The 72,089-nt window shown below is 47.4% G+C and overlaps 1 protein-coding gene across 1 annotated transcript; it reads left to right on the top strand.

The window, feature by feature from the left end:
- The first annotated feature begins 40,566 nt into the window (after window positions 1–40,566).
- On the top strand, window positions 40,567–46,861 carry LOC148534386 (uncharacterized). The gene is made up of 2 exons (XM_088466794.1): window positions 40,567–40,669; window positions 46,002–46,861. The coding sequence occupies exons 1-2, from the start codon at window positions 40,567–40,569 to the stop codon at window positions 46,859–46,861; spliced, it is 963 nt and encodes a 320-aa protein (XP_088322920.1).
- The last annotated feature ends 25,228 nt before the right edge of the window (window positions 46,862–72,089 follow it).

The raw sequence follows: 72,089 nt of genomic DNA, 5'->3' as shown, positions 1-72,089 counted from the left end.
AGAGTCAATTTACTGAGAGGGGAGTCAGTATAAATCATATGGAGCCAAAATGGAAAAGAAAAAAAAAAAAATCTGAAAAGTAAAAAATCAGATAAAAATGAAGATTTTTCTTTATGGGTCATTGGAAGACAAAAAATAGACTAGCTAATACTTTCTACACTCAGTAGCCAGTCAGCCATTCCTGTCTGTAGTGATATCATCCCTCGTTGTTGTGTAATGAAAAGAAGTCAAACGCTGCAGGTTATAATTATCTGTTATTAAATTGGCAGCATATTCTCCTGAACATCTTAGCTGTGTCTAAAATACCATTTATCCAAATCCTAACACAACACATTATTACATACTGTGTTACAATATAGTATCTGATGTTATCTTAGTTAAGCGTTTTCATATTTCAGAATTCATTTTAAATACATTATTATTATTATTATTATAATTATTATTGTTATTATTATTATGTCTTGCAATGGTACTTTTTCTTACAGTTCATTTTTGTCACAAATATAAAATTTTTACATTACATTATGTTTTTTTTAAATATAGCTTCTATTATTGCTTTTGTAAGTTTACAATGAGTTATATATATATTAAATATAATATGAAGACTGTCTGTGCTTAGTATCATTATTAAAGTTTACTTTTAAGTAGTGATGAGCGTTTCGGATTCTGAGGAATCCGAACCACTCCGAACAGGTGGAATCCGAGTCAACCCGACGCAAGTTCGGGTGTTCCCGCCTGACTCGGATTCCACCTCTAGGCCGAACGTCACCCGTCCGGCGTCGGATTCTCGCGAGACCTCGCGAGAGCCGGGTGACGTTTGGCCTCTATAAAAGGCGCGGCGCCCGGCAGCGGCGCCATTTCGGAACACGCTTAGTAAAGTTAGGTAGTGAGTGACTAGTGAGAGGGGAAAAGCGAGTTAGATTAGTTAGAGTAGTTCAAGTTCTTGCCACTGTGTGCTCCGTGACTGGGCTTAGCCCACTGAGTGCATTAATATTTATATTATACAATCTCCATGACTGGACTTAGCCCACTGTATATTCTATTATTTATATATTATACAAGCTCCGTGACTGGTCTTAGCATAACTGAGTGTATTATACAAACTCTGTGACTGGGCTTAGCAGACTGAGTGCATTATTTATATTATACAAGCTCCGTGACTGGGCTTAGCCCACTGAGTATTCTATTATTTATATTATACAAGCTCCGTGAAAGGGCATAAGCCCAGTGAGTGTATTATACAAGCTCCGTGACAGGGCACAAGCCCAGTGAGTGTATTATACAAGCTCCGTGAAAGGGCATAAGCCCAGTGAGTGTATTATACAAGCTCCGTGACAGGGCATAGTCCACTGTGTCTATTATACAAGCTCCGTGAAAGGGCATAAGCCCAGTGAGTGTATTATACAAGCTCCGTGACAGGGCATAGCCCACTGTGTGTATACAAGCTCCGTGACTCCAGTTCATAGTGATAAATTAATATGGATCACGAGAATGAACCAAGAGGAGAGCAGAAACAACAAGCAAATGCTAGCATTGCAGCGGCTGGAAGTCCATCACTTTCATCTAAAGCTGATGCTCAAGGGCGTAGAGGCTTTAAAAACTTAGGGAACCTGAAATCCAAAAATTTAGATTTCACAGGGGTAAAGACAAAAAAAAAACCTCTAAAGACTACTACTATTGCAGAGAAACAGAAAATTGGCAACATACCATTCACCACACGTAGCGTAGACTCAGGCTTTGCCCTTTATTCCTGAGTGGTGGTTCTGCAACTGTCAGTGAGGCATCTTGTGCCTCTCATGATGATAAAAGACCTTTTCAATCAGACTATAGAAGTGTGAAAAAATTTAAAACCAATAAGGCAGTAGAACAAACTGTGTTTTTTGAAACACAAGTGTCAGAAATCCCTGAGGAGAGTCTAAGTGGGTACACGAGTGTCATTGCTATGTGCAAGCCTGACCTTTCAGGGAAGCCACCCTCCACAGTTTCTTTTCCATCTGTAGTTGTGGGGATGAGCAGTATTGCCGAGGACATAGAAATTGAGGATGCCACCGTGGAATTGCAAGAGAATGAGAGGAATATATGTGCAGCTGACGCTGGCACTAATGAGGATGTTGAGGATGAGGATATTATTTGTATAAGTCAGGCACCAGTGGAAACAGCTCTTGGCCATGATAAGAAGGCCATTGCCATGCCTGGGCATAGAACCAACAAATCCACATCTTTTGTGTAGAATTACTTTTACCCAAACCCTGACAATGTTTGTCAAGCCATTTGTAGCCTCTGTGAGACCACAGTTAGTAGATGTAGGGACGTTAAGCATCTAGGAACCTCTACGCTATTATGTCATCTGCAGCGAGCTCATGACAGGTGTTTGATAACAGAAACTACTGCAAAAAAAATAACAACAAGCAGTCCAGCATTAGCTAGATGCCTTCTCTCTACTAAATCCCAGCACCTGGAATCTCCGCCGACAACACCTTCCTCCTCAATATCCTCAGGAATGATCAGTGGTAGTATAACATCCAATTTGTTAATGCTAAGTCACGGTGACTCCTCCAATTTCCAGGACACCTCAGAAGAAACTGAATCTTTGAGCGCTAGGCCTGCTGCTGCTGCTGGTGGTGGATCTTCATCCCAGAAGTGGACCAAGAAGACTACTAGTAGTATACCAAAAAAACTATTGACTGTTATAGAATCTCTTGCAAGGGGAAGTAAGTATGACAGCTCTCACCCTGTCGCACAGCGGATCACTGATGCCATGACAGCTATGCTAATATTAGATCTGCGTCCAATATCCGCAATTAATGCAGTGGGATTTACACAGCTAATTGAGGTCATGTGTCCCCGGTACCAAATTCCATCTCGGTTTCATTTTACCCGAAAAGCCATTCCTCGGCTGTACCAGGACGTTAAACAGAACCTAATTATTGGCCTGCAAAATGCTATTGTACCCACTGTCCACTTAACCACAGATATGTGGACAAGCGGTAGTGGACAAACTAAAGATTACATGACTGTGACGGCCCACTGGGTGGGTGAATCGCCTTCAGCAGCAGCAGTATCTAACAAACAACACCAGCTCATTCAGAGGCAGGCAACTCTGTGCATCACCGGATTCAATAAGAGGCATACCGCTGACAACCTCTTAGAAAAACTAAGAGATGTCATAGAAACATGGCTTACCCCACTTGGACTCTCCTCAGGATTTGTGATTTCTGACAATGCTACAAATATAGTGAAAGCATTACAGCTGGGTGAATTCCAACACATCCCCTGTTTTGCTCACACAATAAACTTAGTGGTGCAGGGTTTTTTAAAAAACGACAGGGGCGTGCAGGAGATGCTGTCTGTGGCCTGAAAAATTTCGGGACATTTTCGGCATTCAGCAACAGCGTGCAGGAGGTTGCAGCACCTGCAAGAGCAGTTTGATTTGCCCTGCCATCAACTGAAGCAAGAAGTGGTAACGAGGTGGAACTCAACCCTGTATATGCTTCAGCGGATGGAGGAGCAGCAAAAAGCCATCCATAACTATACGACAAGCCATGACATTGGGAGAGGAGGGGGAATGTACCTTACCAAAGCACAGTGGAGAGTACTTTCTGTCTTGTGCAAGGTGCTCAAACCATTTGAAGTTGCCACTTGTGAAGTGAGTGCTGACACTGCTAGCTTGAGTAAGGTGATTCCCCTGATTTCGCTTTTGGAAAAGCAGCTGGAGAAATTGAAGGATGAGATTAAACAAAGTGATTCCGCAAAGTATGCTGGACTGATAGATCAAGTCCTTTGTTTGCTTCGCCAGGATCCACAGGTGGCCAAGATCTTGAAATCTGATCATTATATTTTAGCAACCATTCTTGATCCTAGGTTCAAGTCATATGCTGTGTCTTTCTTTACAACTGACCCAGATCTTAAAAGAACCAAAGCGCTCCTGATGAGCAAGTTGGCAGCTGAAGTGACACATGGCAATACGATGACGTCTCCTCCTTCAGTTTCTCCAGAAGCAGCCAGAAAAAAATGCACCTTTTCCAAAAGACCCAGTGATGATGCAGATAAGTCAAGTCAACATTTTGACATCTGATCGGGTCTAAAAGATTTGCCCAACACCAGTGACACCTCTACCATAACTCCATCTAATACGATTACCATCCAAAGAATGGTGGAGGATTATTTCCAGGACACCGTACACGTAGACATGTCACAGAGTCCCTTCAATATTGGAAGAAAAAAAGGCAATTTGGAGACCCTTGTATAAACTGGCTTTGCATTACTTAAGCTGCCCACCCTCCAGTGTGTACTCGGAGAGAGTTTTCAGTACAGCCGGGAACCTTGTGAGCGAACGACGAAGGAGGCTACTTCCACAAAATGTAGAAAAAATGATGTTCATTAAAATGAACTGGAAATTTCACGAGGAAAACCTTTCCCGCCAATCACGTCACAGTACAGATACTTCTGTAATGGTGGATTCCAGCGGGGATGAACTGATATTGTGTGAGGAATCGGATGATGTACACACTGATGAGGGTGAAGATGGCAATGATGGTGACATCATGCCACTGTAGACCTGTTGCCTTTAGTAGATTGGAAGATTTTTTTGTGGGGGCCCAAACAAACCAAGCACTTCAGCCACAAAGTGGCAGTACCTGTCGCTGAAATGCTTCGTTTGTTAAAGTGTGCATGTCCTTTTTAAGATCCAACATAAAGGGTGGGTGGGAGGGCCCAAGGACAATACCAACTAGCACTACCTTTCATTTCTGCCACTGCTGTGTGGCATAGTTTCATAGATGTGCTTTAAACTGTGGTGTCTGTGCCACTGCGCCGCTGCTCTGACGCTTGGTAACCAGTCAGCTCACTGCAACCCTTAGCCAATAATGGTGAAAACAATAATTTAAGCTGTGAGGTGGTCTAAATTGACTGTAAATGACTGGAAATTAATGTTATTGAGGTAAATAACACCCTAGGAAAAAAAAAGCCCAATTTATGTCATTTTAGATTTTTTTGCCAATTTTGGCAAAAAATTCAAATCCAAATCCAAATCCAAAGCCAATCACCGCAGTTTGGCAAATCCAAATCCAAATCCAAATCCGGACGACGAATTAGAACCAAATCCAAATCCGGCAAAAATGGTCCGGCGCATATCCCTACTTTTAAGGTGCCATAAGGGTTCTGTATCACCAAGCAAGGGGAATGCAACTGTCAATAAGTTTCTTGACTAAAGGCTAATACAAATAAGTTAAAGTGGTAATGGGGGCCTGTGAAGTTCCTTTTTCCCTAGTCCATTACTATAACAGCTGTAATGGATATTATCGCCCCTGTGCGTGTACGACCCCACATACCACAACCGTCAAGCCCCTTCATTTGACAACCGTGTTAGTGAACTCAAGAAAAGGGGTCGTAGACTTGAAAGACGATGGAGGAAGGCAAACCTGGTAGAGATTAAGTAAAACTAAACAAACATATTGGAGAATATCAATCAACAATGAGATCAAGGCAGCAAACAATAGGCCAACTCAGCTTTTCCGTACAGTGGAGATGCTTTGCAAACCAGCATGCCTGCATCTTGATGAAACCCTCTCCCAGTCAAAATGCAAGGAGCTTGCAAAATTCTTTGCAGATAAAGTATTCTCCATCTGGCTGGAATCCCCACAGTGCCATCAAAGGAGTGCCAAACTACTAAGCCTGCCAAGCAGGGGCATCATTAGGGAGGAGGGGGCCCAAGTGCCTTCCCGAAGGTACTCGATTCTACCAATGGTTTCGCAGTCTTGCTAAACATTACGGATGTGTGGTAAGTAAAATGGGCGTCCTTGTGTAGTGCTACGAGAGAATTGTGATCACAATTAATTAGCATACTATCGCAGTTGAACTTGAGCGTACGGTAGTGAATCAGGCCCTTAATTCCCTGAGAAGATCTGTCTAAAGTCATAGATGCATTTATATCATCACACCTAGACTACTGCAACGCCCTCTACCTTGGTCTCCCAGCAAAAGAATTGCACCGCATACAGATGGTACAAAATGCAGCTGCAAGGCTATTAACTAACCAGCCACATAACACCCATTCTCTACTCCCTTCACTGGCTGCCTGTAAGATGGCGAATCATTTTCAAGGTTGGCTTACTGCATTTCAAAGCCCTACATGACCATGACCCAGAGTACTTGAAGCAACTTCTGATTCCTTACCGTCCCACTCGATTACAGTGAACCATTGACAAAAGACTATTAACAGTACTTAGAATCTTCCGGAATTCTTCTGGGGGTCGAGCTTTCAGCTTTGTGTCTCCGAGTCTATGAAGCTCGCTTCCACATAAAGTTCGAGAGACCTCCACTATAGAATCCTTCAAAAATAGACTCAAGACTCACCTATTCACCCAACATTCACTAATATCCCTTGAGTCCTTTAGGAGGAAATTGCTATATAAATAACATTATTATTATTATAAGTTTCATACTACAACATAATTACAGTGTGACATTAGCATAATTATTAGGGGAGAGGGCCCTGCTTGCACAAGCTTACAATCTAAAGGGGATATGGGTGGACACAGTAGGGAGAATTGGTTTTCAAAATGGTGTTGGAAATATATGTGTACAGGTTTGATGATTTAGCAGAGTTTCTATACACACCAGTGGATGCCCTTACACTACGAACAGCCCAGTTGTTTAACCAGTGTACTGTAGTGGTTTTATTGAAGGAATAATGGGTACAGCTGTACTCACTGTTACACACACTGGCACATGGAGCAGCGCTTGAGTGGAGCGCGGTGACATACAGATCACCAGTCGGTGAGCGGATGCGAGTAGCGGTGCAGGGATGCTGGAACAGCGTTATGTCAGTGGTAATACTGGGTCTCACTGGAGCTGTGGAAGACAAGTTAGCACTCATTACATATACACCCATGTTTGTGAGATAATAAAAAAGTGGACGGTTAGAGGAATGATATGGAAGACAAAATAATAATAAAAGAGAGTGTGAAAACAAACAATAATAATAATAAAGGTATATTACATGGCACAATTTTGTTTATTAGTCTGTCTTTTACCTCTATTTGTGTACTGACTACTGCATCACTGTATAACTCACCTTTATTTCCCCTAACGGACCTGATTATCCTCTCACTAAAAACAAGAAACAGAAGAAAACAGTATTCCCTACAAGGATACCCGATACATACATCACATTAAAAATAAACCATATTCAATATCCCAGAGGCTGAATAGGTGAATTAAACCTCAGGGATCAAGTCGAGGTCAACACTCTAGGCAGAGATAGAACAAATTCAAAGCCATGGACAGTCAGGCAGGTCAAAGCACATAACTCACCCATCGTTTGGTGCATCCCCATACGGCAGGACACATTTTCACAGGTGTGTGCCTACTAATGATCACTACCCGCTGTTTAGGCCATGAGCTGCTTGCTAAGTAGTAATCAACTGAGTCAGCTGTGGATTATGGACTGGTAGAAGTTACATTTACTCTTTTTTTTGGCTTTAGGGGTTGTTGGTAATTTGATTGAGTTATGAAGTCTGTCAATCTGTCAGCTGGGCAACACGGCCATTTATATTTTAATGGTGAATAAAAATAAAGTAGCACTCACTTATGCTTACATCAACATTCCCTGTATTCTCATACTATTACAGTAAGTTACCTCCAATGCAGAGCTGTATATAGAATCAATAATCTTATGTATCTAAACAAAAGTATCAAAGCCAGAGAATCAATCAGCAAATGATGTAAAAGCTCTCCACCAAACATATTCTAATTACATTTAACCAGTCAACGAGGATCTCATAATCAGCATTTTACACAGGCAATGTGCATAATAAGAGATGACAGACATAATATCATATGGCAGGTAACCTGGCTTATAATATTTACACCTGACTGTGGTTTTATTGGTAGACACAATCCTAATATTCCTACATGAATTAGAGGATTTTTTTTATCATTCCACACGCTACCTAGTGCCTTGGTTCCTCTTGGGTTTAATGATCTGGTGACTATTTACTGTGTTAACTGTATTTGTACTATGCTGCCATGTTACTAAACCTGCATGTGGACAGGACACAGGTAGAGTCCAGTGAACTAACACTAGAGGCTAAATTAAAGTCTCAGCTAAATGTGGATGGCAAGAATAAGAATCCACAAGGGTAAGGGCTAGCTCCTGCTATGTCTTTCTAAATAATAGAGGTCCAAAAACTGTACCTAATGTTTGAAATGCGATCTTACAAGTCCCAAAGGGTATGTAACTAATTTGAAAAAGGATTAAAAGTCTTATTGCTGACAAAAACTGATACTTTTGCCAGCAACAGGACTTTGCCCAATACATAAAGAGGTTGCCGGCGGCAATAGGATTGCATTCACCAATGGCTGCTCTTGCCGGTGATAAGATTCTGTGTGTTTCACCAGTGACAGCTTTCCCATCCAAAGCATGGGGATACCTATTTAACAAACATTGTGGTGGTACAGTAATTGTTACAGGAATATACCTCTATCAGTAAAGTACCAGCCTGCAGCATAAAAGCAGGATTCCAGGGCTAGTTGCTAAATAAAGTCTTGAGCACCTCTGTATCTGTTGAATTAGCTTCCACCTTTTAGAGTGTCTCTGGGGTCTACTTACTAAGCCTTGGATAGAGATAAAGTGAACGGAGTTAATGTACAAATCAACCAGCTCCTAACCGTCATTTTTCAAACACAGCCTGTGACATGGCTGATTGGCTATTACTTTATCTCCTTTCACTTTATCTCAATCCAAGGCTTAGTAGATAGACCCCTTAATCACTGACTGAGTTACTCAAGTGGCAGCCATTTTTCTGAAGGCCAAAAATGTGCAAAGATCTATGCAAATAACACTACGGCTTCAGGATTGGTGGTATGATGGTATAATTAATCATCATGAGGTGAAAGAGTGATAAAACTCCTGGTGAAGTGTCAGACAGGGTCAACAGCGCCAGGCCTCAGGGCCGCCTTCAGGGGGGAATGCCGTGCCCCTAGCCCCGGAGAGAGAGGGGGCCCGGGTGGCAGCGGCAAGCCAGCAAGGAAGATCATCAGCGCTGTGGCATGTGAATGGAGCTGGCCGTGAGCCAATCTAAGCCAATCTAAGCTTGCAGAACAGCAACCAATCAGAGCTGCTGTTCCGCGAGCTGTGGTTGGCTCGCAGCCAGCTCCAATTACAGCTTGTGGAACCACAGCCAATCAGAAGTGGCTGCTCTGATTGGCTGCCATTCTGTGAGCTATGATTGGCTCACGGCCAGCTCCATAGTTCACATGCCACAGCGCTGATGCTCTCTCTCCCTGCCTGCCGCCCAGTGAAAAGAGAAGGTATGTTGATGCTGCCTTGTGCCCCCCCTCAAGTCCAGCCAGCCTTACCTGCACTGCCCCTCCAGTCCACCCAGCCATCCTGCCTTCCCTGCACTGTTCCCCAGTCTAGCCAGCCTTCCCTGCACTGGCACCCAGTCCAGTCAGCCTGCCCAGTCCAGCCAGCCATCCTGCCTTCCCTACACTGTCCCCCCAGTCTAGCCAGCCTTCCCAGCACTGTCCCCCCAGTCCAGCCAGCCTGCCCTGCACCCCAGTCCAGCCAGCCATCCTGCCTTCCCTGCACTGTCCCCCCCCAGTCTAGCCAACCTTCCCTGCACTGTGCCCCCCAGTCCAGCCAGCCTTCCCTGCGCCCCCCCATTCCAGCCAGCCAGCCTTCCCTGTCTGCCCCCCCATCCCCAGTCCAGCCAGCCATCCCTGCCCAACCACCCCAACCCCCATTCCAGCCAGCCTGTCTGCTTTCCCTGCCCACCACACCCCAGTCCAGCCAGCCCTCTAGTTTAGCCAGCCTGCCTCTGCCTCAATCCAGCCAGCCTTCCCTGTGCTTCCCCCCTCCTAGTCCAGCCAGCCAGCCTGTCTTCCCTGCCTCAGTCTAGCCAGTCTTCCCTGTGTCCCCTCCAAGTCCAGCCAGCCAGCCTGTCTTCCCTGCCCCAGTCTAGCCAGTCTTTCCTGTGTCCCCCCCATGTCCAGCCTGCCTGCTTTCTCTGATCTGCCTCTCCCCTAGTCCAGCCAGCCTTCCCTGCCCTTTGCCATCCCAGTCCACTCTTGCCAGTCCAGTGCCCCCACTTGTCCAGCCTTCCCTGCCCTGTACCCCCCTCCACCATGTCTAGCATCCCTGGTTTATGCACCAATTGATGCACCATCCCCTGAAGTAGCTCCACCCACATTATCCACAGCTTCACCCAAGTCTGCCCTATACCCCGGAGGGAGCGCTGCCTATTTTGTCAGTACCGGGCCCCACAATTTCTGATGGCAGCCCTGGCTATACTTGCCTACTCTCTGAATTTCTGGAGTCCCACGGACTCCCAGAAAAGTAGCTTACCCCAGGGGAGCCGAGAGGGTGGGGGAGGTTGGTACTGCTTACCAGGGCCCGGCCTTGTTGTAGGGCCCCAGCGAGGGCCCAGGTCTGATACAGTTCCCCCCTCTTATCTGTCAGTGGGAGCAGAGAGACTGTTCACAGCAGCAGCAGTCTCCTCTCTCTCCTGTGGGAGTTGACTGATCAGATTGATCCCCCCCCCCTGGATTTGCGCCGAGGTGAGGGGCTCGCACTGCAAATAGTTTTTTTTCCTAAGGGGGCATGGCCATGCCTTCCATGATTAGGCCACACCCCCATCAGTACCTGGGCTCATGGTGACTCTTGGCATCCCTGGCTCACCATCCCATATCTCACCCACTTCCAAGTGAAATGGGTGGGATAGGGGTACGGTGACATGATTCTCAGAGAATTGCATCATCTTGGCGCTGTCTTCTTATCAAGGACTCCCAGTTTGCACCCAGGCCTCTTACAAGTGTACCACCATCCATACCCCCATGATGGCGGCCCCGTCCGCTTTGGTATCAGTGGCAACTCTTAGCCCAACAATGTTTTTGCATGTTTTAAGCAGTAAACAGTTCAGCAAATAAAATTACTGTACACTCTAGCACTAACACATTTTCGGAGCATACTTATGTAGAAATTTACATGTTGGTTTAATACAGGGAGCCTTTTTGGGAAGGATTGATGTAGATTAATTTTATCTATCGTATCCCGTGGAGTATATCCCTTTGTTGCTCATAATATACACTGGCACTTCATACATTATCTGCTGTTAGATTACAGTTGGCTTCAGAATCTATTAGAGAAATTTCCAGCAGGTTTAAACCTCAAAGCTTTTCACTGTGTATGTGTTTTATCTGGGATTCTTCAGCAGAATATCTTTCTTCTTTAAGTGAAAAAGATAAGAAAGATGCCATTGATTCATGTGGCGTATAAAGTGAAATATTACTGAACCCAGTTTACTTTCATATAGAAAAGAAATAAAATAAAAACAGTTTTACATATCTTTGTTAATCTTTCTTTTCTGGCACAGCAGAGGCCACATGTTACTGACAGGGCCAACAACATGTACACTTCACTATAAGCATGATTCACGGATGGATGCAAATCGCATCACCACTGCAATTCCATACGCAGCGGACTTAGCTGATCTCTTGTGCACTGAGATGTCCACCTCCGACGTCTCCTAGTTGCCGCTCACATGGAGCTTCTGAGTAGGCCTTTGCTGTCTCAGACAACGGCTCTACTAAGACGCCAGGGCCTGCAGATGAATTCGTAGAGGCTCACTAGGGCATTCCCAGAAAATGATGCTGACACGCCTGCTTTTTTCTAACCATCCCACATTACCTCTCCCAAACACTGACTACCTTTCACTCACTTTGCGAATACTCCCTCTCTGTGACCACCATCGCCGCACATGCACAGTGCATCTTTGACGCAAGCCCAGTGTCAAAAAATCGCTCCACTGCATCCGACATGGACATTGCGTCCATCTTTGAATCAGACCCTGAGTGCAGATTGTGATTTCTGGTAATATGCTGTAAATAAATAGGCACCAGCCAGCATAGGTCAATGTTTAAATGCTTTACTTGAACCTGGTGGAGTAGGGTTTGGGAATGACGAAGGGGATAGTTCTTAGAGCAGTGGCATATTAAGTGTGGAGGGGGCCCTTGTGCAGTCTCCATTTGAGCCCCCACCTGTCTAGCTGGCGGCGCAAGTGTGTAGATTTTGACGCTGTGCCAGAGTCTACTACACATGCGCAGGTCTCCGAGAAAATGTCGATGCAGCCATTTTCCCAGAGATTTTTCTATTGCGCATTCACAGATTGCCGGGAAAATTGCCACCACGCTATACTCCCAGTGATTTGCGCAGTGCTACTGATGCGGTACTCCAGAGAGGTAAGTACTGAAGAATATGGGAGCAGGGTTTGCGGTGTGGGCCCCCCTGAACCCAGGGTCCTACTTGCATGACACACCCTACACCCATAATAGATATGCCACTGATTCAGAAATTATCTCAGAACTTAGGGCCTGATTCAGAGCCGCTCGCAAAAAGCAAGCGCTCGCTCTGAATCAGGGCGGCCGCTTGTTTTATTAGTTGTGGCCTCCTGGCCGCACGCATAGCTGTGGGTTACCACCCACAGCTTATGCGAGCGGCCAGGCAATGGTTGCGATGGTCAAGACCATTTCGACCATCGGGCTTGCGATGAGACCTTTATGGTAGGGTCTGGTTGCCGCAAGCCCCAGTGGACTTCCTGCTCAAATAGAGCAGAAAGTCCACCTACTGACATCACGAGTGATGTCAGTAGGACCGCTCACAAACGGCAAGCGTTCCTGCAGGAACGCCTCCGTTTGCCCAGCCACCCTCCCTCCCCGCCTACAAAACGGGACGAGCTGTTGATCAACATCAACAGCCACCCCGTTTGTTGCGAGCCCCGAAGCGAGTGCTTTCTGCGCTCGCTCCGGGGCTCTCTGGCCCACAATCGACCTGCTTGCAAGCGCAATGCGCTTACGAGCAGGTCTGAATCAGGCCCTTACTGTGCTACTCTCTCTCTGTACACTCCCAAATTTTGGGTGATCACCACCAACTCCCAGGAAAGCAGATCCCCTCCCGCACCTTGGCAACTTCTTAGAGAAATGGGCAGGACAGGACGTGTGTCCCTGCTCCCTCTGTGTGACACTGCAATTTTAGCATTGCACTATGGGGGCGGCGCCATAATAATATAATTCTTCCCACCCCAGCCCCCTATAGGGGCCGGACACAAATACAAATTCTGCAAGTACCTGTATTACTCAAAATGGATTGTTTTGTATTGGAATCCGTACACAATAATTAGTTTAGTTTTAAGCCATCCCCTAATGAAATCAGACCCTGGCGAAACGCTTTGAGTCTAAATTACTTGGCCCTCCTCTCTATTTTACTTATTGCTTTCATCAAATTATTGGTACCTTTTGATCCAGGTTTTATCTTATTATAGGACTTTTTAAGATGGGATACATGACTCACTCCATAAAGATACACATATAAGCCGTTATTTCCTTTCTTTCATGGTATGTTCATATTTTGTTGTTTGTTTAATAAAGTAAATATTTTATCAAAAATAAAATATATTACACTATATGGATCTCTTTTATCTTTGTGATGAGCACTTATGACGTTATTACCATCTACACTGTACAGTGGAAGAAATCCATCATTATTGGATAGATAAGCTCTTATATATTTTTCTGGTACTGTATGCAGATACCTTTATGACACTTGAATACTTTATATTGTATATCTGGTATGCAGTTATGCACTTATTAAGCACTTGTCACTTTGTGTTACTATCCCGCACTTCACTTCCTTCCCTTCTCACCATATTTGAAAGTCACTATTGTGGATCTTTTTCTCTATTTGGGATACTCCAAATTCCAGATGACTGGGGAGGCCACCTGATACTACTGTGAGATATTGGAGAGCACCTGTTCCAGCAGCAATCCCAGGAAAGGTGGCCCCCAAACATACACAGATAAGTTCATTTATGCTTTTATTTGGTATGCATCACCTTTGGCTGCACCGTATAATACTGTATGTATACACTAGCAGGCAACTAGTCCCCATTCCTCCATCTTCAAAATATATCTCTGATCCACCAATCACATTACTTGAGGACAACAAGCAGCCACCCGTAAAATTGGAGAATGTTTTGTACATTTTGTACCTTTTATTTATGTATGTTATATTATAATGAAGAGAACAGATTAGACCAGCACCATATATCTATTCAGCAGAACATATATTATGTATAATACTAGTATGCCCATGGCGAACTTTTCGCCAATTTGATCCCAGAACATACAGTATGTACAGAAAATGCTTCGTTAGATAATGGCTAGATCATATGTTAATACGACGGAATCTGGTAATAAAAGATGTGAGTGAAACATAACCGGCTAAGCCACGCCCTTTTATGGGTTTTGGGGATCTTTTTATTGTAACATTTTGCCAATTTTTACGTGCGATGATATATTTGGCAATCGACTCTGAAGCAAAATGGACCGTTTCCAGGAGGTATTGCAAGTTGAGCCCCTATAGATACATATGATAATGAACCGCTACACCGCCTCACCGCCTCCCACCGATCAGTGGCTGCCGGCAGCTCTTGTGGAAAGCAGAGAAAAGAGGCGTTGATTTCAAGGTGCAAACATGGTGCTGATTGGCTGGGAGTTGCAAGACTGGAATCGACGTGTTGATATTAGGGGTGTGCACCGGACACTTTTTGTTTTGTGTTTTGGTTTTGGATCTGGATCTTTCTTCGTGTTTTGGATCTGGATTGGTTTTGCCAAAACCACCCTTCCGTGTTTTGGGTTCTGGGTTTTGTGTTTTGGATCTGTATTTTTTTGAAAAAAAAGCATAAAAACAACTAAAATCACAGAATGTGTGGGTTTTTCTGCTCCTATGCTATTATTAACCTCAATAACCTTCATTTCCACTCATTTCCAGTCTATTCTGAACACCTCACACCTCACAATATTGTTTTTATGGCCAAAAGATTGCACCGAGGTAGCTGGATGACTATGCTAAGCGTCACGAGTGGGTGGCACAAACACGTGGCCCATCTAGGATTGATACTGCAGTGGCAGACAGGATGGCAGTTTGAAAAACTACGCCCCAAACAGTACATACTGCAAAGAAAAAAAAGAGGTGCAAGATGGAATTGTCCTTGGGCCCTCCCACCCATCCTTATGTTGTATAAACAGGACATGCACACTTTAACAAACCAATCATTTCAGCGCCAGGGTCTGCCACATGACTGTGGCTGAAATGATTGGTTCGTTTGGGCCCCCACAAAATAAGCTGGCAATTAATGTGTCCCTGCACAAACTGGCTCTACGGAGGCAAGATGTCGTCCTCATCCTCCTCATAAACCGATTCCTTGGATAAAACAGGAAAAAGGGATTTAGGTGTCCCTGGACTGCTTATGGTCTTAGCCAAAGTTTCTGAACTTGACAGTAACTTTTTATGAACGCGCTGCAGGTGCCATATAAGGGAGGATGTTCCTAGGTGGTTCACATCCCTACCCCTACTTATTTCACCTTTACATATGGTACATATGGCAAGACAGTTGTTGTCCGGATTTGGATAGAAATATTGCCAGACCAAAGAGGTGGAATATTTGGTCTTCTGCCCAGGCATGACCGTGATGGGCTTTTTCATCCCACGGACAACAACTGTCTCCCCCGGAGAGCCTGATTTAAACAAACCACATCACCATCAGAATCCTCGTGGCCAACTTCCTCCTCAACGCCAGCTACACCAGTATCCTCATCCTGTTGTACTTCAACAGTGACATCTTCAATTTGCATATCAGCAAGTGAACTGTGGGTGCTCCTTTCAGCACTTGCAGGGGACGTGCAAATGGTGGAAAGAGCCACCTCTTCCCGTCCAGTGCTTGGAAGGTCAGGCATCGCAACTGCCATGACACTTGGACTCTCCTTGGGGATTTGTGATATCTTCTTAGAACGCACAGTTCTTCGATGTGCTTTTGCCAGCTTAACTCGTTTGATTTTTTTAGTGGGAGGAGGGCTTCCATCATCATGTGAAGCTGAACCACTAGTCATGAACACAGGGAAAGACCTTAGCCATTCCTTGCCACTCCGTGTCGTAAATGGCATATTGGCAAGTTTACGTTTCTCTTCAGATGATTTAAATGTTTTTTTCAAGGTCATTTTCCTGAACTTTGTCATTTGGGATTGTATGTGCCCTCTACTATGACATTGGGCATCGGCCTTGGCAGACGACGTTGATGGCATGTTATCGTCTATGTCATGACTAGTGGCAGCAGCTTGAGCACTAGGAGGAAGTGGTTCTTGATCTTTCCCTATTTTATTTTTATCGGAGAAAGTTTGGTCCTCCATTTATGTTATATTGATATATACGTGCGGCTAAGGCGCACACAAACACAGAAAATAATTTTTTATTTTTGTTGGAGACTAGTGCACTTTGTGGGTTACACCACCCTTTAAGAAATGAGCCAGCCGGCCCTTTACTTATCGGACACAGGCGCACACTTGGTACTACTTTGTTGATGCACGTGCGGCTACCGCGCACACAATTCACAAACACGAAATTTTTTTTTTTTTATTTTGTTTGGAGTGCCCTTGGGGGTTACAGCACCCTTTAACGGACAAGCCAGCCGGCCTTTTACTTATGGGACACAGGCGCACGCTTGGCGCTGCTCCTTTGTTGATGCACGTGCAGCCACAGTGCACACAATTCACAAACACAGAAACATTTTTGTATTTTGTTTGGAGTGCCCTTTGGGGGTTACAGCACCATTTAGTAGTCAATCCAGCCGGCCCTTTATTTATGGGACACAGGCGCACGCTTGGCACTACTTTGTTGATGCACGTGCGGCTACTGCGCACACAATTCACAAACACAAAAAATGTATTTTTTTATTTTGTTTGGAGTGCCCTTTGGGGGTTACAGCACCCTTTAACGGACAAGCCAGCCGGCCTTTTACTTATGGGACACAGGCGCACGCTTGGCGCTGCTCCTTTGTTGATGCAGTTGCAGCCACAGTGCACACAATTCACAAACACAGAAAAAATATTTTTTTTTGCACTTGAGGGGAGCACCCCTGATGGACAGAGCACCCCCTGGCCAACACTACAGCACCCCTTTAGGACTGGGACACTGCACAGGACTTTGGAGTGGACACAGCCCCTATGGACAACTGACTGCACAACACAGTCCAGCCAGCCCCTATGGACTTTGAAGGAGTGGACACAGCCCCTATTAACAACAGCAGCACAGCGCAGCACAGCACAGCACAACATTACACTGCACTACACTACACAGCCCAGCCAGCCCTAACTCCCACCCTCCCTCTTCACTGTCCACAGCCGAGTGAGAAAATGGCGCCGACGCGGGTACCTTATATAGAATCCAAACCCGCGAGACCCGGAAGGCGGGATGATGACGTTTTGCCTCGATTTCAGATCCGAGTCAGGCGGGAAAAGTCGAGCCTGACTCGGATCGGCCTTGGATCGGGGGGGCTCGGGGGGTTCGGATTTCAGAAATCCGAACCAGCTCACCCCTAGCTGATATATTTGGCCATGGACTCTGAATCAAAATGGACTGTTTCCAGGGGGTATTGCAAGCTGAGCCCCTATAGATGCAAATAATAATGCACTGTTACTCCGCCTCGCAGCCTCCCGCCAATCAGTGGCTGCCAGTAGCTCTCGTAGAAAACAGAGAAAAGAGACGCAAACCTGGTCCTGGAATCGACATGTTGGAGAAAGTAGGTGAGGGAAGAGTGCCCCCTACGGCAGCAGCCGCATGTGTTGTGCCGCCCGCACGCCCTCCTCATTATGTAATAGCTACGTCACGCAGCCAGGCGGCCAATCAGGATCCGAACTGGGCAGAACGTAAACAGTATCCGCACATTGCTAGGGCGCTGGGTCCATTTGAGAGCACAGACCACCAGTAGGGCATGAGAACAGCAGCCGGCAGCGGTCACCCCTATCCAGCTTCCCCTGGGTCACTGTGCCGGCTCTGTGTTCTGGTAGTTTTCTTGACATTTTAAGGTTAGCTATACCAAAGCATTTATTATGGTTTTAATCAATTTTTATTTTTCCATCAAATTTTATAGTTTTATTCCAAATTCTGTAATTTATTACTGATTGAAATCCGTCACAAAAGAATCACATTAATAACTTAATTAGTTTTTGAGATATTCAAAATGAAAAAGCGTTCTGGACAAAGAGCCTAAGCAAATTATATATATAAGATATATGTCTATTCTCTTATTATATAATAATATTCATTATTTTACAACATACTGTACATGAATAAAGGTACAAAATGTCCAATAGAGCACAGGAACAAGATTTTCGTTTTTCTCTCATATGATCTGTTAATTTCATCTGAAAATCCATTAATAGGGGTTTCAGTGTGTATTAGAGCTGCAGCTACAACCTATCATTTCTGGTATCCTACATAACACAAAGAAAATACATTTACTCCTTCAGTTTTTCCCCTATGCTTAGAGACCGTGGGACTGAATCAGAGCTAGGAGCAAATAAGAAAAGGAACAATTTGTTCCTGGAACAAACCATGTTGCCATGGAATGGGTGCGAATGCTTTTTTTTGCTTGCAGGTAAATACTGGTTGCTATTGCATTTACTGTACCAAATACTATGCAGCATTGTTTTTACCCTGACATTTAAAAGGTATCTAGCGAACACCACTCTCCCACTTTTAATCTCTCTGTTAATCTCTCTGCATAAAGTGGAAATTGGTGTTGATTCTGCAAAGTTATATAGGCACACACCAGCAGATGATTTAAACTTTGAACAGCCCAGTTACTTAACCAGTGGTGTTGGTGTATTGAGAGATAGCAAGTACAACCGTACTCACTGTTACATGTACACTGGTACTGGAATGGAGATTGAGCGAAATGGGGGTCTTTACAGCTCACCAGCTGGTGAATGTATGCTGCAAATGGGTAGCGGTGCAGTGATCTGGAACACCGTTTTATGCAGGAATTAACCGGGTCTCTCATTAGAGCTAAGTAGGAGACTCTTGTTTCCCACCATGGTACTCAACACAGTAAAGACAAGATGACTACTGCACATGCTCAGTAGTGAGGTTGTTGGCCATCTTGCAACAGGGTATGAAGCCTCCGTATAGGAACAGGAAGACTGGAGTGTACTCAGTAGCGCACTCATCCTTGAACACCCCCCCTCGCTACAAGATTCTCCATGTAACACAAACATTTAATTTCAGCTCTTCTGTAGCAATCTGTAAAATAAATTGGGTTAAAACATGAAAAGGCATAAACGCATCACATGACTTCAACTTGTCTTTAGCAAATGTTCTTTTACTGATAGCATGATCTTTAACATCAGTCTCTCGACAAACGAACTTGGGACTGCTGCAACTATCATGATTCTTGATTCTGTACATACTTGTGGTTTTTAAATCTTGAAAAGTCTTTTTACTTATCTTGGATTTCCATTCACACCAATCAGACTTTAGATTTGGCTTCTTAATATCTTGAGGCTCACTGACTGCAATGTTTGCAAATTCTTCATCATACTTCTTAGGTGCGTTGCCGATATTCAATCTTGCAGAAGATCTTTTCTGTGGTTGAACTTCCATGCTAATAGTCTCTGACGATGGGCCTGATTCAGACCCGCTCGCGAGCGCTGAGCACCGGACCCAAAACGACTGGGGTGTAATGCCACAACCAGGAGACCCTATTACCAGGTCTCCAGGGCCAAAGCATTCTCACCCCAAGCTGCTCAGGCCGAGCCGGGGATCTCAGGGGAGGTGGGGACCCCATAAAAAAGGGGTCTTCCCTCTCCCAAACCCCAAGCTTGGTCTGAAGCCCAGGGCTCTTCCCCGCACCCTGGAGCGGTGGGTACGGGGGTAATAAAGTGAAGAATAGTAGAAAACTATTGTATCATAATACTGCGATTGCAGATGCCCTTTCCAGTTTTAATTGGGTCAAATTTCGGGAGCTGGGGTCGCAGGAAGTGCTTCTGGGAGATAATTGTCCTGATCATGTCTGGCAGGTCATCAGGCCGGATTGGAAGAACCAGCAAGGCATTCTGTTGCTCCTGGAACTTTGCATTCATATGAAGCTGCTTGGCGTGAGTGGGACAAATATGTCTTTCTCCTGAGTATACAGGTAGGAGTCAGCATCAGTTGATGCATTCTTTTATCTGGTCCTATTTTGTGGCGCGTCGTTCCTTGTCATCAGTGCATAAATGGTCATCGGGGGTGACCTTTTTCTCGAGCCTGCTTGGACGGCCTGATCCCACCCGTAGTTTTTTAGTTGCTAAAGTGGTTAAGGGTTGGGCGCGGACTAGGTCGGTGGGAGAGGATCGTCATCAGCCGATCTATGTTCATTTGTTGTCACATCTACTAACGGTAGTCAAAGGTGTGTGCTTCTTGCAGTTTGAGGTTCATTTGTTCAAGTTAACATTTGCAATGGCGTTTCATGGTGCATTTCGGGTTAGTGAGCTGGTGGTGCCTGCACCCGCTTCAGCATCTGGTCTGCTTTGTCGGGACGTATTGTGCAGTGAGGATACTCTATTGTGCAAGATGCGCTGCTCTAAAACTGACCAGATTGGGCGGAGTCGTTGGCTAGCTTTGCAGAAGTGTCAGGACAACCGGATCTGCCCGGTGTTTTTGGCGCATGCATATTTTGGCGTGGCTAGTGCATCAGGATGGGGTTCCAGTTACTAAATACCAATTTGGACAGGTTTTTCAGTGGTGTATTGCAGCTCTCGGTCTCCCTTCGCACGAATATGGCACTCACTCGTTCCGAATTGTGGCTGCCACGTCTGCAGCCGGATTTTCACCGTCAGAGATTTAGGCTCTGGGTAGTTGGAAATCTGTAGCATTCCGTCGTTATGTGCGTCCGGGCAAGGTGTTTGCTAGCGTTTTTTCGGCATGCTAACCAGAAGTTTAGACTACTCACTTTCAGGAGTCTGGAGGGATTTTTATTTTTCCTACGGAGGCAACAAATAGATTCCCCATAAAAGTAGAAAAGATCCTAGTAGGTTTTTGTTTTTACCTCCAGCCTGGTTAGCATGCTTGTGTTTGTCACTAACAGGGCCGACTCCAGGGGTCGGAGCACACTGTGCCGGCCCTCTCCAGTGCACCCTAAAATGGGGGTGTGGCCTAATTACCATAGGCCACGCCCCTATATGACGTTATTAGGAGGCGCGCCCGCCTCCAAATAATGTCAGGCTGGGGGGAGCCTCACTAGCTAGGCTTCCCCCAGCCCCTCTCCCGTCACTGAATGGATGTCGCGCGCATGCGTGCAGCATCCATTCAGAGTCTCTGGAGTCTGGCACCGCCACACAGCTGCAGTGGTGGGGGTCCCCAACCTCCCAATTTGACCACCCGTGGGCCACTTCGGGATGTTGGGGAGGGGTGCGCCATCTATGGGTGGCGCCCTTGTGCGATCGCACAGGTCAAACACCCCTAGAGCCAGGGGCGGATTGGGCCGCCAGGACGCCGGGCCGGTTTCCCACTGGGCCAGCCCCTTTTTATGCCCTTTAGGGGCCGACGGCCGCCCTTCCCTCACTGACCCCACTGCCGGCCCAGCTGCAGCTTCTGGATATTGCCGGCAACTGCCCCTCAGCTTACCCAGCACTCTGCCGTGATCGGAGCTCAGCTCCGATCGGGCAGTGTTTTGACAGACTCTCATCGGCTGCTGCGTCCACTGCCGGAGCCAGGCTCCATTTTCCGGCTCCCGCAGTGGGTGATGGGAGAGACGTCATGACGTCTCTCTCAACATGCAGAGCACGCCCGCCCGGGGGACAGAGGAGCGGACGCCGGAGCGGGGATTAAGGTAAGTGGATTTTTTTTACATTTTTTACATGATCGGCTGGGACTTCTGCAGGGGGGGCAATCACTGCTGGGGGGAGGCTACCACTGGGGGAACCACACGACTACTACTGGGGGCACTGCTAAGTGGGGAGATCACTACTGGGGGCTCTGCTAAGGGGGGAGATCACTACTGGGGGCATTGCTGGGGGGGAGATCACTACTGGGGGCACTGCTGAGGGGGAGATTACTACTGGGAGCACTGCTGAGGGGGGAGATCACTACTGGGGGCATTGGTGAGGGGGGAGATCACTACTCGGGGGGGAGATCACTACTGGGGGCACTGCTGAGGGGAGATGACTACTGGGGGCACTGCTGGGGGGAGATCACTACTGGGGGCACTTCTGGGGGGTGGGGGGAGATCACTACTGGGGGCACTGCTGAGGGGGAAGCTCACTGCACTGCTGAGGGGGAAGATCACTGCTGGGGGGGAGATCACTGCTGGGTGGGGAGGGGAGATCACTACTGGGGACACTGCTGAGGGTGGAGATCACTACTGGGGGCACTGCTGGGGGGGAGATCACTACTGGGGGCACTTCTGGGGGGGAGATCACTACTGGGAGCACTGCTGAGGGGGAAGATCACTACTGGGACACTGCTGGGGGGGGAGATCACTACTGGGGGCACTGCTGAGGAGAAGATCACTACTGGGGCACTGCTGGGGGGGAGATCACTACTGGGGGCACTGCTGAGGGGGGAGATCACTACTGGGGGCACTGCTGAGGGGGGAGATCACTGCTGGGGGGGCACTGCTGGGGGGGAGATCACTGCTGGGGGGGAGGGCACCGCTGGGGGGAGATCACTACTGGGGGCAGGCTATTACTGGGGGCACTGCTGGGGGGGAGATCACTACTGGGGGCACTGCTGGGGTGAGGCTACTACTGGGGGCAATGCTGGGGAAGACTACTACTGGGGGCACGAATACTGTGGGGAAATTGCTGAAGGAAGGCTACTACTGGGGGCACGAATACTATGGGGACATTGCTGGGGGGAGGCTACTACCGAGAGCACGACTACTGCTGGGGGGAGGTTACTACTGGGGGCACTGCTGGGGGGAGGCTATTATTTGGGGCTCTATTACTACTGGGGGCATTGCTGGGGGGTAGGCTACTACTGGGGGCACTGCACAGGGGAGGACTAGTACTGGGGGCACTGCACAGAGGTGTGCACCTTGGCAGGGGTTAGTAGTAGCCGCGACTGCGTACAACTTAGAATCAGGCTCTATACGGAGGGAGTATCTCATTCCCTCAGTAGGACCCCACCCTCTCAATATAGCCCGGCCCCATCAGGGCTGCTTTCAAAAATCTCCCGGGCTGGTTTTCAATCCCAATCCAGCCCGGGTCACTAACATCGTTATTGTTATTTTATGTTGTCATGTCTGGTGAACGCTGCGGTGGCTCGTTTTCTGTTGTCAGTGAGTGGCAGAGTTGTGGTTCATAGTGCAATCAAGTTTAAAGACGTGCATTTGTTTAGGTCTGACAGAGTTCATTTGTCAGAAGCCGGTTTGCTTCTGTTTATAGAGGCTTTGTTTAGGGTGATGGTTGAGTTGGTTAAGTTTGTTTGGTGGTGTGCTGCGGCTTGAGTTGCCTCGCTTTGGCGAAAAGAACGGTAGTGTGCTTTTTATTCGTTATACAAGTTAGATGGGTGCGCTCTCCTGGTTCAAATATAGGCCTAATCGTCCCTACAGGGAAATGGCACAGCCCGTCCGGGCGTGCTTTTTTCTGGAGAGTTGAACACCACTGAGTGATTTGTTTGGTCTGCGTGTGTTTTGTTCGAGTGTCCATTCTTTGTTGTCCGCCACCATACTAACTTTAAGCTCACAATCAATTTCAATTGGCAAGATCTAATTATCTAATTCGATTGCCCTAAGTCAATATTTCATTAATAATTAATAATCTGATGTCAAATAAATTTTACCTTTAATTTTAAATCCAACTCCTGTTGTCCGTGTGTTTATTTTTAGATAAGTTTTAGTCGTGCTAAGTCTGTAAGGTATAGTGCACATATCAACCATAGGGAGTTTAATAGTAGCAATCTCCCTGTCTCCCTGAAGAGTCTAGCAATCTCCCTTATTGCACCTTACCAACATTATGAAGCTGTTATATTAAAAAAACAACAAACAGATATATACATTCATATGGGATCATTAGTATAATTTCCCTGCATTGGTTATAAGGTACAATGGCCCTCATTCAGACCCGGAGGCAAGTGGGCGTTCGTACGTTCGGCGTACGTACAGAAATATGTTAATTCAAGCACTCGCTCGTAATTTCGAACGCATCTAAACATCCTCCCCAAACTCTACCGACCCCTCCTCTAACTAACGAGCGTGCCAAATAGCGAGCGTCCATCCCCAATGTGGCTTGCAGGGAACGCACGCACAAGTTCAACCCGGAAGTGGGACTGTCAGATTCAGATTACCTGCTCCTTTATTCTGCCTACCTCCCTCAATCGTATCATGCCAATCAATATATCAATTATCTTAATTGCTCGTCATTTGTTTTTTTTGTTTTTTTTTGGCAATGCAATAAACTTTACTCTTGTCCGTGTTTGTGTTTACCCGCAGAATACGTACGGCTTAAACATTCGCTTTTATTTGTCAAAATACATGTTTGAGCCAATTAAACATTTGTTTTCTTTGTTTTTAACCATGCATATTTTACTGGGTTCATTTCTTTATTTAAATTAGCTTACGCATGTCACTGCATCAAGCCTATCATAACTCGCAAAAGATTTGTGGCCCTGTCGAACACATGACTCATACACTAACCAATAGAATTTGTCCTGTTAATTACCCAAATACATTAGCCAATCAAATTTATTTTCGGGTCTTTATTAAAATTGTTTTTTATAAAATACACCATTGCCATCATGAGAGCCTCGGCATTCACCAGGCGCGAGCTGATGGTGTTAACCGAGGTGATGGACAGGCGGATCACCAGCCAGCCTCCCCCATCACCAATAGGGAAAAGCGTTCCACATATGCGGAGGTACGTGGCCGCCTGCGTTCCTTCGGCTCACGCCGCCAGATCGGCCAGCTGGAGTTCAGGTGGTCCGACCTGCAACGGCGGACGCCCCGCTTGCTGGCATGCTTTCGCATGCAGATCGCAGAAAGTAAGTTTTTGTGACTGTGGTTTTCATGTTTATCTTTGTGGCCCTAACTGCATGTGCATGTTTTCATGTATGGCCTATTTATTCTTTGTACTCATATCTGCATGTGCATGTTTTCATGTGTGGCCTATTTATTCTTTGTACTCATATCTGCATGTGCATGTTTTCATGTATGGCCTATTTATTCTTTGTACTCATATCTGCATGTGCATGTTTACATATTTGTGCTGTCAAAAATTAGCGCTTAACAAGGTCAGGGTCGAAAATAACCACAATTTGTTTCCCATCTTTTAGGGGCAGAGTGAAGACTACGGCGTCATCGCCGTCAAAGACGGCGCTCTCGGCCCCTCTCCCCAACCCCCAGCCAAACATCCACACCCCAAAATTCCATAATTTCCCCCTCCTCCCCAGCCTGCACAGACCCTGTGGCACATGTGTCGGGGCTCCTTCACCTCCATCCCAATTCCCCCTCCCCTCCAACCACCCCTCTCGTAACTACCCCCTCCCCTGAATCCCAAATCACCCCTCCCACCTCGTTGGGGAATGTTGGCACCTCCGAGGAGGACGAGGGAGTTGCTTCTGGACCGGCCGTCATTTTGAACGGTATGTTTGCCTTTTTTTTTTTTTTTTTAAATGTTTGTATCTAATCCTGTGTCTGTGCCTTTTACTTTTTTTGGTTTGTCAGAATTTGGTGTAGATTTCTGTTTGTCTTTACCATTTACTGCTGATTTCCCCATACACATATCCCACCTGTCAAAATCTGATGTTTTTTGGTGCAATTTTTTGGGTGTCCATTTTTGGGTCTTTGGATTTTTTGGGTTAAATGTGCTTTTGGTCACAATATTGTCATTTTTGGTTAGCTTTGTTTGGCTTGTTTTTTCATTGGGTTTCATTAATTATGTATTAAGCACCACACTTTTCTAACCCACAGAGGACCAGAGGCGTTTGGCCGGATGCGTCGAAAGGATGTGGGGCTATGTCATCGGGCTGCTGGTGGTCCTTGACCATATGTCTGTGATCCTGCGTCCCTAATTTTTTTTTTATTTTAAAAATAGTTGTATTCATTAAAAATTTAAACTTAACGTTCTGTCTCATTCCTTGTCTCCAAATCTTAGATTGTTTACACTGACATAAGTAGACTCTTCCAGCAAGTATTTGCAATTAATGTCACTAAGATTGTGTGTTGTATTTTTTAGGGAAACAGGCACATGAAACACCTAACAGTAACAATCTGCTTGGCCTTTTTTTGTGTGTGACAATTTATATATTACTACATTTTACATGTTCCAATTTGGGGGGCAACCTGCTTAGGCCGAGACTACAAAACCTACTGATTGTACAGAATTCATTTTGGTGCTGGTTTTGACCCAGAAAGCATATTTAAATTTAGATCAAATTGCGTCATTACAGGATTAACCCTTAATAAATTTTAACGTGGGTGAACCTGGTTACACTTGCTTGTAATGGTCAATAAAATTTGCAAAATTACACTCTCAAAACATTTATTCACAACATAACTAACAAACCAAAGTGTTGACTCACAAACAATACACACAGTGAAAACAAAAAATACAACCCATCAAACACCATATGAAAAAAGTAATGAAAATTCAAGAACTGGTTGACGAAGGAGCATGCCAACATGATTCCACAAATGTTGCGTTGCAATATTGGTTCCAGAATATATATCCAATGTGTCCCCATGAAGGTTTTTTTTGGGTATCAGGAAGTAGTCATCGTTTGAGTCCCAAAGATTATGAAATCAAACAGAAGATGGGAAACAAAAAACAAATTAATTAGATGATCTCCAAAAATCCTTACCACATTGTGTCAAAAAACTTTTTTGTTGCCAATAATTACCTAAAATATCTGGCCACCACATCATCGCGTATGGCCCCCCCACATACTGACCTCTGACCAACCTCGGGGGGGCCATCCTCAGGCAAGGCATCCTCTGGCTGCATTGGGACACCACTCCTTATGGCGATGTTGTGAAATATCCCACACAGGACCACAATTTTCGAAACCATATCCAGCAAATACATGAGCTCGCCACCAGGGCGGTGGAGGCATCTGAATCGGCCTTTTAAAGGCCGATACAGCGCTCCACCACTTGCCTGGTGGCTGTAAGTGTGGCATTAAAATTACTTTGAGGCCCTGGTGTGGGAGCCAAATAAGGAGTGAGCAGCCAGGGCGTGCAAGGGTAGCCACTGTCTCCTGTGAAAAAGAAGTGACAACATCAGGATCACTTTGTATCAATCTTAACATTGTTATGTACTAAAGGTCTCCACTTACCCAGAAGCCACGCATCACCAGCTTGTAGGTTGTTTAATTTGTGCCATATCCCTGATTGCCGGATGACGAATGAGTCATGTGCGCTTCCGGGTAATTTTGCATTCAGGGACAGGATCTGGAGGGAGGCATCACATACCACCATTACATTCAGGGAGTGATAGTGTTTCCGGTTGCGAAATATGGCCTCCAGCCGTGCTGGAGGCTGAAGTGGTATGTGAGTACCATCCACAACCCCTATGATGTGTGGGAAGCCAGCTATTTGGTAAAAATTGGCCTTGGCCACACTAAGGGCACCCATATCCAAAGGCATTTGAATAAAATGATGGAGGTGCTTGAAAAGGGCCTCCATCACTGCCCCCAGTATCCGGGAAAAGGAGGATTGTGAGATTCCCGCCACTACTCCCACCGTTGTTTGAAATGATCCTGAGGCACAGAAATGTAACACCGCCATAAATTGCGTAAGAGGTGGTATTGCTGTAGGACTGTCAATTTGCCGCTCCAGATCACTCTCTATTAATGAGAGAGTGTCTATGATGATTTGGGGCGGAAGACGGTAGCGTCTTAACACCTCATCATCGGGCATTCCAAAAAGGGTGACACGTGTTCGATATATCTGGGGCCTTGCACGCCTACGATGCCTACGCCTGGGACGAGATTGAGGTTGGTCGGATTCCGGGAGCATGGCCAGAACAATCCGACCAAGATCAACCTGAAATTGCAAGAATTGAATGTAAGTTTTTTTTGCCCAAAAATAATTGAAAAATTACTTAGCTTGACGATACAATCCAATGATGCTTACATGCCAGGGTATTGTCATGATTTTCCCAACCTATAAATAATAACAAATAAACAATGCAACAATTTAGGGTGGGCATTTAGGAATCTAAATTGGGTGCAAGACAAAACAGAAAAGGGGAGAAACACACATTTGGGCAAAGAGCAAAACAACAGCGCGCAGACTACCTCAATTTGGGCACAAATGTTTTAATAAAATGCTAAAGGGAAATCACAACCAATTTCACAGTACAAAATAAGCAGATAAAAATGCGCAAATTAATTTGCAAATACAAGGCAAAAATTACGCAGATAAAAATGCGCTAATTAATTTGCAAATACAAGGCAAAAATTACGCAGATAAAAATGCACTAATTAATTCGCAAATACAAGGCGAAAAATACGCAGATACAAAAAAGCAAATTAGTTCATACATTTCGGAATCAGAAAACCAAAGTTGAAAAGTGTAAGGTCAAACAAAGTTGCGTAAAAAAAAACATGACCATTTAATAAACAAGTGAAAATATAAACTTACCAATAGAGGATATATAAGTCACCGGATAAAAAGGTCGTTGGGGCAGAGCCAAAAAAAACCTAACAAAGGAGAATTTTAAAGAAATTAACGAGCCAAACTTCACAAAAAGAAGGAGACACAAAGTGAACAAAAGTAAGACGGGCAAAAACTTACCAAAAAACACCACGACAAAGAAAACAACCACAGCAAAAAAAACGAACGGAGAAAAAAACTCCAAAAAGACAAACCAAAAACCAATCCAAACAACGCCAAATCCAAATCCCGCCAACAATCCACTCCGACCAACGTAACCTCCAACAACCAACAACCGCCACCTCGACTCGAGACGCCCCAAGCCATAAATAGTGTTTATTTTCCCGCACAAATTAAGGAGGGATCATAGGAATGCACAATGAATGATGCGGACGAAAAATAAGGACGCATGTATAAATACGTCACGCCCCAAAAAAAACGTTCTGGGGTATTTCTTGTTGGGAGATAAGAAATGGCTACAGACAAGGAAAACAATGGCCAAGAGTCTGCCGGTAAGTATTTCATGCATTTCCAAACAAGGATTATTTTGAAACATAATATAGTGCAAGTTGTCAAGCTTAAATTTCTCAACTTTTATACAAATAGGTGAGGAGGATGACATGGAAGAGGCTGCTGGGCCCAGTATTCCCGCCAAAGCTGGCAAAAAGAAAAGGCAGCCACAATTCACAAGAAAGGAGATGGAGGTTTTGGTTCAGAAGTGTGTGGACATCCTGCCACAGGCAGACAGGAATATGGGTGTAAGCCAGAAGTGGAGAATGTGGGAGGAGATAGCCAGTGCTGTCAATAGGGTGGGTGATTATGTCCATCTAGCCCGGGATGTCAAACGGTGGTAAGTAAAAACTTGACCCCCCTAAAACCAAAACCCCCCCAAAAAACGCAATAATGGTTCCTTTTTCACCCACAGATGGAGCGACTTCAAATATCGCCTGAAACAAAAAATGGCGGACAGGGCTAGGCATGCAAGGGGGACAGGTGGGGTCCCACCCCTCTGTCATTGGAGTTGAATGATTTAGAAGAGCTGGCACAGGGGTGTGTGCAGGCTGTGGAGGTGTTTGGCGTGTCCAACATGGATACGGACATGCCAGACTTTGCGGCTCCTCATGTTGTCCCAGGTATATATTGTGATGTCACCAACTCTGAAATGTTATTGTGCCAATATGTAGATTCTAATGTGACTCTTTTCTCATTTTTCAAACAGAGACACAGGCGGATGAGTCTGCTCCAGAGGGGAGCCTTGGCCGCAGAATTTCTGCTGGCTCTGCAGGGGAGGAACCAGTACATCCGGCTGAGGACCCTGCAGAAGCCAGTCCAGGGCAATCCCCCTCGCAGGCAGTGTCCCTCCTCACAGAACTCAATTTTAAATCGGATTTCCATACGGAGATTCTGCAGAGGATGGACGCCAGTCTGGTACGGGTGGCTGAGGCCCTGGAGCAAAATGCTACGGCCAACGTGACCATTGGTCAGGCCCTGGCGGAAAATACCAGGGCCAACATCCGCATCGCCAATGCCCTGGAGCAGCTCGTTCGCCAGCACATGGTGGAGCCGACCTCCCTTCCTGCCGGAACATCAGGATCCTCCACCTCTGGCACAACATCAGCCAATCCTCCAAATGTGCCTAGCCCTGTGCCTAGTCCAGAGGCCACAACATCTGCCTCTGGACAGGCCAGCCCGATGACATCCTGGACCCGGTCTGGCGCCCTCCCTCCCCCAGCCAAACGGGGGAAAAAACGTTGACAGCACTGGCTACTTTTCCCACACTCCTTCTGTGCTTGCCCCATATTCCTTTCTGGCCTAAACTTCCCTCTCCTTTCTTGTGAATTGTTTTTAAGTTGTTGATTTAAGTTTCCATACCTTTTATGTTTGCACAAATTATATTTTTTTTAGGAATAACACTGCCAAAAATGTTTGGGCCAAAAATGTTCCAGAAATTGATTTTAATTTCAAATAAATTGAGGAAAAATGTTCGACATTGTATTCTGACATTATTTTAGAAATGGTTTACATTTAATCCTGGCCCACAAGGCAAAAACGAGCACCCAAAAAATTAAAAGTTGAAAAAAAAAAAATGGGCACTTTAAGGAACACTTTAAAATTTACATAAGGATGCAAATTCGCCCGACAAATTCAAAATGGAAAAATACACACAAACATGATGACATTATTGTTACAATAGCACAAAAAACAAATATCAACCCAAAAAAACAGACCAACAAATGTACGCGAATTGATTGTGTAAACCTGAAATTAGCAGCTATGATTTCCACCTGCGTACGGTTTTGTGCTAACCAAAAAAACTGTTTTCCAAACACATTACAAGCTGGTTTTCAATACAAAACTGATTGTTTTTCTGACAAGCCGTGATTAATCGATGAAACATCGTGGAGGGCCGGGACGGAGGAGAAGGCCATCGCCAATGTGGTCGAGTAATCCAGAACCCAAGCTGTGCGAGCAGTTTGAACGGAAAGAGGATCATCCAGTGACGTATGACTTGGAACGAACACATTTGACGTTCGCATCAGATAATGTATGTACGCCCAAAAAACGCCTCGCCACGCCTGCGTTTTTCCATCTCCACCCTCGTCAACGCCCAAAAACGCTCTGTTCTGTCACTCACATTTGACATGTCACTTCCAGTACGCAATTTGACGAACGAGACAAAAAAAACTTGCAATATGCCGTACGCACATGCGCAGTGTTACACCGACGCATGCGCGCTTTCTCAACATCGGAACGCAACGTGCGTACTGCTGTTAACGAGCGGCTCTGAATGAGGGCCAATGATCCCTATGGCTACATGCATTTTCTGAAAAGTATCGATGTTTTTCATCAACAAATAGATTTTACTAACTGCTTTTGGGCTCATTTACATTTGGATGTAAGGTAATTTCATGACACGCCTCTCAGATGTAGCAGTACACAACCATTTTAACGCCGCTCTCATAGCTGCTGCTTTCACAATCTCCCTGAAATGCTTTTTCAGAAGTAGGCAATTATGGTTTAGGTATTTATTTTAAATTATGGTATTAAAACTGTCTAAGCTTCTGTTAAATACTGTGATCAATTAAAATATCAACAGAACAAAGAATTGCCACTACATCACGTACATCTGCCCAATAGTAAGTTGCTCTCATATTTGCGCTCAGTGCAACCATAATTAATTGTGGGATATGAACTTATAAAGGGGGTTAAAAAACACAGCACAGGAATCCTGAATCATGGTGTTTCCCACAGTTATCGCAGATAAAGTCCCCCATACATCTGTGATGGATCATCCCGATGTAGCGATGGGATCGGAAACACCGATCTGCCGGTCGGAAATGCCGACCGACGGCCATCGATGTTCCGCGATCCTCCGTAGGATCGGTGAAATTCTAATGTTAAATTTCACCGATCTGCCAATCACGATAATTTTTTGATCGGGATCGCCATATCTGTGAAATCCAACATGTTGGATTTCAGCGATCCTGCGATGCCGGGTTGCAGGATCGCTACAATGCGACAATCCATCGCAAATCTCTACTCTGCATAGCTAATTTCATCTCATCGGACAACTTGATTGCCATCTGGTAATAATGGTGCCACTGCCTCAAGTTAGATTTAGAGTTACAGTATGTTGCAAGACCTTACAACCCTTATGGCATTAAGCATTATCCTGCATAACAAGCCTATTTGTACATGGGTACACTCTTATCAAGAAAGGACACATCTGATTGGCATTGATGCTCACAATGTCTGTCACATTAAAAATGAGGGACAGCTGCCACTTTGCTCCTGTCTGCAGAGAGGGAGTATTGGCAATTGTTTTCTAAATCTGGTGGTTTATTAATTAAGGCCTAAATGTAACAGAGTGCGAGATGTACAAAGTGCCAAGATTACAGTGACTTAGCACTAATATTTAAAAAAATGGCAATTTTTTTTTTACCAAACCAATGGGTCTGTTTACAAACCTTGGATGGAGATAAAGTGGATTGAGATGAAGTACCAGCCGTCCACCTCCTAACTGTCATTTTTCAAATGCAGTCTGTGACATAGTAGTTAGGAGCTGATTGGCTGGTACTTTGGACCTCATTCAGAGTCGGTCGAAGCGGCTGCACGGTCGTACGCCACCGATGTTCGCTATGCTGCGCAAGCGTAAAGTTCGCAATGCACGTGCGCAAACTAGCCGCTACGATCAGAAATTTCTCTCTCCTTGAACACAGCCAGGTCGGTAGTTTGAGTGACAGATTGAGGCGTTTGTGTGTGGTAACAGGGGAAGGTGCTTGAAAACAGGGGAGTGGAGATCCGAACGCAGGCGTGGCTAATTAATGCGAACGGCGTTTTATGGGAGTGCATACGGTTTATGGGAGTGCATAATTAACAAAGTAGCATCATGACACACGTGACATGGGAGGTTCTTACACTGACATGATCGTAGAGCTTAAGAGAGGGTATGGTCAACCTTAAGCTCTACGACCAGTTTCGATGGTTCCCGATGGTCTCGATTAATCCTTATATGCCCGGAGATGACGTGCAATGCGTACGGGAAGGGGGCGTATTTTTTTTAATTCCGACCGCTTCCTCCCCTTGGTCGGCCAGCTACCGATCCGAACTTAGGGACGCAACTTGCAAGGGAATCATTTGCATATCCGGCCCCTTTTCCCGTACGACCGTGCGGCCGCTTCGACCGAGTCTGAATGAGGTCCTTTATCTCCATCCAAGGCTTAGTAAATAGACTCCATAATCACACATATCTTGGCACTTTGCAGATCTCGCACTGTATTACTATGGGGCTTACAATGTGTTTAGCTTTATTTTGATCCAGATGCAGTGATCTTTTTATCATTCTGCTGCAGTAATTAAGGTTCCTTATCACAGCTTATCATTATCACAGATACAGAATGCCTTACTGCAGTATATTTCCATGCCTAATGCAAAAGGGTTACAGCTGGTAACTCAGACCCATAAAGATTTGACTCGGGGAGGATCCAGCAAAGTGTCCCCATCTTCACTGGTTCTCTATTTGCGGTAACTATTCATCGCTGGTTAAATTATCAGAAGCCACCTTCTTAATAGAAGTTTTCGGCGAAAGCGGTAAGTGGCGCAAAATAGGTCAGCTCCAGAGGAACGTATTGCTAAATTAGGAAATGCTGAGACAAGCAGTTTCTCGTCAGAAATATCATAGAAAGGACTTATCTCAGCTTCATAATACAATTTCTAATCTTTGTCTTTTATCTCTGATTAGAACTAGTTCTCTCTGTTGCACAGATCTAGAATTGGTATTCCCCTTTAGTAAATGTAATCCCCTCTTGGGGTACTACTTTTGTTGTGCCTCTTCCCAAGCTACCATACTGTATAACTGTAGCCTCAGTTTGGGCCTGCTTGGGTAAACCCAAATGTAAATAAGTATTAATTATAAGTGTATAATTAAGTAATTATGTGTATAAGTAAGTAATTAGTATGATGTAATGTGATGTCTCTGAATATATAAATATCTATACCCTTCCGTTATATCTTCTCCATCTCCTTAAAGGGACTCCTCAAATTGGATGTATTTGCCTCTCACATATAGGTAAGTAAGAAAGAACACAATAGGAATATACAGGTATTTCAACATTTATGTATCTTTAACTATAACCTTATTTACATAGCATTAGTACCTTTGGCATACAGTATTAAGAATGGGTTGGGTACGGGATCCCGGCACTCGGGATCCCGGCGGTCAAAATCCTGACACCGACATGGTTAGGATACCGACACCTGTCAGTAGGTATCCTAACTCTCCCCCTCTCCTTACCCTAATAGTCCCTCCCCGGTGCCTGAACTTAACCTTAACCTCTAAACCTAACCCTCTCCCCAACCCCGCTAGGTACCTTTGGGATGCCGGCAGTCACAATGCCGGCAGTTGGGATTCTGACAGGTGCCGGTATTCTCTATGCCGGCATCCCCTGTGCCGGGATACTGAACATATCGCATTAAGAATACCCCACATTACAATATTAACCCACAGTTAGCGCATGAAGGTAAGTATTACAGTAAGTGTCAATTAGGACTGTACTATTACGTAGTCTTTATCCTCTGGAGGGTTGGTATATATAAGGATACAGTAACTGTTTATGAAATCCAGGTGCGTAAAGAGGACTCCTATAAGAACTTGTGATCGTAGTCCCTTTATAAGTCTGATTGCAACTGGAAAGAAGTATGGTTAACTTCTTTACCACTTTAGTTATAAGATGCACTTTAACTCATCTCATGACAACTGATTGAAACAGTGGGATCTATTCACTAAGCCTTGGAGAGAGATAAAATGGAGAAAGATATGTTCCAGCCAATCAGCTCCTAACTGTAATTTTTCAAACACAGCCTGTAAACTGACAGGAGCTGATTGATGGGGACCTATCTTTCTCCATTTTATCTCTCTCCAAAGGCTTAGTGAATAGACCCCAGTGTCTCTTGTCAGCTGACTTGACTTATAGCAGTCTGCACTGTAATATTTATATGCAGGAGTGCAGAGAGGGGGGGAGCAGGTACTGATTACCCAAGCCCGGGCTTGCTGCAGGGGCCAGCGCCACTCCCCCCGCCCTCCTACCTCTCAGCAGCCCAGCACATGCTGCTGTGTACTGGGGAGAAATTCTGCCTGGAATTTGCGCAGGGCTGAGGGACATTAATCACCCCTCCCTCCCCGGCGATGCAAAAAGTCTTTCTTTTTTTTACTAAGGGGATGTGGCCACGCCTCCCGTGATATTCAATTCCAGGCGAAAAAAGTCCTGTACTTTTCGCATGCCGGACTTTTCACCGACATCGCTGGTTTTCAATGCGAAAAAGTATTGCGCGCGTGCCCGCTTGTCCTCGTATTCAATAACAAATTGGTGAAAACGGGACCTGGCGAAACTCTAATATGTGAAAAGTACTGTCAGATTTGGGGAAATCATCCTGACACCCCCCAAAAGATGCACTGACATTGGGGATCACTCTAGATACCCCCGAATAGCCCTGCTGAAGGTATTTGGGGTATTTAAATGCTCTCAACAGCTGCTATTTAGCGTCTTTCCATAAGTGGTGAAGAATAGCATTTAGCAGGTTTTTTGCAGAAAATAAGTAGTTCCAGCAATTTTGGGGAACCTGAAAATGGGTGCTAGCATATTTTTAAGTTGCTAAAGTGAAGTTTAAAAAATCGTAAAAAATCCACCTGCCGTAAGCACCTACAAACTTAAAAACACCTGGGGCATACTTGGGGACCCCCCTGGAGTCTATTTCGCTAGATTTTAATGCTGTCCCCCAACTTTGGACTTTTTCACCCCCAAATTGAAAGTACTTTTTTGAGGTGATCTAAAGAATTTTTGGAACATTTTTTGACGCAGTTTACCTTTGGAGGACTGTCCCAAGGGTGCAGGGGGGTTCCCGCAGCTTTGCACCCCAAAACCCCAATTCTGCACTTTATTTCGACACCTATTCATAGGCGAAACTTTTTCGCAGGTCCCATTGCATAGAGTTTCCGCACCGGTGAAAAGTCTTTGGAATTAAATACGGGGGAAACTTTTCGCAAGGCGAAATGACGTCACTTGCGATACTTTTCCTCAGAAACTGAATTTTTGCACCTAATTGAATACGGTCCTAAATGTAATATTAAGTTGCCTCCAGTCTCTGTTTTAAGAGTATAGTACTATAGCATCTGTATAGAGCCTCTCGCAGCGGTAGTGGTCCTGTATTGTTCTGGGTTGGAGGGGGTTGGAGGGATATAACATAGCCGTAATATTTTTATGTTACTGTCCCTCCCCCAAGTCTTCCCCCTGTATTGCCATTATTTATAAGTTTAAGGCTGAGAGTGTGCTGACATACTGTACCTCTAGCAGTGGCGTAACTTCATCCCAGGTGCCCGGAGGCAAGATCAGTAGTGGGTCCCCTGTGCAGTGCCCTCTGTAGAGGTCCCCCTATGCAGTGCCCGCCTATGTAGCGCCCCCCAGTAATGGTCCCCCTATGCGGTACCTCCAGTAGTTGTCACCCTATGCAGTGCCCCCAGTTGTAATGCCCTTGTAGTGCCCCCAATAGAAAGGACCCCTGTAGTGCCCCCAGTTGTAGTGCTCCCAATAGTGCCCCCAGTAGTTAGCCCCCTGTAATGCCCCAGTAGTAAGCCCCCTGTAATGCCCCCTGAAGTAAGTCCCCTGTAGGGCCCCCAGTAGTAAGCCCCCTGTAGTGCCACCAGTAGTAAGCCCCCTTAGTGCCCCCAGTAGTAAGCCCCTGCAGAGCCCCCCTGTAATGCCCAAAGTAGTAAGCCTCCTGTAATGCCTCCAGTAGTAAGCCCCCTGTAGTGCCCCCAGTAGTAAGCCCCCTATAAAGCCCCCAGTAGTAAGCCCCCTGTAATGCCCCCAGTAGTAAGCCCCCATAGTGCCCCCAGTAGTAAGGCCCCTGTAGTGGGCACCCCCCCAGTAATGCCCCCTGTAGTAAGTCCCTGTAGTGAACACCTCCCCCAGTAATGCCCCCTATAGTAAGCCCCTGTAGTGAGCACCCCACCAGTAATGCCCCTATAGTAAGCCCCTGTAGTGAGCACCCCCACAGTAATGCCCCCTGTAGTAAGCCCCTGTAGTGAGCACCCCCCTAGTAATGCCCCCTGTAGTAAGCCCCTGTAGTGGGCACCCCCCCAGTAATGCCCCCTGTAGTAAGTCCCTGTAGTGAACACCTCCCCCAGTAATGCCCCCTATAGTAAGCCCCTGTAGTGAGCACCCCACCAGTAATGCCCCTATAGTAAGCCCCTGTAGTGAGCACCCCCACAGTACTGCCCCCTGTAGTAAGCCTCTGTAGTGAGCACCCCCCCAGTAATGCCCCCTGTAGTAAGCCCCTGTAGTGAGCACCCCCCAGTAATGCCCCCTGTAGTAAGCCCTTGTAGTGAGCACCCCCCTAGTAATGCCCCCTGTAGTAAGCCCCTGTAGTGAGCACACCCCAAGTAATGCCCGCTGTAGTAAGCCCCTGCAGTGAGCACCCCCCAGTAATGCCCCCTGTAGTAAGCCCCTGTAATGAGCACACCCCCAGTAATGCCCCCTGTAGTAACCCCCTGTAGTGAGCACACCCCCAGTAATGCCCCCTCTAGTGCCCCAGTAGTAAGCCCCCAGTAATGCCCCCTGAAGTAAGCCCCCTGTAGGGCCCCCAGTAGTAAGCCCCCTGTAGTGCCACCAGTAGTAAGCCCCCTTAGTGCCCCCAGTAGTAAGCCCCTGTAGAGCCCCCCTGTAATGCCCCCAGTAGTAAGCCTCCTGTAATGCCTTCAGTAGTAAGCCCCCTGTAGTGCCCCCAGTAGTAAGCCCCCTATAAAGCCCCCAGTAGTAAGCCCCCTGTAATGCCCCCAGTAGTAAGCCCCCATAGTGCCCCCGGTAGTAAGGCCCCTGTAGTGAGCACCCCCCAGAAATGCCCCCTGTAGTGAGCACCCCCCAGTAATGCCCCCTGTAGTAAGTCCCTGTAGTGAACACCTCCCCCAGTAATGCCCCCTATAGTAAGCCCCTGTAGTATGCACCCCACCAGTAATGCCCCCCTGTAGTAAGCCCCTGTAGTGAGCACCCCCACAGTACTGCTCCCTGTAGTAAGCCTCTGTAGTGAGCACCCCCCCCAGTAATGCCCCCTGTAGTAAGCCCCTGTAGTGAGCACCCCCCAGTAATGCCCCCTGTAGTGAGCACCCCCCTAGTAATGCCCCCTGTAGTAAGCCCCTGTAGTGAGCACACCCCCAGTAATGCCCCCTGTAGTAAGCCCCTGTAGTGAGCACCCCCCAGTAATGCCCCTGTAGTAAGCCCCTGTAATGAGCACACACCCAGTAATGCCCCCTGTAGTAACCCCCTGCAGTGAGCACACCCCCAGTAATGCCCCCTGTAGTGAGCACCCCCCCAGTAATGCCCCCTGTAGTAAGCCCCTGTAGTGAGCAACCCCCAGTAATGCCCACTAGAGTAAGCCCCTGTAGTGAGCACACCCCCAGTAATGCCCCCTGTAGTAGGCCCCTGTAGTGAGCACCCCCCCAGTAATGCCCCCTGTAGTAAGCCCTTGTAGTGAGCACCCCCCAGTAATGCCCCCTGTAGTAAGCCCCTGTAGTGATCACCCCCCAGTATTGCCCCCTGTAGTAAGGCCCTGTAGTGAGCACCCGCCAGTAATGCCCCTTGTAGTAAGCCCCTGTAGTGAGCACACCCCAAGTAATGCCCCCTGTAGTAAGCCCCTGTAGTGAGCACCCCTTCAGTAATGCCCCCGTAGTAAGCCCCTGTAGTGCGCACCCCCCAGTAATGCCCCCTGTAGTAAGCCCCTGTAGTGAGTACACCCCCAGTAATGCCCCCTGTAGTAAGCCCCTGTAGTGAGCACGCCCCCAGTAATGCCCCTGTAGTAAGCTCCTAGAGTGAGCACACCCCCAGTAATGCCCCCTGTAGTATGCCCCTGTAGTGAGCACGCCCCCAGTAATGCCCCCTGTAGTAAGCCCCTGTAGTGAGCACGCCCCCAGTAATGCCCCCTGTAGTAAGCCCCTGTAGTGAGCACACCCCCAGTAATGCCCCCTGTAGTAAGCCCCTGTAGTGAGCACACCCCCAGTAATGCCCTCAGTAGTAAGGCCCTGTAGTAAGCCCCTGTAGTGAGCACTCCCCCAGTAATGCCCCCTGTAGTAAGCCCCTGTAGTGAGCACACCCCCAGTAATGCCCCCTGTAGTAAGCCCCTGTAGTGAGCACGCCCCCAGTAATGCCCCCTGTAGTAAGCCCCTGTAGTGAGCACACCCCCAGTAATGCTCCCAGTAGTAAGCCCCTGTAGTGAGCACCCCCAATAATGCCCCCTGTAGTGAGCACGCCCCCAGTAATGCCCCCTGTAGTAACCCCCTGTAGTGAGCACCCCCCAGTAATGCCCCCTGTAGTAAGCCCTTGTAGTGAGCACCCCCCCAGTAATGCCCCCTGTAGTAAGCCCCTGTAGTGAGCACGCCCCCAGTAATGCACCCTCTAGTAAGCCCCTGTAGTGAGCACCCCCCAGTAATGTCCCCTGTAGTGAGCACCCCCCCAGTAATGCACCTGTATTAAGTCCCTGGCACACCCCAAACCCCTCTCCCCGCGCCGCGCACACACACACAAAAAAAATTTAGATAACACTTACTTTAATCCCCGCTCCAGTGCTGCTGCCTTCCGTCCCCAGCGCCCGTTCCTCGGAACTATGGGAGTGACGTCATTCCCATAGTGCACTGCGGGACCCAGAGCTCAGGAGTGAGCTCCAGCTGGCGCTGGCGCCGGGGGAGGGGGATCAATCACCGGCGCTCCTTCTACATGTAGCTCCTAAGCAGTGGCCCGGCCCGGATGACAATGGAGCCAGGTGCCCCCTTCAGGGCTGGCGCCCGGCGGCAAACGACTCCATTGTCTCCGGGAGTTCCGCCACTGACCTCTAGTAAACTTGTCTTCACAAGGAAACTTTGGGTCTGAAATGTTGACTTTAATGATGACTTGCTAATAACCTTAAACTCTACATTGGATGTGGTGGTGAGTGCCCTCATTTGAATGTGGATACAGCCATAAAACTGTGCACATATATAGAGTTGGGTATGGGATCCCAGTGTTCAGAATCCCAACCCAATTAGGTAAGTGTCCTAACCTTAATCCTCCCCCTAACCCCCCTTCCTGCAGCTTAACCCTAACCCCTTCCCCCACTGCAGCCTAACCCCAACCTTCCCCCTAGTGACTAAACCTAACCATCCCCTAACCCTAATACTTACCGTCAGGGTGCCGGTGGTCGGAATTCTGGCACCGTGATTCTGTCTGATGTCGGTATTCTGTGTGCCAGCATCCTGACCGCTGGGATCTTAGCTACACTGTATATACAATATATACATATGTATATATTAATTCTGCATGGTTTTTAGCTCAATGTATAAAATAAAACTTCTGAACTGAATATTATTTTACCTCAAAAGTTGTAAATACAGATGCACCCAAGTTCATTGTGGCTGATCACGCCACAAACGTGCCCGCGAATCACGCTATGCTACGCTATAGCGTATCTCCAATCGCGGGAGTGAGTTCCCATTCAATCCTATGGAGACGCAAATGCACCTCTCCGATCGTGGGAGCCCGTCTCTCATTCAATTCTATGGAGACGCAAATGCGCCTCTCCGATCATGGGAGCCCGTCTCCCATTCAATCCTATGGAGACGCAAATGCGTGTCTCCGAGCATGGGAGTCCGTCTTGTGCCACGCATGGCACGAGACATTGCGCTACAGGCGAGGATCTAGCTGAGCACGTGTGTATATAAATTATACATATATTGTACATCACTCTGGGCAGGATGCAGCAATGTGAGAAATGTGGTCAAAACCCCGAAAATGCAGTTTCCAGGGGTTTGACCGCATTTCTCATATGCACCAAGCCCCACAGTGCAATGCATTCTGGTGCTTGAATACGGTGGGTAACGCCATCTTCAGATGGTGTTACCCTATAGAAGCCTATGGGCTTCTATTCAGAAAGTGATGTGACATACTGTAGATCCAATTGGATCCCTCCCATCTCCCACGGAATGCGCAGAAGGACACCAGTGGGACTTCTGGGTCAAAGACCTGTAAGCCCTCTTTCGAAAAGGACAGCTCTTACAGAGAGAGCTTTCCTTTGTGGTCTCCTTCATGCATACCGGCGTAATTAATCCGTCATGCATCCCGCCCTCTATACTCATGTCTATGTTTATATATCTATTTAACCGCTTATCCGGGTTACATAAAAAAGACAAATTCTTGTGCGCTCTGATCTGTTTTTTTCTGTTTATCATGAAGTACTTAAATATTTATAGCTGTCGATGTTCTGAAGTGATTTGCCTGGTCAGGACAATTCATTTTGACTTTTGAGGCTGAATCTAGAGTTAGCAGGATGAAGGTGTTAGTTGTTAAGGTATACACCTTGGACTTGATATAACTGTTGTAGAGGCATGGGCATTTGACTGGTTGCAGCTGAAGTCCATTCTGCAGTCCTGCTGGCTTGTGTCCTTTATGTTATTTATCCTCTTCTCTAAAATACACTTTTACCTCAGACTTTCCCCTCTGCTATTTTCTCTCTCTATAATACTCTATCACTTTGCTCTCCCAATTTGAACTTCTGCACTGACTAAAGTCTGCTGTTCTGTTTTGACCTTTTTGCATTGATAAAATTATTATTTGCATTTTTTATTGCAATATAATTTTGACAACAGTAGTCTAAACTAATGTTATCAAAATGGCCATGGAGCTTGATGAATTTTATGTCAGTTTATTTCAGTTAAAAGCAACAAACGTCCAGTACAAAGATTTATCAGTCTCCCTTTCTGGTGATATGCAAGATTTTTTTATCACCACAAAAAAGAGAAATCACCACAATTTATGTAAAAAATATCACTGAGGCAGCTCAAAGATACTCAGCTGCCTCTACAGTATTTGCAGCTTCGAGGCCTCACCTTATGCTACACAACAGCGTAATTCGCATAATCTCGCAGCAGTGGGAGGAGTCATGCTGATGCAGCTCACATCATCAGGCCCCACCCACCTCTGCACCGTGATATAAACTGTTACTCGTTTTACTGTCGCTAAATTGTGTGTCCAGTCACTCTGTTTTGATTACAGGTAGAAATGATCATGGTCATAATTAGCAGCAGTAGTGACTATTAAAGGATTTACCAGAACAGCTTGCAATCTTGTTTATTGAATTACACTTTATGCTGCTTTTCTGTCCAGACACTTGACATAAGATAAACGAAATGACTGTATAGGAGTGGAGAGAGTTAAACCTCCTAGGCTGGGGGCGGACCGGAGTGGGGAATCATGTGTCATGTAGGGCCAATGGGTTTTTAGGGTTGTAGGTTTTAGCAGGGATATTAGAGATTGTTGGAGGCGGAGTCTGCCTCTTTTGTTCCTGTCTTTGGTGGGGTAAGTGCTCTTACCTGAGCTTTGTTGCATCCTTACAGATCTACTACTTCTTTATTTTCCCTTCTTATCTCTCTTGTTTCTTCTTTTCTACATCTATCTTTCTGTCTTTCTTTGTTCTCTGTCTATTTGTGTCCCCTCTACCCCCCCCAATTGAGGTGGAATACTTGACCCCCACCCCAACTCGTACCCCCCCACACACACACACATAGCTATCCCCCGCCCACGTTGCGCTCTGCGCACCCCTGCCCGTTACCGGGTCCAGGAAGAAGGCCCAGGGAGTTCTGGGGAGGCTCCTGCCTCCCAAGAGGGAGCTGAAGGGGCCAGTGCGAGCCGCGTGGCCCCTCGACGTCATGGGCGGCCGGGCGCGGCCACGCTTACCTGCGGCCGCCAAGAAGTGAGGGACATGGTGGCAGGACACAGCCGCCGGCGGGGAGAAGCGTATAGTGAGCCCGCGGGAGGGCAGAGCTGCCGCGATTAGGACAGTGGACGCTCGCCCCCCGCGGGTTCAAAGGTCACAGGCGCCCACGCGCACCGTGAGGAGGGCTGCTAATAGCCCTGTTTGTGCCTGGAGGGGCAGGGGGGACTTCCCCAGGCATAATGCAGTTGAGGTAGGGGAGATGGGCAGCCCTGACAGCACATTAGGGGCTTTGTTAGACAGGGAGGCAGGCAGCCATTTTAGGACAGGGAGAGCTGCTGAAAGGGGGGCGGGGCTTGCATTTAATATGGAGGATGATTGGCAGGCTAGTCAGCAATCAGCAGACAGGGTCCTGTCTGGCGCAGCAGTTTCTGGCTATGCGGGTACTCAGGTCTCTAATGGGGGTGCAAGTCAGTCCTTTGACCCTGCATCTTTTGTGGCCATGATGTCGTCACTGACATCTGCTTTTGCTCCCGTGGTTGCGGCATTGGCTCCTAGCCAAGCAGCTAGTGAAGGGGTGGATCAGAGGCAGCGTTCAATTTCTGCTACTCTGGGGCCAGCGGTAGATCAGTTCATGCAGGCTTGCAGGGCTATGGGCTCCGCTGCAGCTCAGTTGGCAAGACCAGAGGCGTCTGGGGCTAGTGCTGCTGTGTCTTCTCCTGCTGTGTCGGCCGTGCCCAGGGTTTCGGCCCAGGGGGTGGCTTCATCGTCTTTTTCAGATGCTGCTGAGGGCGAGGCTATGGAGCAGGATTTCAGCGTTGAGGAGGCTTCATCATCGGTTGTGTCCGGGAGGGAGCAGTCCGGATCGTCAGGTGAGATCTCAGAAGATGATGATGTTGCTGACTCTGTCTCCTTTTCTTCCTCTGTCTTGGACTTGTTGTCAACCTCTTCTTCTCTGGCTTCTTCTGTCAGCAGCGCAAAAAAGGCACGGAAGAGGGCTGCTAAATATGCGCGCAAGGAGGCTGATAGGTGCGATAAGCGGGCTAAGCGGTGGCGTCAGAGTAGTAGCGCGCGGAAGTCCAAGAAGCGTCAGCATCAACCAGGTGTGGTGCATTGCGACAATACAGCAGTATTGCGGGGTCTGCGCGATTGTTGGAAGAAAAAAATCAGGAAGGGCGATTATGTGGACATGTTTATTTTAACTTAGCAAGCCAAAAAAGATTTCAAAGCAGCTAAGCTTGAAGGCGGGGTGGGGTTGGAAGCTTTTTGTTCTTATGATAACTGGCTTGCTGGGTTTTGCGTATTCGCAGCATGCTACTTGAAAGATCGCCCAGGGGAGCACCTGAACATAATAAGGTATATCCACCTGATTCATGGGATGCAACGTAAATCCAGGGGCAGTGCCTGGAGAACCTATGATGAGGAGTTTAGGCGCAAGCAGGACGGATCCAAACGCTTAGATTTTGGGTGCAAGGACGTGGAAGTGTGGCTTGATGTCATGCAACCACCAAAAGGTGGAGCGGAGGATTCTCGGGTAGGCGGGGATACTCATAAAGGGGGGTCTGGTGTGTGGCGCCCAAGTTCTGATCCCTCCCCGGGGCGTCGCCAGATGGGCCCCGGGCGGCTTTCTGCACAGACGCCTTTTAAAGGTAAATGTTTTGCCTTTAATAATGCCTCCTGTCCCCAGGGCCAACGGTGTCATTTTCGACACCTTTGCTTGCGTTGTAACGGATCGCACCCCGCCTCTAATTGCTTCAGGTTGTCGGCCCAACAGGGATCCAAGTCGGGAGGAGGAGTTATTCCCAAAGCGGGAGGTAGCGCAGGCGCTAAATAGGGCACCAACCCCTATCCGTTTGGATGCTATGTCTAGGTGGCTAGGGTGGTACCCTAATAGACAGGACGCTGAGTTTTTGTTTTTCGGGTTCAAGTTGGGTTTTCGTTTACCCGTTATAGGGGAAGTTCGGGTCGGTTCCCCAAGAAATTTACAATCTGCTCAACTTTTTCCTGAAGTTCTTCAGTTAAGGGTCGAGAAAGAGGTTCAATTAGGACGTATGGCAGGTCCCTTTGCGCATCCTCCAGTGGGGAATCTAATTCTTTCCCCAGTGGGGGTGGTGCCTAAGAAAACTCCAGGAAAATTTCGGCTGATCCAGCATCTGTCTTATCCATCGGGGTCCTCGGTTAAAGACGCTATACCTCCTGAATACTGTTCAGTGAGGTATCAGTCTTTTGATGATGCTCTCAATATCGTTAGGGCACATGGATGCGGGGCCCTCATGGCTAAGATGGATGTGGAGTCAGCCCTGAATACTTTATAGACAAGTGCTTGCCTATGGGGTGTTCGATTTCCTGCGCATATTTTTAAAAATTTAGCACTTTCCTTTATTGGTGCATGGAGTTTTCTTGTGGGGGTCATGGGATAGCGCACTATCTCGATGACTTCCTCTGCGTGGGGCCCGCTGGGTCAGAGCGTTGTAACGAGTTACTTGGTTCCATGAGAGCGCTGTTTTTTCATTTTGGAGTACCAGTGGCAGACAAAAAGACAGAGGGACCCCTCTCGTGTTTGTCATTTTTAGGTATCGAGATTGATACCTTGGCTTGCTCCTGTCATCTGCCGCGCGATAAAATTGACAAATTCGAAAATCCATTTCAGAGTGTTTGGTTGCGCGCAAAATTTCTCTCAGGCAGGCCCAATCACTGTTGGGTTGTATGAACTTTGCCTGTAGAGTTATACCGATGGGTAGGGTATTTTGCAGAAAGCTAGAGAGGGCCACAGCGGGGGTTTCCAAACCTCACCATTTGATCCGTTTATCGTCAGCAATAAAGAGAGACCTGGAAGTTTGGGTTTCCTTTTTGGAGGATTTTAATGGGATCAGGATATGGTTATCCCCTCTTGTGGACAATGTGGATTTGCAGCTTTTTACCGACGCAGCAGGATCTTCGGGGTTCGGTTGCTACCTGAGGGGATCCTGGTGCGTCGCAACTTGGCCGGAGGAGTGGATACGTGCAGGTTTGATAAGAGATATGCTGCTCTTAGAACTGTTTCCAATAATGGTGGCCTTGGAGGTCTGGGGCGAGCGCATTTTGTTCAGATGTGACAATCTGGGCGTGGTGCATGCGATAAATGGGCAGAGAGGAAAGTCGTTGCTGGTTTTGCGTGTGCTAGCGCATAATGTGCTGTTTCGAGCTCAACACGTACCCGGAGTTGACAACGGGATTGCCGATGCGCTGTCCAGATGTCAATGGGGTAGGTTCCGTACATTGGCTCCTGATGCAGAGATTGATGGTGTGCTGTGCCCCTCTTATGTTTGGCAGGTTATCAAGCCGGACTGGAGGGGTTAGCGGAACTGTCCATTGCACCAAGCACCCTCAAGGTTTACCGTCGGTCTTGGGAAGAATGGGAAGTTTTTTCCCGTAGACAAGGCCTTGGAGGTAAGGGTCAGCATCAATTGATGCTTGCTTTAATTTGGCAGCTGTATGTATCTGGCAAACCAAGAGCGGTAGTTTCACAGTACCTGGCAGGTATTTCATTTTTCTCCAAATTGAAGGGAATCCCTGACCTTACAAGGAGTTTTGTCATCGCAAGGGCCTTGAAAGGTTGGGCGCGCGCTGAGCCAGTTAACCCCGATAAAAGACGGCCTATAGACATTTATTTGTTACCGTCCATCCTAGGAGCGGTTGCGGACGTGGCGGCCTCTGGTTTCGAAACGCTTTGGTTTAAGTTAGCTTTTTCCATGGCTTTTCATGGTGCTTTCCGGGTGTCAGAATTGGTTGCTCCCTCCAAGTGGAGGGATTCAACTATGCTTCGTTCGGATGTGAAGGTGGGTGAGAGGTCCTTGCTGTGCAGATTGCGTCGTTCTAAGACCGATCAGTTAGGCAGTGGTCGCTGGATAACATTGGTCCCCTCGGCGGATTGTCGAATTTGTCCGGTCGGCTTGGCCACTCGTTATGCATCTGTTAGACCCTCAGCAGAGGGCTCATGGCTGATGCATGGCGATAGGCTTCCACTGACAAAATTTCAGTTTAGCTGGATGCTGCGGCGATGTCTTTGCTGCGTGGGCCTCTCACCGGGGGAGTTCGGCACACATTCGTTTCGATTTCCAGAGTCACATATTCAGGCTCTGGGCTGGTGGAAATCAGCCAGCTATAAGCGTTACATTCGGCCGAATCGTTGAGGTTAATGTTGTGCATGCACGTTACATATGGTTTGTTAAGTGTTTACGAAGTGTCATTGGTCCTGGTCTTGTTTGTTTTCCCCTGTCTTTCCTACTCGGGGACTATCTACTCGCCATTGATTTCAGTGGGAGTCTGGAGAGTTTTGATGATTTTTTTTACCTGATCTGACGGATTTAATTTGGCTATTTGGTTAATAATTACAATTATATGTCCCTCAGCAGGTTTTACGTTTTCTCTCTGGTCGAGTTCATTTGTGTTATCCGATAACCCCCCCCTTTCTTTTTTTTTATTTTAACTTATCCTCTTGTGTCTTTATGTCGCTTCAAATTGGCACAGAAGCTTGTTGATCTTTTTAGATTCAAATCAAAATTTTTTCTTTTTGGCAGATCCTCACTAATATGTTCCCCGTTAGATATACATTATTAAATATGCTAAAATTTTACAATAACTTTAATCTTTTCTTTGTTTTCCCCTCATTATAGGAATGGTTTTTGATGAGTGTACTGTATGGATAATTGGCCATTCATTTGTTTTTTGGGCGGCTAGGTTCATGCAGGCGCAGGAGGCACCGTTGTTTCCGGGAGCTAGTGGAGTTAGATGGATAGGGGTCAGAGGTATGTTGTGGGAGAGCCTTAAGCCTAAACTCTTGCAGCAGGTTCAGCGGTATGGCTTACCGAGAGTCTTGGTGATTCATCTAGGCGGGAATTATCTGGGCAAGAGGACATCTCTGGAGTTAAGGCATGCGGTGGTGGGGGATTTGGGTCAGATTGTGATGGCATGGCCAGCTTGCAAAATAGTCTGGTCTTTCATGGTCCCTAGATTGTGTTGGCGTGGTGTGTTTGACGGCAGAGCCATTGATTGTTGGCGTGGTGTGTTTGACGGCAGAGCCATTGATGAAGCCCGGAAAAAAGTGAGCTTTGCGGTTTCAAAATTTGTGTTGAAGAATGGCGGAGCGGTGGTCAGACATCCTAGGATAAAAATTAGGTATACTTACCTTTTTCGGTCTGACGGGGTTCACTTAGCGGAGGAAGGTTTGGTTCTTTTTCTTGAGGATCTGTTTGAGGTTGTGGTTTCTGTGCGTTAATTCTATGGTGGTGGTGCAAGGTTCCTTTGGCAGAACCTTGCTTTTGGCGGGAAAGAATGGCAGGTTACCTATTAGCACTGTGAATATTTGTTTACTCATTGTTTTGCTCACCTTCGTTGACTCTTAAAGTCTGCTGGACCACACTGCCGGGGGCAGCATCATCACCTTACCGGGTGGGTAGTCAAGATAAAAGTGTTGAGCATATTGTGTTGTGGTTAGAGTGTTTATAGTGTTAGGCTTGGGCTGTTTGTTAGCCGTTCTTTCTTTGCCACCATATTTAAATTAATTTAATAAATATAGTAACTAATTCATTATATGTTTTTAAATAAATCGCTAACAAATTCTGCCAAATACAAGTCTCCGTGTCTTTATTTCAATTGAGTATGTGTTATTGTCACTGATTCACACGCTGGTCAATCCTCAGACGATGGGAGGTTTATATTTTTGCAATCCAACAGAGGCTCCTAGTATGCCTGTAGCATTTGTTATGTGTGGCACGTTCAGTTCAGAACCTTTCTTTCACACTCTATATTTGTGAATGTTCTTCAGGGACAATAAACATATCTAGAGATGTCTGGAGAAAGGAACTCAATTTATATGCCCAATTTTAGATAACAATCGGTGGCTTGAAGGGTGCACTTCCCCAGCTCTTTACACAAAGTTTTTCTTTTCTACTTAAAACTGCATGAAATGAATTGTAAGTGTGACCCTGCCGGAGCTAACAGTACAACCCCAGGATTGGTCAAGGAAGGTTATCTGCACTTGGTCAGTGTATAAAAAGCTGCTCAATATTCTGTAAATTTAGTATAGAGAGGAGATCGAGCGCTAATGTTTGAAATGTAGTAAATATACTTAGACGGTAGGTTTCAAAGAGTGAGTTAAAATGATAAATTTGAATAAATATAATAAAAATAAGTGGGGTAAAAACAATAAAAATGAATAAAAATAAATGAGCTGAGTATGAATAGAAATAAAATAGATAAAGAGTGAACAACAAAGAAAATAAATAAACAATAAAAGTAAATATAAAATTCATTTTATATTTACTTTTATTTTTTATTTATTTTCTTTGTTGTTCATTCTTTATCTATTTTATTGCTATGCATACTCAGCTCATTTACTTTTATTATTTTTATCATATTTTTTTTGATTTCTTCTATGCCGGGATAGATGCCTTAGTGTACCGTTGGAACAAGTGCTTAGGCAAGTATGGGAACTATGTGGAAAAATACTGTAATCTGTACAAAGGCAATGCTACTGTATTAATTACACGTACCGTATATGTACAAGTTGAATACATTTACGCATAAAATGGTCTTGTTACCTTATTTATTGTACCACCCTCGAATATAATTATATTAATAATAGGGGTGAGCGGGTTCGGATTTCTGAAATCCGAACCCCCCCGATCCGAGTCCGATCCGAATCAGGCTCGACTTTTCCCGCCTGACTCGGATCTGAAATCGAGGCAAAATGTCATCATCCCGCCTTCCGAGTCTCGCGGGTTTTGGATCCTATATAAGGTACCCGCGTCTGCGCCATTTTCTCACTCGGCTGTGGACAGTGAAGAGGGAGGGTGGGAGTTAGGGCTGTGTAGTGTAGTGTAGTGCTGCTGTTGTCCACTACTTCAAAGTCCATAGGGGCTGGCTGTGTTGTGCTGCTGTTGTTAATAGGGGCTGTGTCCACTACTTCAAAGTCCATAGGGGCTGGCTGGACTGTGTTGTGCAGTCAGTTCTCCATAGGGGCTGTGTCCACTCCAAAGTCCTGTGCAGTGTCCCAGTCCTAAAGGGGTGCTGTAGTGTTGTCCAGGGGGTGCTCTGTCCATCAGGGGTGCTCCCCCCAAGTGCTAAAAAAATAATATACTTTCTGTGTTTGTGAATTGTGTGCGCAGTAGCCGCACGTGCATCAACAAAGTAGTGCCAAGCGTGCGCCTGTGTCATAAGTAAAGGGCCAGCTGGCTTGACCGTTAAAGGGTGCTGTAACCCCCGAAAGTACACTCCAGTCCAAACCAAAAAAAAAATTATTTTCTGTGTTTGTGAATTGTGTGCGCAGTAGCCGCACGTGCATCAACAAAGTAGTGCCAAGCGTGCGCCTGTGTCATAAGTAAAGGGCCGGTTGGCTTGACCGTTAAGGGTGCTGTAACCCCCGAAAGTACACTCCAGTCCAAACCAAAAAAAAAATTATTTTCTGTGTTTGTGAATTGTGTGCGCAGTAGCCGCACGTGCATCAACAAAGTAGTGCCAAGCGTGCGCCTGTGTCATAAGTAAAGGGCCGGCTGGCTTGACCGTTAAGGGTGCTGTAACCCCCGAAAGTACACTCCAGTCCAAACCAAAAAAAAAATTATTTTCTGTGTTTGTGAATTGTGTGCGCAGTAGCCGCACGTGCATCAACAAAGTAGTGCCAAGCGTGCGCCTGTGTCATAAGTAAAGGGCCGGCTGGCTTGACCGTTAAGGGTGCTGTAACCCCCGAAAGTACACTCCAGTCCAAACCAAAAAAAAAATTATTTTCTGTGTTTGTGAATTGTGTGCGCAGTAGCCGCACGTGCATCAACAAAGTAGTGCCAAGCGTGCGCCTGTGTCATCATAAGTAAAGGGCCGGCTGGCTTGACCGTTAAAGGGTGCTGTAACCCCCGAAAGTACACTCCAGTCCAAACCAAAAAAAAAATTATTTTCTGTGTTTGTGAATTGTGTGCGCAGTAGCCGCACGTGCATCAACAAAGTAGTGCCAAGCGTGCGCCTGTGTCATAAGTAAAGGGCCGGCTGGCTTGACCGTTAAAGGGTGCTGTAACCCCCGAAAGTACAGTCCAGTCCAAACCAAAAAAAAAATTATTTTCTGTGTTTGTGAATTGTGTGCGCAGTAGCCGCACGTGCATCAACAAAGTAGTGGCAAGCGTGCGCCTGTGTCATAAGTAAAGGGCCGGCTGGCTTGACCGTTAAAGGGTGCTGTAACCCCCGAAAGTACAGTCCAGTCCAAACCAAAAAAAAAATTATTTTCTGTGTTTGTGAATTGTGTGCGCAGTAGCCGCACGTGCATCAACAAAGTAGTGGCAAGCGTGCGCCTGTGTCATAAGTAAAGGGCCGGCTGGCTTGACCGTTAAAGGGTGCTGTAACCCCCGAAAGTACAGTCCAGTCCAAACCAAAAAAAAAATTATTTTCTGTGTTTGTGAATTGTGTGCGCAGTAGCCGCACGTGCATCAACAAAGTAGTGCCAAGCGTGCGCCTGTGTCATAAGTAAAGGGCCGGCTGGCTTGACCGTTAAAGGGTGCTGTAACCCCCAAAGTACACTCCAGTCCAAACCAAAAAAAAAATAATTTTCTGTGTTTGTGAATTGTGTGCGCAGTAGCCGCACGTGCATCAACAAAGTAGTGCCAAGCGTGCGCCTGTGTCATAAGTAAAGAGCCGGCTGGCTTGACCGTTAAAGGGTGCTGTAACCCCCGAAAGTACAGTCCAGTCCAAACCAAAAAAAAAATTATTTTCTGTGTTTGTGAATTGTGTGCGCAGTAGCCGCACGTGCATCAACAAAGTAGTGCCAAGCGTGCGCCTGTGTCATAAGTAAAGGGCCGGCTGGCTTGACCGTTAAAGGGTGCTGTAACCCCCGAAAGTACAGTCCAGTCCAAACCAAAAAAAAAATTATTTTCTGTGTTTGTGAATTGTGTGCGCAGTAGCCGCACGTGCATCAACAAAGTAGTGCCAAGCGTGCGCCTGTGTCATAAGTAAAGGGCCGGCTGGCTTGACCGTTAAAGGGTGCTGTAACCCCCGAAAGTACACTCCAGTCCAAACCAAAAAAAAAAATATTTTCTGTGTTTGTGAATTGTGTGCGCAGTAGCCGCACGTGCATCAACAAAGTAGTGCGAAGTGTGCGCCTGTGTCATAAGTAAAGGGCCGGCTGGCTTGACCGTTAAAGGGTGTTGTAACCCCCAAAAGTACACTCCAGTCCAAACCAAAAAAAAAATTATTTTCTGTGTTTGTGAATTGTGTGCGCAGTAGCCACACGTGCATCAACAAAGTAGTGCCAAGCGTGCGCCTGTGTCATAAGTAAAGGGCCGGCTGGCTTGACCGTTAAAGGGTGCTGTAACCCCCAAAGTACACTCCAAACCAAATAAAAAAATATTTTCTGTGTTTGTGAATTGTGCGCACTGTGGCTGCACGTGCATCAACAAAGGAGCAGCGCCAAGCGTGCGCCTGTGTCCCATAAGTAAAGAGCCGGCTGGCTCATTTCTTAAAGGGTGGTGTAACCCACAAAGTGCACTACTCTCCAGCAAAAATAAAAAAATATTTTCTGTGTTTGTGTGCGCCTTAGCCGCACGTATATATCAATTTAACATAAATGGAGGACAAAACTTTCTCCGATAAAAATAAAATAGGGAAAGATCAAGAACCATTTCCTCCTAATGCTGTTGCTGCTGCTGGGAGTTGTTCATCATCCCAGAGAGGAAGTAGGAACACCACTACTTTTACTAAACAATTGACCCTCCAACAGTCCCTAGCAGGGCCGGATTAACAATGGGGCGGGTGGAGCTTCAGCTCCAAGCCTCCCATGAAAATAGGCCCACACAGGATCCCCTGCAGTGCACAGTAACAGTGGTGACAGAAACAGTTGTTCCTGTCACCACCAGCAGCCCAGCACATTATCCTCCAGACCGGCAAAGGCATCGTCCACTCCATACCCCCCCCCCGCATTGACCACCGAAGTCCCGCCCCCTACTCGCGCTAAGCCCCGCCCCCAAACTTGTGTCATTAGTGTAGGAGCCTCCTGGTCGCGGTAAACGCTGCCTCCTGGTTGCCCTAAGATCCATCCCTGGCCTTTCCGAAGTCCTTTCCCACAGCGGGGGAGCCACCTTGTCACTTTAAGCTCCACCTACTTATCGAGGTAAGCTCCGCCCCCTGGCCACAGTAAGCTCCGCCCCCGGCATACGACACTGTGTCCTCAGTGTGCTGCTATGCCTTGGTCTCGCTAAGCTCCTCCCCTGGTCTCCTGGAAAATGTGCCACTAGTGTGGGAGCCCCCTGGTCCCCTGGTTTTTTACTGGCAAAACCATCTGGGAGCAGCAGTTCCTGGAGCCTGGACCAAGTACAGCATTGTACAGTAACTCTGCAACCCAGGAGGGGTGAGTCCAGGGCCGGATTAAGAATGGGGCGGGTGGAGCTTCAGCTCCAAGCCTCCCATGAAAATAGGCCCACACAGGATCCCCTGCAGTGCACAGTAACAGTGGTGACAGAAACAGTTGTTCCTGTCACCACCAGCAGCCCAGCACATTATCCTCCAGACCGGCAAAGGCATCGTCCACTCCATACCCCCCCCCCGCATTGACCACCGAAGTCCCGCCCCCTACTCGCGCTAAGCCCCGCCCCCAAACTTGTGTCATTAGTGTAGGAGCCTCCTGGTCGCGGTAAACGCTGCCTCCTGGTTGCCCTAAGATCCGTCCCTGGCCTTTCCGAAGTCCTTTCCCACAGCGGGCGAGCCACCTTGTCACTTTAAGCTCCGCCTACTTATTGAGGTAAGCTCCGCCCCCTGGCCACAGTAAGCTCCGCCCCCGGCATACGACACTGTATCCTCAGTGTGCTGCTATGCCTTGGTCTCGCTAAGCTCCTCCCCTGGTCTCCTGGAAAATGTGCCACTAGTGTGGGAGCCCCCTGGTTTTTTACTGGCAAAACCATCTGGGAGCAGCAGTTCCTGGAGCCTGGACCAAGTACAGCATTGTACAGTAACTCTGCAACCCAGGAGGGGTGAGTCAGTGGTACAACCGATTTTTACTTACTGTACTTCGTTGTATTCCTTGTAGTTGTCTGTAATACAGGCAGCATATTGTGTTTTAAGAACATTCAGAGATATACAGAGTCCCATTGGTTTATGTACATCTAGGATGTTTGTGGGTGTGTGCATGCGAGTCCTGCGTGGTCACTCACAGTCCCATACTGTGGCGTTTGGGAGACCGAGTGGGGGTGGTGACCTGGACCCAGGGGCGTTTCTAGAGAGGAGGGGGCCCGTGTGCAGTCTCCGACATGGGTCCCCTCCTCTCTGTCCGGCAGCGCACTGAGCTGTGCGCGGCCAGTGCTGGAGTTATAGACTCTGGGCACCACAGTGCGCCCAGAGTCTATAGAGGATGCGCTGGTCACCGGGAAAATGGCTGCAGCGGGTCGATGGTGGCCCACAGCGCATGCGCACGACGGAGCTGGCTCCGTCGTGCGCATGCGCGAGACCTGGCTAGCGATGGGTAATCCGTCACTCCAGGTCTCGCACCAAAGGGGGCGAGCTGTCGATGTTGAGTGAATACTCCCCCGTTTGGTGGGCGGGCTGTGGGGGGTGGCTGCCCAAACGGAGGCGTTCCCGAGGGAATGCTTGCCATTTGGGGGCGGCCCCACTGACATCACGAGTGATGTCAGTGGAGAGCTTCCGGCTCTGTTAGAGCCAAAAGCTCTCTGGGGCTTGCAATGAATGAGACCCTACCACAAGGGTCTCGTCGCAAGCCCGATGGTCGCAATGGTCTTGACCATCGCGACCATCTTCCTGGCCGCTCGCTATAGCTGTGGGTGGTCACCCACAGCTATGCGAGCAGCCAGGAGGCCGCTCTAAAAAACAAGAAGGCCGGCCCTGATTCAGAGCGAGCGTTCTGTCAGAGCGTCCGGCTCTGAATCAGGGCCAGAGGGCCTGATTCAGAGCCGGACGCTATTTAAAGTGACCATTCGCTCTTTGCGGTCTGTTGACGCCTCCATGTCTGAACGAGCGAACAAAACATGCGGTCGTTATTTTGTTAAAAACGCCCCCTGGCCGCTCGCATCATACGTCATCTCCGCTATTTATAAGATTAATCGAGTACATCGAAAGGCGTATGAACTGCTCGCTATTCTTGTGGTTGCATTTTCCTACCGCAATCATGCGAGCAGTTCAGACTAAAAGACACCAACTGACGTGGTCGATGACGCTGCTTTGTTAATTATGCACACCCTTAAAACGCCCGTTTTGACCTTTTGGCACACCTGCGTTCTGATCTCCACTCCCCGTTTTCAAGCACCTTCCCCTGTTACCACCCACATACGCCTCACCCTGTCACTCAAATTAGCAGGCATTCGCTATTTTGCGAGCACATGATTTCCGACAGCACTGACTGGTTCGCGCATGCGTATTACAACCCATACGCATGCGCAGATGTGCGAACATCGCTCGGAACGAACTAGCGGCCGCTTACGAGCAGCTCTGAATCAGGCCCAGAGTTACAGAGCACTTTACATATACATTAGGGACCTGTGAGAAGGGTATAATTCACTAACAGGGTTCTACAGGAGCTTCTAAGCACTGTCTACACTGCCTAATCCTATTGAGTGGCTGAGTGGACTTTTCCTTTTTTTAACTATGGGCCTGATTCAGACCCACTCGCGAGCGGCTGTCCGCTCGCAAGTGGGTCGATGGTCTGCACTGAGTATGCGCACGACGGAGGGAGCTCCATCGTGCGCATGCGCCAGACACGACGAGCGAAGGACTTTCCTTCGCTCTTTGTGTCCGATCAAAGGGGGCGTGCTGTCAATGTTGATTGACAGCACGCCCCCTTTGGTGGGCGTGCCGGGGGCGTGCCTCCCTGACGGGGGCGTTCCCACGGGAACGCCTCCCGTCAGAAGCCGGCCCACTGACATCACTAGTGATGTCAGTGGGAGTGATTTTGGCTCTGATAGAGCCAAAATCACTCCGGAGCTTGCGGTTGAAAACCTCAACCGCAGGCTCCGGCTCGCAATTTCGATGGTCGCGATGGTCACGACCATCGCGGCCATCAAAATGCACGCTCGTATAGCCTGTGGGTGGTGACCCACAGCTATACGAGCGTCCAGGAGGACGCTCCATGAAAATGGAGCCCGGCCCTCATTCAGAGCGTGCGCTCTGCTCAGAGCGTACGGCTCTGAATGAGGGCCTATATTTTAATTTTTTTAATTTGACTATTTTGTATGAATCTTATATGTTGTGTCGTAAGTGTGTAATTTGTATACCAGTATCAGGCCATCACAACATACATTTCTAATTTTTATTTAACTATAAGATCTACAATTATTTCTATGGGGCATATCAGGTTTCAGACCCAATAATTAGAATTTCTTATCGCCACTATTTGCGGCAATAAGAAATTAACTTTCCCCCAAATGTACAAAAAAAATCAACTGCAGGAACTGCGATGTGTAAAGAAGGGAAATTATCACAAAATGAATCATTTCCCTTCTATATCCGGGGCCGTCCTGCGCATGCACTGTCAGCAGACCACGCATGTGCGGAGGCCATTTCTGAGGTGGCCTCTCCCTGTAATTTTTGGCCATAGGCTACTATAGGATAACGCCATCTGGAGATGCCGTTATCCTATCGGGGAAAGCTCCGAAATGTGAAAGGTTCATCTGACAGCTTCACAGCCCCATAGAAACATATGGGGGCTGCAGCTGCTGTCAGAAATGGAAGAACCTTCATACATTCAAGGGATCCTTAATATTTTGGGGTAGTTCCCAAAAACTAGTGTATTCGGGGAATATCCTCCAAATATTATTTGAAAAGTAAGCCCCTACATCATTTGATAAACTACTCATAATTTACCTATTTAGGGGTCTATTTACTATTTAGGGGTCTATTTAAGCTGTGTTAAGAGATAAAGTGAACGGTGATAAGGTACCAGACAACCAGCTCCTACCTGCCATTTTTCAAACACAACCTGTGACATGGCAGTTAGGAGCTGATTGGCTGGTACCTTATCACACTTCACTTTATCTCCTAACACAGCTTAGTAAATAGACCCCTTAGTGTTATATTAGTTTATTTTTAAAGCATATCCCTCTAAATTTATACTCTATTAGCAGAAGTAGTTCTGGTTATGCACTAGGAACTTATACCCCAACAAAAATCCTGGGTCTGACACGGGATTTGGAACATGGTTCCAAGCCGGGTCAGATGCGGGATTTACCCCTTCTCCATTATGGCGTTGACCCGGTCGATTCCGTTCACACTGCACCCGGGTGCTGTGCTGGCGCTTGGCGATGACGGCATCACTAAGTCCCAGAAACTCCACCCTGAATGCCGGACCGGAGCAAACCGGGCACCAGGGGAGGGGGTCCTTCTTACTGGGGGCAGTCATTTGGGAGGCTGTCTGTGACAGCTGTCACTGGGCAGAGAGAGATTACAGCCTCCTAGGACCCTTTTCCTCTGAGCCGCTGCCGGGTTGACACGGCAATAACCCAGGTATTTTGGGCAGTGGAAAAGAGGTATTAGATTACAATTACAATGCTGACGTCTGTATTCAAGCAGTGAAGTGACTACTATCCAATGGGTGGGGATGCCAAGCTGAGTCTTTGCCTCAGGTGACAGAAAGCCTAGCTTCCACCATGTGTGCGTATATACTGTGTGTGTATATATACATTATATATATATATATATATATATATAAAGATATACATACATGAGGCAAACGAAGGCGGCACTCAGGAGCACAGGCCACACCACCTGTGTAGACCACACCCATACAACACTGGTCACACCGCCCTGGCGACACACATTAGGCCCTTCATAAATTTCAGCTCCAGGCCCATGTGGACATTAATCTGGCACTGGTCCCTAGCGATGAGGATGAAGTACGACAGCAGTCATCCTGAAGCAAAACGTATAACTGGGGCCTTGACTGCTATGTTGGTGTTAGACGTGCGTCTGGTATCCGCCATTAGTGCAGTGGGATTTAGACAATTGATGGAGGTAGTGTGTCCCCGGTTCCAAATCCCGTCTAGATTCCACCTGCATCCTCAAAGCAGCAGCGACAAGCGTGTGTCTGTCTGTTAAAGGGTGGTGACACCCTCAAAGTGCGCTCCACAAACAATAAAAATATTCTTCTTTTTTTTCTGTCTTTGTGAAATATGTGGGCTGTAGCCGCACCTGCATCCTTAAAGCAGCAGCGACAAGCGTGCGTCTGTCTGTTAAAGGGTGGTGACACCCTCAAAGTGTGCTCCACAAACAATAAAAATATTCTTCTTTTTTTTTCTATCTTTGTGAATTGTGTGGGCTGTAGCCGCACTTGCATCCTCAAAGCAGCAGCGACAAGCGTGCATCTGTCTGTTAAAGGGTGGTGTAACCTTCAAAGTGCGCTCCACAAACAATAAAAAAATTCTTCTTTTTTTTTCTGTCTTTGTGAAATGTGTGGGCTGTAGCCGCACCTGCATCCTTAAAGCAGCAGCGACAAGCGTGCGTCTGTCTGTTAAAGGATTACAGCGGTGACAGCATCCAAGTAGGCATGTCAGACAGTCCGTACCTGTACTGGCAGGAAAAAGAAGCAATTTGGAGGTCCCTGTACAAACTGGCTCTATTTTACCTGAGTTGCCCCCCCTCCAGTGTGTACTCCGAAAGAGTGTTTAGTGCAGCCGGGAACCTTGTCAGCGAAAGGCGTAGGAGGTTGCTTCCACAAAATGTGGAGAAGATGATTTTCATAAAATGAATTATCAACTCTTCCAGGGAGACCAGCCTCCAGAACGTACAGAGGGACCTGTGGTTGTGGATTCCAGCGGGGACGAATTAATACTCTGTGAGGATGAGGATGTACACAACACTGAAGAGGGTGAGGAATCGGTGGATGAGGAGGATGAGGACTACATCTTGCCTCCGTAGAGCCAGTTTGTGCAGGGACAGATTAATTGCCAGCTTGTTTTGTGGGGGCCCAAACGAACCAATCATTTCAGCCACAGTCGTGTGGCAGACCCTGGCGCTGAAATGATTGGTTTGTTAAAGTGTGCATGTCCTGTTTATACAACATAAGGGTGGGTCCATCTTGCACCTATTTTATTTCTTTGCATTTGCATTATGTACAGTTTGGGGCCTAGTTTTTCAAACTGCCATCCTGTCTGCCACTGCAGTGCCACTCCTAGATGGGCCACGTATTTGTGCCGCCCACTCGTGTCGCTTAGCATAGTCATCCAGCTACCTCGGTGCAACCTTTTGGACATAAAAACACTATTGTGAGGTGTGAGGTGTTCAGAATAGACTGAAAATGAGTGGAAATTAAGGTTATTGAGGTTAATAATAGCATAGGAGCAGAAAACCCCACAAATTCTGTGAAATTTAGCTGTTTTTATGCTTTTTTTAAAAAAAAATACAGATCCAAAACACAAAACCCAGAACCCAAAACACGGAAGGGTGGTTTTGGCAAAACCAATCCAGATCCAAAACACGAAGAAAGATCCAGATCCAAAACCAAAACACAAAACACGAAAAGTGGCCGGTGCACACCCCTAATTAATAAAATGATATGCAGGTAGATTTCACAGAAACTTCTCATAATTGAAGACAATTACTGTATTAATTACACGTACCGTATATGTACAAGTTGAATACATTTACGCATAAAATGGTCTTGTTACCTTATTTATTGTACCACCCTCGAATATAATTATATTAATAAAATGATATGCAGGTAGATTTCACAGAAACTTCTCATAATTGAAGACAATTAAAGAGTTTATGTCTTTTTCCAAAAAGTAATTAGAACTATTTTAAGAGTCAATAAACACGAGAATGAATCTTATCAATCACTATAAACCACTGATGTTACTATGATTAGAGCATCTGTTTTCCATTGGTGGTTCAATGACTGCTGTAACATATATAATCTTCCCAGCCTCTTGAATAACCTCACTTCCTTCAATTTCATTTCCTTGAATTTCATTAACTATTGACAGCACAACCATCTTGCAAGTGCGCTGTCTATCCTGGATTTCTCCCACTCCTTCAAACCACACATTCAGTACCTTTCGTAGTCCTGCCTTTTCCATCTCAGAGATATCTCCAGACTCAGACCCTTCTCACCCTCATCAACTCACTAGTTATCTCTAGACTGTAGTACTGAAACCTCCTCTTTTATCTGGCCTCCCTGTCTCCCATGCTAGTGCACTGCTGAACGCAGATTCCCGATGTTTGGAATCTGCGCAGGCGCCAGGCCCGTTCTGTGCATGTGCAGAACGGGTCTGCGAGTCCGCTTGCAAACTGGCAGCAGACTGTCAGTGATTGACGGGCTGCTGCCGTTTGGGGGTGGCGACAACCTCCGTTACCCAAAACAGAGGCGTGTCGCCACCGTTGGGGGGAGGGAAGAGACCAGGTTCTCCGACGGGTGACGGAGATTTCCTGGCCTCTTCCTCCAAACTGCGGGGACCGGCTGCAGGACCCTATGGGTCACCGCAGCTAACCGATGGTATGCAGAATAACCGATGCTGCGTTGAATAACGCAGCATGGTTAAGTAATGCACAGGGGGCATGATTCATCCTGTGCATTACCATATCTGCAAAGGATCGCAATTGCAAAGCTGCCTGAGGGCAGCTTTGCAATTACCATCCTTACAGAATCAGGCCCAATGTCTGCCTTCCCACTCTTACAAGCCCTCCCCTTCAGAACCCAATTCAAACTCCTTGCACTCACTTACAAAGCTCTCACCCAATCCTCTACTATTTACATATCTGACCTCATCTGCCTTCACAGTCCCACATACCCATTTTCCCTCCACAAATTAATACCTTCTCTACTCTCAACTGATTGCTTTCTTCCCATTTCTGCCTTCCCAGATTTTGCCAATGCTGCTCCCTACAATTGGAATCAGGGGCGTCTTAACAGAGGAGTGGGCCCGTGTGCACTCCCCATGCGGGGCCCCCTCCTCTCTCCCCGGTGGCAGGCTGCCAACTGACGAGGCTGGCCAGCCACCAGAGCATTAGTAGACTGCGCAGAACGCCAGAAAAATGGCGGCAGTGGCCATTTTCTGGTGTTCTGAGCAGTGCTGACACCCGACGCGGGACCACGGACAGGTGAGTATAAAATAATATGGGTGCAGGGTGTGTGGTTCGGGGTCTCCCTGCACCCATTATAGAAACGCCACTGACTGGAATCCTCCCTACCCTCTCCCTCTCAGACCCTCTGCCTTTCTACAAAACGTCAAATGGGCTCTCAAGACCCACTTCTTCATCAATGTCTTACAGTTCTCAGCCTAACCCACTACCAGGCTCGGACTGAACCGCCAGGGGGTTGGCACCACTGATTTGTAGCCACGCCCCCTATCACAGGAGGGCATGGCCTACAGCGCCATTTGTAATTGTATGGGAGGCTGCAGTGCAGCTGCTTGCCGAGCAGCCATCAAGGCTGTGTCTGAGCCGGCCGGCAACTGCACGCAGGGGATTGGAGCACAGTGCTGTCAGACTCAGCACTGCAGTGCACTACTGGGTAATAAATCCCAGTAGTCTCTGCAGTGGGATCAGAGGAGCATGTGCTGAGCTCTGTTTGGAGGAGCTCATCACATGCTCCTCTGACCTGGAGTTTAGCAGCAGCGCAGCCTTATGGGAGTGACTCATTGTGAAACTGTGACTGTTGCTGTGACTGCTGCTCTGCCAGCTGCCTGAGGCATGTGCTGGTGTGGGCACTACAGGTGGCATAATGTTTGAGGACTAGAGGTGGCATAATGTGTGGGGACTAGAGGTGGCATAATGTGTGGGCACTACATGTGGAATAATGTGTGGGGACTACAGGTGGCATAATGTGTGGGGACTACAGTGTAGCATAATGTGTGGGCACTAGAAGTGGCATAATGTATGGGGACTACAGGGTCCATAATATGTGAGAACTACAGGTGGCATAATGTGCGGGCACTACAGGTGGCATTATGTGTGGGCACTACAGTGTGACAAAGTGGGGGGCACTACAGTGTGGCATAATGTGTGGGAACTACAGGTATTATAATGTGTGGTGCACTACATTGTGGCATAATGTGTGGGCACTACAGGTGGTATACTGTATATGCACTACACTGTGGCAAAATATGCGGGGCACTATAATGTGGCATAATGTTAGTACATATGTAATGGTCTAATTTACCCACAAGTAACCAGCATTGCAAAGGTTACTGGGTGGCTCAGCAGTACCTCTGACTCCATTGTGCTTCCCACTTCCTCCCTGACCCCTCCATACTCACCACTACCTATCTGCATTATCTCCTGATATCTCCTTAGCAAACACTATCTCTCTGCACTACCTCCCCGACCCCTCCATACTCACCACTACCTATCTGCACTACCCCCTGATCCCTCCTTACCATACACTATCTCTCTGCACTACCTCCCTGACCCCTCCATACTCACCACTACCTATCTGCACTACCTCCTGATCCCTCCTTACCAAACACTATCTCTCTGCACTACCTCCCCGACCCCTCCATACTCACCACTACCTATCTGCACTACCCCCTGATCCCTCCTTAGCAAACACTATCTCTCTGCACTACCTCCCTGACCCCTCCATACTCACCACTACCTATCTGCACTACCCCCTGACCCCTCCTTGCCAAACACTATCTCTCTGCACTACCTCCCTGACCCCTCCTTACCAAACACTATCTATCTGCACTACCTCCCTGACCCCTCCTTACCAAACACTATCTCTCTGCACTACCTCCCTGACCCCTCTATACTCACCACTACCTATCTGCACTACCCCCTGATCCCGCCTTACCTTACACTATCTCTCTGCACTACCTCCCTGACCCATCCATACTCACCACTACCTATCAGCACTACCCCCTGACCCTTACTTACCATACACTATCTCTCTGCACTACCTCCCTGACCCATCCATACTCTCCACTACCTATCTGCACTACCCCCTGATCCCTCCTTAGCAAACACTATCTCTCTGCACTACCTCCCTGACCCCTCCATACTCACCACTACCTATTTGCACTACCCCCAGACCCCTCCATACTCACCACTACATATCTGCACTACCCCCTGATCCCGCCTTACCAAACACTATCTCTCTGCATTACCTCCCTGACCGCTCCTTACTCACCACTACCTATCTGCACTACCCCCTGATCCCTCCTTAGCAAACACTATCTCTCTGCACTACCTCCCTGACCCATCCATACTCACCACTACCTATCTGCACTACCCCCTGACCCCTCCATACCATACACCATCTCTCTGCACTACCTCCTTGACCCATCCAAACTCACCACTACCTATCTGCACTACCCCTGATCCCTCCATACTCTCCACTACCTATCTGCACTACCCCCTGATCCCTCCTTAGCAAACACTATATCTCTGCACTACCTCCCTGACCCCTCCATACTCACCACTACCTATCTGCACTACCCCCTGATCCCTCCTTAGCAAACACTATCTCTCTGCACTACCTCCCTGACCCCTCCATACTCACCACTACCTATTTGCACTACCCCCAGACCCCTCCATACTCACCACTACATATCTGCACTACCCCCTGATCCCGCCTTACCAAACACTATCTCTCTGCATTACCTCCCTGACCGCTCCTTACTCACCACTACCTATCTGCACTACCCCGATCCCTCCTTAGCAAACACTATCTCTCTGCACTACCTCCCTGACCCATCCATACTCACCACTACCTATCTGCACTACCCCCTGACCCCTCCTTACCATACACCATCTCTCTGCACTACCTCCCTGACCCATCCAAACTCACCACTACCTATCTGCACTACCCCTGATCCCTCCATACTCTCCACTACCTATCTGCACTACCCCCTGATCTCTCCTTAGCAAACACTATATCTCTGCACTACCTCCCTGACCCCTCCATACTCACCACTACCTATCTGCAGTACCCCCTGACCCCTCCATACTCACCACTACCTATCTGCACTACCCCCTGATCCCACCTTACCATACACTATCTCTCTGCACTACCTCCCTGACCCCTCTATACTCACCACTACCTATCTGCACTACCCCCTGATCCCTCCTTACCATACACTAACTCTCTGCACTACCTCCATGACCCCTCCATACTCACCACTACCTATCTGCACTACCCCCTAATCCCTCCTTAGCAAACACTATATCTCTGCACTACCTGCCTGACCCCTCCATACTCATCACTACCTATCTGCACTACCCCCTGACCCCTCCTTACCAAACACTATCTAACTGCACTACCCCCCTGACCCCTCCATACTCACCACTACCTATCTGCACTACCCCCTGATCCCTCCTTTCCAAACACTATCTAACTGCACTACCTCCCTGACCCATCCATACTCACCACTACCTATCTGCACTACCCCCTGATCCCTCCTTACCATACACTATATCTCTGCACTACCTCCCCGACACCTCCATACTCACCACTACCTATCTGCACTACCACCTGATCCCTCCTTACCATACACTATCTCTCTGCACTACCTCCCTGACCCATCCATACTCACCACTACCTCTGCACTACCCCCTGATCCCGCCTTACCATGCACTATCTCTCTGCACTTCCTCCCTGACCCATCCATACTCACCACCAGTGGCGGACTGGGCCGGGGGGCAGGGTGCCATCTGCCCCCCGGGCCGGTACAGTGTTAGTATTTGATGGCCACCTGACTGTGGGAGAGAATACTGCTTCATCTCTGACAGGGGCTGACCAGCTACGCTGCGAGTGAGATGTAAGTTAAAGAGGCTAATAAAAAATGGCTGCCCCCATACTAAGCTACAAAGAAATGGCCACTGTTGACCAATGAGGAGCCAGCTGTTCATTCCCAGGATCCATAGAGGCTGGAAAGTGGAAAAAGGGGGCGGGGCTTATCGGGGAGTCTGACAGGGAAGCCGAGATGAATAAGAAGCGTTATGGCACCCAGGGAGGAGAGAGACAGTGAGGGCAGAGGTGAGGAGTGCTCCACAGAATGCAGGAGAACATCCTTTCTTCTCTACACTTAGAAACCAGGTAAGTGGAGGGTGGGGATTATATACAGTCTATCTATCTATCTATCTATCTATCTATCTATCTATCTATCTATCTATCTATCTATCTATCTATCTATCTATCTGTCATATCTTGTATACAAGTTATATGTGTCAGTGTGGCATAAACTTTGTAAGGAGGGATGTTGTTTTGTACTTTATAATGTCCATGGGCGGAATTCAATTCAGTGCGAAGCTGAATTAGACCAGGAGCGAGGTCGCAGTGCTATTCAGCTCAGTGCGCTGTTACGTCGGAGAATGCTGGTTCTCGCCACCTAACTTAGATATTTAATCACGAGAACCAGCATTCTGCGACTAAAGTGCCAGCCGGCACTTTTGTAGGATTTTTCCTTTAGCCCGACCAAACATTGCGTTGAATAGCTTCGGGAGCTCCCTCCCAGGGCTATTCAACATCGCTTTGAATTGAATTCCCCTGCATGTGTGTGGACTTAATGTGTCTGTATGTATGTATATTATTAGTGTTCCCACTAGGTACTTTTAGCAGGGCACTACGCCCTGCGCGTTTTGTTAACTGTGAAATGCACCCTGCTTGTTTTGTGATCGATGAATTGCACCCCGCTTTGTCCGGGTCAGACACACACACTGTGGGACACAGGACCTCATTCAGACCCGCTCGCAAGCGGGTCAATGTTTAGGCCCTGCGCACGCGCAGCAGCCGCACTGCACGTGCGCAATCCCCAGAGTGAGAGAGAAATTTTCTCGCTCCGGAGCTCACTACAAAAGGGGCGGCTGTCGATTGTGATCGATAGCTCGCCCCGTTTTGGAGGAGTGGCGGGGGGGTGGTTTCACAAATGGAGGCGTTCCTTAAGGAACACCTGCCATTTTGTGGGCGGACGCACTGACATCAGCAGTGATGTCAGTGAGGAGCTTCCTGCTCGATCAGAGCAGGAAGCTCCCTGGGGCTTGTGGTTGCCAAGACCCAACCTAAGGGTCTCATCGCAAGCCCCGATGGTCGCAATAGTCTTGACCATCAACCTGGTCGGTCGCTAAAGCGGTGGGTGGTAACCCACAGCTTAGCTAGCGACCAGGAGGCCACACTTCAAAATACAAGCGGCCGCCCTCATTCAGAGCGACCGCTCGCATTTTGCGACCGCCTCTGAATGAGGGCCAGAGTTTTAGAGGAAGGCGGAACAAAGGGCCGGGCACAGCTGCTCAACCCAGCCCCCAGGAGACGCACACAATAGATGGTATTTATTTATAGCTCTTTGTCATAACAATTTTACCCTCATATGCTTCATTTGCTATTTAAACCACACGCACATTATGGAAATCATGTCACGCCAAATTTTACATTGCATTTGCTAGTAGAAAAACTGGGCCACTTGCTTGTGTCTGCCCCCCAGGCTGAAAGTTGCCAGCCAGCCCCTGCTCACCACTACCTATCTGCACTACCCCCTGATCCCTCCTTACCATACACTATCTCTCTGCACTACCTCCCTGACCCCTCTATACTCATCACTACCTATCTGCACTACCCCCTGATCCCTACTTACCATACACTATATCTCTGCACTACCTCCCTGACCCCTCCATAGTCACCACTACCTATCTGCACAACCCCCTGCCCCTCCTTACCAAACACTATCTAACTGCAATACCTCCCTGACCCATCCATACTCATCACTACCTATCTGCACTACCCCTGATCCCGCCTTACCATACACTATATCATTGCACTACCTCCCTGACCCCTCCTTACTCACCACTACCTATCTGCATTATCCCCTGATCCCTCCTTAGCAAACACTATCTCTCTGCACTACCTCCCCGACCCCTCCATACTCACCACTACCTATCTGCACTACCCCCTGATCCCTCCTTACCATACACTATCTCTCTGCACTACCTCCCTGACCCCTCCATACTCACCACTACCTATCTGCACTACCCCTGATCCCGCCTTACCATACACTATCTCTCTGCACTACCTCCCTGACCCCTCCATACTCACCACTACCTATCTGCACTACCCCTGATACCTCCTTACCATACACTATCTCTCTGCACTTCCTCCATGACCCCTCCATACTCACCACTACCTATCTGCACTACCCCCTGATCCCGCCTTACCATACACTATCTCTCTGCACTACCTCCCTGACCCCTCCATACTCACCACTACCTATCTGCACTACCCCCTGATCCCGCCTTACCATACACTATCTCTCTGCACTACCTCCCTGACCCCTCCATACTCACCACTACCTATCTGCACTAACCCCTGACCCCTCCTTACCATACACTATCTCTCTACACTAACTCCCTGACCCCTCTATACTAGGAGTGAGCGGGTTCGGATTTCTGAAATCCGAACCCCCCCGAGCCCCCCCGATCTGAGGCCGATCCGAGTCAGGCTTGACTTTTCCCACCTGACTCGGATCTGAAATCGAGGCAAAACGTCATCATCCCGCCTTCCGGGTCTCGCGGGTTTTGGATCCTATATAAGGTACCCGCGTCGGCGCCATTTTCTCACTCGGCTGTGGACAGTGAAGAGGGAGGGTGGGAGTTAGGGCTGGCTGGGCTGTGTAGTGTAGTGTAGTGCAGAGTAGTGTTGTGCTGTGCTGTGCTGCGCTGTGCTGCTGTTGTCCATAGGGGCTGTGTCCACTATTTCAAAGTCCATAGGGGCTGGCTGGACTGTGTTGTGCAGTCAGTTGTCCATAGGGGCTGTGTCCACTCCAAAGTCCTGTGCAGTGTCCCAGTCCTAAAGGGGTGCTGTAGTGTTGTCCAGAGGGTGCTCTGTCCATCAGGGGTGCTCCCCCCAAGTGCTAAAAAAAAAATTATTTTTTCTGTGTTTGTGAATTGTGTGCGCAGTAGCCGCACGTGCATCAACAAAGTAGTGCCAAGCGTGCGCCTGTGTCATAAGTAAAGGGCCAGCTGGCTTGACCGTTAAAGGGTTCTGTAACCCCCAAAGTACACTCCAAACCAAATAAAAAAATATTTTCTGTGTTTGTGAATTGTGTGCGCAGTAGCCGCACGTGCATCAACAAAGTAGTGCCAAGCGTTTGCCTGTGTCATAAGTAAAGGGCCAGCTGGCTTGACCGTTAAAGGGTGCTGTAAACCCCAAAGTACACTCCAGTCCAAACCAAATAAAAATATATTTTCTGTGTTTGTGAATTGTGTGCGCAGTAGCCGCACGTGCATCAACAAAGTAGTGCCAAGCGTGGGCCTGTGTCATAAGTAAAGGGCCGGCTGGCTTGACCGTTAAAGGGTGCTGTAACCCACAAAGTACACTCCAAACTAGGGGTGAGCGGGTTCGGATTTCTGAAATCCGAACCCCCCCGAGCCCCCCCTATCCGAGTCCGATCCGAATCAGGCTCGACTTTTCCCGCCTGACTCGGATCTGAAATCGAGGCAAAACGTCATCATCCCGCCTTCCGAGTCTCGCGGGTTTTGGATCCTATATAAGGTACCCACGTCGGCGCCATTTTCTCACTCGGCTGTGGACAGTGAAGAGGGAGGGTGGGAGTTAGGGCTGTGTAGTGTAGTGTAGTGTAGTGCTGCTGTTGTCCACTACTTCAAAGTCCATAGGGACTGGCTGTGTTGTGCTGTGCTGCTGTTGTTAATAGGGGTTGTGTCCACTACTTCAAAGTCCATAGGGGCTGGCTGGACTGTGTTGTGCAGTCAGTTCTCCATAGGGGCTGTGTCCACTCCAAAGTCCTGTGCAGTGTCCCAGTCCTAAAGAGGTGCTGTAGTGTTGTCCAGGGGGTGCTCTGTCCATCAGGGGTGCTCCCCCCAAGTGCTAAAAAAATAATATATTTTCTGTGTTTGTGAATTGTGTGCGCAGTAGCCGCACGTGCATCAACAAAGTAGTGCCAAGCGTGCGCCTGTGTCATAAGTAAAGGGCCGGCTGGCTTGACCGTTAAAGGGTGCTGTAACCCCCGAAAGTACACTCCAGTCCAAACCAAAAAAAAATTATTTTCTGTGTTTGTGAATTGTGTGCGCAGTAGCCGCACGTGCATCAACAAAGTAGTGCCAAGCGTGCGCCTGTGTCATAAGTAAAGGGCCGGCTGGCTTGACCGTTAAGGGTGCTGTAACCCCCGAAAGTACACTCCAGTCCAAACCAAAAAAAAAATTATTTTCTGTGTTTGTGAATTGTGTGCGCAGTAGCCGCACGTGCATCAACAAAGTAGTGCCAAGCGTGCGCCTGTGTCATAAGTAAAGGGCCGGCTGGCTTGACCGTTAAGGGTGCTGTAACCCCCGAAAGTACACTCCAGTCCAAACCAAAAAAAAAATTATTTTCTGTGTTTGTGAATTGTGTGCGCAGTAGCCGCACGTGCATCAACAAAGTAGTGCCAAGCGTGCGCCTGTGTCATAAGTAAAGGGCCGGCTGGCTTGACCGTTAAGGGTGCTGTAACCCCCGAAAGTACACTCCAGTCCAAACCAAAAAAAAAATTATTTTCTGTGTTTGTGAATTGTGTGCGCAGTAGCCGCACGTGCATCAACAAAGTAGTGCCAAGCGTGCGCCTGTGTCATAAGTAAAGGGCCGGCTGGCTTGACCGTTAAAGGGTTCTGTAACCCCCAAAGTACACTCCAAACCCAAAAAATATATATTTTCTGTGTTTGTGACTTGTGTGCACTGTGGCTGCACGTGCATCAACAAAGGAGCAGCGCCAAGCGTGCGCCTGTGTCCCATAAGTAAAGAGCCGGCTGGCTCATTTCTTAAAGGGTGGTGTAACCCACAAAGTGCACTACTCTCCAGCAAAAATAAAAAAATATTTTCTGTGTTTGTGTGCGCTTTAGCCGCACGTATATATATCAATATAACATAAATGGAGGACCAAACTTTCTCTGATAAAAATAAAATAGGGAAAGATCAAGAACCACTTCCTACTAGTGCTGTTGCTGCTGCTGGGAGTTGTTCATCATCCCAGAGAGGAAGTAGGAACATCACTACTTTTACTAAACAATTGACCCTCCAACAGTCCCTAGCGATGAGGATGAAGTACGACAGCAGTCATCCTGAAGCAAAACGTATAACTGAGGCCTTGACTGCTATGTTGGTGTTAGACGTGCGTCCGGTATCCGACATTAGTGCAGTGGGATTTAGACAATTGATGGAGGTAGTGTGTCCTCGGTTCCAAATCCCGTCTAGATTCCACCTGCATCCTCAAAGCAGCAGCGACAAGCGTGCGTCTGTCTGTTAAATTGTGGTGACACCCTCAAAGTGTGCTACACAAACAATTAAAATATTGTTCTTTTTTTTTCTGTCTTTGTGAAATGTGTGGGCTGTAGCCGCACCTGCATCCTTAAAGCAGCAGCGACAAGCGTGCGTCTGTCTGTTAAAGGGTGGTGTAACTCTCAAAGTGCTCCAAAAAATAAAAAACTATTTTTTTTATGTGTTTGTGACTTGTGTGCGATGTAGCCGCACTTGCATCCTCAAAGCAGCAGCGACAAGCGTGCGTCTGTCTGTTAAAGGGTGGTGACACCCTCAAAGTGTGCTACACAAACAATAAAAATATTCTTCTTTTTTCTGTCTTTGTGAATTGTGTGGGCTGTAGCCGCACCTGCATCCTTAAAGCAGCAGCGACAAGCGTGAGTCTGTCTGTTAAAGGGTGGTGACACCCTCAAAGTGTGCTACACAAACAATTAAAATATTGTTCTTTTTTTTTCGGTCTTTGTGAAATGTGTGGGCTGTAGCCGCACCTGCATCCTTAAAGCAGCAGCGACAAGCGTGCGTCTGTCTGTTAAAGGGTGGTGACACCCTCAAAGTGTGCTACACAAAGAATAAAAATATTCTTCTTCTTTTTTCTGTCTTTGTGAATTGTGTGGGCTGTAGCCGCACTTGCATCCTCAAAGCAGCAGCGACAAGCGTGCGTCTGTCTGTTAGAGGGTGGTGTAACCCTCAAAGTGTGCTCCACAAACAATAAAAATATTCTTTTTTTTTTTCTGTCTTTGTGAATTGTGTGGGCTGTAGCCGCACTTGAATCCTCAAAGCAGCAGCGACAAGCGTGCGTCTGTCTGTTAAAGGATTACATCGGTGACAGCATCCAAGTAGGCATGTCAGACAGTCCGTACCTGTACTGGCAGGAAAAAGAAGCAATTTGGAGGTCCCTGTACAAACTGGCTCTATTTTACCTGAGTTGCCCCCCCTCCAGTGTGTACTCCGAAAGAGTGTTTAGTGCAGCCGGGAACCTTGTTAGCGAAAGGCGTAGGAGGTTGCTTCCACAAAATGTGGAGAAGATGATGTTCATAAAATGAATGATCAACTCTTCCAGGGAGACCAGCCTCCAGAACGTACAGAGGGACCTGTGGTTCCAGCAGGGACGAATTAATACTCTGTGAGGATGAGGATGTACATAACACTGAAGAGGGTGAGGAATCTGTGGATGAGGAGGATGAGGACGACTTCTTGCCTCCGTAGAGCCAGTTTGTGCAGGGACAGATTAATTGCCAGCTTGTTTTGTGGGGGCCCAAACGAACCAATCATTTCAGCCACAGTTGTGTGGCAGACCCTGGCGCTGAAATGATTGGTTTGTTAAAGTGTGCATGTCCTGTTTATACAACATAAGGGTGGGTGGGAGGGCCCAAGGACAATTCCATCTTGCACCTCTTTTTTTTCTTTGCATTATGTACAGTTTGGGGCCTAGTTTTTCAAACTGCCATCCTGTCTGCCACTGCAGTTTCACGCCTAGATGGGTCACGTGTTTGTGCCGCCCACTCGTGTCACTTAGCATAGTCATCCAGCTACCTCGGTGCAACCTTTTGGACATAAAAACACTATTGTGAGGTGTGAGGTATTCAGAATAGACTGGAAATGAGTGGAAATTAAGGTTATTGAGGTTAATAATAGCATAGGAGCAGAAAAACCTACAAATTCTGTGATTTTAGCTGTTTTTATGCTTTTTTTCAAAAAAATACAGATCCAAAACACAAAACCCAGAACCCAAAACACGGAAGGGTGGTTTTGGCAAAACCAATCCAGATCCAAAACACGAAGAAAGATCCAGATCCAAAACCAAAACACAAAACACGAAAAGTGGCCGGTGCACACCCCTACTCCAAACCAAATAAAAAAATATTTTCTGTGTTTGTGAATTGTGTGCGCAGTAGCCGCATGTGCATCAACAAAGTAGTGCCAAGCGTGCGCCTGTGTCATAAGTAAAGGGCCGGCTGGCTTGACCGTTAAAGGGTGCTGTAACCCCCAAAGTACACTCCAAACCAAATAAAACATTTTTTTCTGTGTTTGTGAATTGTGTGCGAAGTAGCCGCACGTACATCAACAAAGTAGTGCCAAGCGTGCGCCTGTGTCATAAGTGAAGGGCTGGCTGGCTTGACCATTAAAGGGTGCTGTAACCCCCAAAGTACACTCCAAACCACATAAAAAAATATTTTCTGTGTTTGTGAATTCTGTGCGCAGTAGCCGCACGTGCATCA

The sequence above is a fragment of the Taudactylus pleione genome, unplaced genomic scaffold (assembly GCF_031769625.1).
Source record: "Taudactylus pleione unplaced genomic scaffold, aTauple2 ptg000066l, whole genome shotgun sequence".
Lineage (NCBI taxonomy): Eukaryota > Metazoa > Chordata > Amphibia > Anura > Myobatrachidae > Taudactylus > Taudactylus pleione.
This window is presented reverse-complemented; position numbering and strand designations above follow the sequence as displayed.

Bases quoted from the DNA above. Each gene is read 5' to 3' on its own strand.
- LOC148534386 (XM_088466794.1), top strand. From the start codon at position 40,567: ATGGGAGCCCGTCTCCCATTCAATCCTATGGAGACGCAAATGCGTGTC. The intron at 40,670-46,001 runs GCGAGGATCTAG...TATGTTTGGCAG, and splicing joins CACGAGACATTGCGCTACAG to GTTATCAAGCCGGACTGGAG.